We start from the raw sequence: 72,089 nt of genomic DNA, 5'->3' as shown, positions 1-72,089 counted from the left end.
CCAGTGGTTTCTAACAGGAGTGCTAAGAACTGACTCCTTTTTACCCTAAAGCAAAGGTGGAATTTGATTTGAGCTCCTCTACAGAAAAGGCGTGGTGAGGCATGCTAAAAAAAGACTTACTAGGAGTATGTCCTCTTCCTCTTCAAGGACTTGCTCTGAGGAGTGATTTAGGCTGCACAGATGCCTGGCATTGGCTTTGGCAAAATCCTCCATTTTTTTTTCAACTTCAGGACCATGTAATTTATAAATAAAATGTAAGATGTTTGAAGTGTACAAAGTGATGCTGTGATGTGCATATACATTGTGAAAGAATTCCCTCAATGTAAATCACACATCCATCACCTCATGTATTTACCACCTTTTATTTTACTTTCTTTTTGGTGAACACATTTAAGTTCATTATCTTGGAAAATTTTATTTATACAATACAGTGTCATCAGCTATAGTCACTATGTTATACCTTAGAGCCTTAGACCTTATTCATTTGATAATTGAAATCTTGGAAAGGCTCATTTCTTTAGAACTGGTAGCTGCCTTATGATCTGAAAGAATCACAGATTCTTTATAAGGGTTGTGCTAGCATGTCCTGCAGACTCTTTCTGGAGTCAGAACATGGTGAGTCCCTTTACCAGAGGGTTTCCTCAGTTATGTGAAATCTTAGTATCTTGCTAAGTATTTTAAATGTGGGATGCCTGTGGAAAAAAGTGAGGCCTTCTCCTTGATCCTTCTTTTCTTTATATATGTGGAGAACGCATTAGCGCACAGCTCCTCAGAGGTAGATACACACAGATGTGAGGAATTACTAAACAACCAGTCTCATTACTGTAGCATTCATAATACACACAACCTTCTTTCAACTCTGTGAAAGAGACAGGGCTGCAAATAATGACCCCCCTCCTCCTAAGGTGCGTCCTCTTTCATAAAGATGATATAAAAGTAATGGGGAATTAATTGAAACTACTATCAGCCAACGATCTCCCAGGATAGCAATGTTTATAACACACCTGAGGTTTTCTCTTCGCTTTCCCTCAAACACATTTCAGAGTCAGTATTCCTGGCAGAGTGAATTGTTCAAATGACTTTGATGGGAAAGGAATGGTCTCCCAAATCAGAGAATGTAAACTATTACACAACTGAAATGTTAGCTGCTCCTCCCAGAATAATAATCATGAGAAGGGGACAGAAAGACTTAAGGGGGGTCATCTGTGACATCTTCCATTTTAGAAAAGTTAGGTTGACAAAGTCATATTGGGAAGAACATTTATTTCGTTCACTAGAGAAATGAGGAGTGCTTTCTTATCTATGTTGTTCCTGTACATCCACAGAGAAGCTAGGTTCTCTAGGTAATAGCTGCAACAGCTAACATTTCTTGGGTACCCACCGTGCGCTTTCGTAGCACTCTCTGTGTATTTGTTCATTTAAATCCCAGTGGTACTGCTCTACAGACTTTTCAGATACGGGCCTTGGCTGATGTTAGAGGTAGAAAGCAGTTATATTAGACAGGATAGGCTAGGATAAGTTTCAGTAACAAGTAATCCCACTGTCTCGGTGGCTCGCAGAACAAAGATCTGCTGCTAACTGACATGTGAGTCCAGGGTGCACCAGGTGGTCTACATGGCAGCTCTCTTCCAGTGGTGACTCAGGGTTTCAGGCTATCAACCAACAGACACTTCACATGTTAGAGTTGCTTGCTTCTCGCCTAGAGGACTGGGGGCAGGGGGTATGGCCATCAAGTACAGATAAGTCTTATACACTCTCAACTGCACTGACCTGGAAGGAACCCATCACTTCCACTCAAGGTCCACGGGCAAGAATTCCTGTGATGACATCATTTAGATGCTTAGAGGCTCAGAAATATTGTAGAAAAGGCCACACAGATATACGAAGGGACTATTGTCTCTGCCACAATAATGGAATCCATAAAATTATGCAAATTATGGGAATGCCAGTGACCACTTTGGGGAGATGACTATCTGTAGGGACCTCCACCCCCTGCTTCTGTCATGGGGGCACTGGGATTTAGTATTCCTCAGCTGAAGAAAGAGCACATGACCCTGTGGGCCAGAGGACCGGCCCTAGGGTGTTGGCAAGGATGGGAACAGTGAGAAGGTGCTTTCCCTCAGCTCAGGGGCGAAAGGTTAGGGTTTACGGCCATAAAGAATATGACAGAAAGTCAATGGAGCCAGACTTACGGTCTGGGCACATTGGGAATAATGTGGAAATTTTCTGAGTGTGGGGCTCTGATTGGCAATTGCAATGTTTTTCCACACAAAAATGGGTGAAATCATTGAAGGGTTCCTAACAGGAAGCAAACTCCTGGGAAAGCTATTAGTAGTTTAACATTTGCAATTCATGTGACACTGTGCTGCCTTGAGGGATATCATAGACAGAGCCCTGTTTGGTTTAAAATGTAACTATCATAGCAGGGTAAGTTGAGCATTCAGATCTCAGCTGGGTTTCTCTTGAATTTATTAACTTACAAATGGAAACACACTTGGGATAGTTTACTATCTTTCAGTAACCACTTCCTCTGCTTTTCTAGCTCTCCGGGGCTCCGTAGTCTTGGAGTACCTCTGACCCCTTCCCTCTGACACTCCAGATATCATCTGTCTTCCGACGCCATAAATAGTTCTTTCCCAACAGTGCTCTGAATTCTTACTTTCTCCATATTTCCACATTTTCACTTTGGCTCCTAACCACTCTGTAACTCTGCCCTCCCCACTGCTGACTAGATATGATACAAGCAGCTCGATTGTTCTTATCGTTTTTCTTCTCGAAGTTTACAATGTTCTGGGTCAGCCAGCGGAAGACCTTGAAAAAAGTCACAGGACTGACCCTTCCAACATTACCCCATTTTTACAAGGCTGACAGAATTTCACGAGCAGTGCAACCAGCATAAATTAGAGTAGAAGATGCAGAAAAAGCTTCTAAATAATATGGGGGAAAGTGCGCTTCCCTGCTGAATTGCTAGTTTCTTTGGAGTGTCTCTATTTACCTGTGAGCGTTGACTCCCCTAAGTTACCTAGATCCGTTGTCTGGTCCTTATAATTAACTTCAACCCCTCACTAAACCTTGGAGGTTATTTGCCCCAGGATCCTGACTGTTTGGTTTTTATTAAACCTCTTCTCCATTTGTAAGGTTAAAGAAGAAGGCAATATCTAGTAAACAATGCATACTGCCTGTTAAACAGATTGGTTGCAATAAGTTTTCTCCAGTTCCATTATTGTTGGCTTATATTGCCTTTCATTTCAAATATAACATAGTCCAGTCTAGTAACTAAAAATGAAAGACAACTTGAAGGTATCTTTACAGATATAACCAACACACACCAGCTAATGAAAAGTCTCCCCCACGTAAAAAAGAAATATATATAAAATCTATATACATATATAACAAAGGATCTGAATCTTACTAAAAATGGCAACATTAACCCATGTACATCCCAAGATGAGAATCCATTCTCTGCAACAGACGCTGAGGAAGAAAATATTTTCATGGCCAGCGACTGGTCATAGGGCAGTTGAGTCTACAAGTTGTCAACATACTAACAAGAGCAGGGAAATGAAAATAAATTGATTGTTAAGCACACTGATAAGCCTCCCTAACACGCTCTCAAACCTCGCAAGCCCTCTGCCCGCAAACGCACGTTGAGAATGCTATGGTCCTGGCGTCCACCTGCAAACCACACTGTGCTGCTCGGGCTGTGTGTTTTACTGGAGGTCAAGGCCATTAATCACCAGGGGGCCTCGGGCAGCCCCATAGAGGCGTATTTATGGGCAAATCAAGAAACCAAAATGCTGAACCGTGCCTGATTAGCCTCACTAATATGCTACTTGTGGCTAATTTCCGAGCTGCTTAACCCACAGGTGTGTGCCCTCCCCCATAAATCACGGCATCCACCTCCTCTGCACTCTCGGCCCTGCCATGCATATAGATGGCCTGTTTAAATGACAGGCAGGAAGTAATCGATGGCGCACTAAATCATGTCAGTGTGCAGTCACCGGCCTCCCCTCCGAAACGGGTCCCAACACGTTCCCGGTTCCCAGCTCGTTTTAGATGTTATTGTAACCCAAGTCGGTGTGCCCCTGCATGAAACCTTTCAAAGGGACAAAGTGTACATTTCCCCATTTTTATTTGTTTTACTTGTACAGCGCACCCTTTGCATAAGACAGCACCATTAAAAATTCCACAACAGCCAGCCCTGCAACGAAGCAGAACAGAGTCCCAATGACTTAGGCGGTGAAGGGAAGCTCTCGCTGGGAACCGAGCAACTACGGTTTTCCACTTACCTTTAATTTATTATTATTTATGTTAAAGATGTTAATTCAATGGATCACACACCAACCGCCTAAACAGCAAATATCATGGGCAGGAAATGCTTGGTTTGCATATGGTTTGATTCTCTAGAGTAGTCCCTTGTTTTAAATCAACATATAGGTCAATATAAAAACCAGTAGCTATGAAAATACATACTTTACATATATTTACAATATGCATCTATATTTGAAACACAGGAAAATGTAAAACTTGGGTGATTTTTTTTTCAAGCTCTGGCTAAGAAAACTGTTAGGAGGAAATGTCAATCAATGGGTACCAAATGAAATCTTATAAATTAACAGGATAGATGACAAAATAGTAACAAAGAACAAGTGTGTGGCTTCGCTGTATTAGGGCAAGTACACTAATGAGTTTGATGGAACAGACAAACAAAACAAGAAATCCTTAACTCTTTGTCACTGAAGGAGGAAAATAGCTGTTTGACATTTTCAATTACTTTTAGGAATTATACATGTCCCCCCTCCCCCTAAATAGATAATATGATAGGAAAGACACTCATTTACCTTTTATTTATAGCACTTCCTAACTGAGCTCAAATAGTCAAATATAATTCCAGGATTCTGGTCGAAAAAGTATATCTGCTCCTGGGAATTCCACTTCAAATCAAGATGGAGAAACAGGAACCAGATTTACCCTCTGGTTGAAATAACAGAAAACAGACATATTGTATAATATAATGGTTTTCAAGACACGCACTTCAGACAAAGGTACCTAAGATGTGGAAACTACCCCTGCCAGCCCTGTGATGGTCCTGGCTCACTCCCTTGAGGGGCTGCCAGGCGCAAATGCAGAACGTGGGGAGGTGACTCTTGGTGGAGCCCAATGGGCTCCTCTCTCTAAAGAGACGCAACTGACCATCTGGGATGATGAAGGTGACGACAGTATGGCAAAGCAGGGCACCCAAGGGGAGAAACCTGCATAGAGACAGGCCTCTGAGGATCTCCAAAAGGTCCTCCACAGCAGTTAGCCACGTGCTGATCAGAACACACAAGTGAAGGAACTTCCAAAATTGGGAAAGAACCACCAGAAATAATGAGAGCAACAGTGCTGAATGCTTGCAGGTCCTGGAAGAATGCCTGTTTTAACCAAACACCAGAAAACCCATGATTTGTGAGCATTGAGTAGAGTCCTCAGGAAGGTGACACCTGAGCAGGGAGGACTAACTAGCCATAGACTGAACGCTGCTCCCACCCTACCCAACAAGCTTTAAATGCAGGACCTGAGAGGATCACATTGCTTCCAAGTAATATAGTAACTGTTGGGAAGGGGGAGGCTGATAAAAAGATCAAAAATATTTATAGGTATACAGAAATATACAACAACGAATAAGGCACAACTCACAAGGTCCATAATCCAATCAAACATTGCTCGGCACACAAAGAAGCAGAAAAACGTGACCCATGATGAAGAGAAAAGTCACCCCATCAAAAGCAATCAGAAATTACACAGAAGTCAAAATTGGCAGACCAAGACATTTAAAAAGTTCTTAAATTGTACTGTGTATGTTCAGAAAGTTAAATAGAGACATGGAAGTCATAAAGAAGATCAAAACTGAACTTTGGGGGTGAAAAATCTATGTATGGGATGAAAGTTTCAGTGGATGGGGTTAATTCCAGTTTAGACATTGAAGAAGAATGCATTTGTAAACTTGAAGATGTAGTGAAAGAAGCTATATAAAATGAAAGGCAGAGAGAATTTAAAAAAACTAAATAGTGTCAGTGGTAAGGGAGAGACTTGAAATGGATCAATATACATGTACTTAGACACTCTGGGGCGGGGAAAGAGGAAGAAAAAATGATTGAAGAAATAACAGATGAAATGTTTCAAATTTTATGAATATCATCAACGAACATATCCAAGAAACTCAACAAACTCCAAGCATAAGAAACTTGAGTCCCATCATACTCACATTACTCAAATAAGCTGATTACGAATATATATATATATATATATATATATATATATATATGCAAACAAATATATACACATTACATACAGAGGAACAAAAATAAGGATGATGGCAAAGTTCTTATTGAAAACAATTTAATATCTTTAAATTACTGAAAGAAAAAAAACTATCAATATCAAATGCCCAATAAAAACATATTTCAAAATCACAAGTGAAATTTTTAAAAAATGTTGACATATACAAAAGTTGAAATAATGACCTCAGATCTACACTAAAATCAATGTCAAAGGAAGTCCTTTAGAAGGAAGATGATACCAGAAAAAAATTTGATTATACACCATGGAATTAAATGCACTGGAAATAGAAACTACATGGGTAGTTTATTATTATTGTTGTTATTATTATTATTATTAAAATCTCTTTAAAAACCAATTGATAATTTATATAAAAACAATGACACTGTATCCCAGTGTTTATAAGTAAAACTCAAATGTTTGACAACAATAGCACAATGTTTGGGAGATGATGAGAAATGAAATTTTATGATTGTAAGATTCTTGTAACATTAATGAAGTGATATAACATCCCTTAAAGTGGAACTTTGATAAGTTAAAAATGTACATTATGAACCCTAACAAACCACTATATTAGCAAAACAAAGAATTATATCTAATAAGCCTAAAAGGAGATCAAATGGAATCATTAAAAAAAAGTAAGTTATTTCAAATGAAGTCAGAAAAAGTTGATAAAAGACAAAAAAACAGGAAGGACAATTAGAAAGCAATAGCAAGATGATATATTTAAGCCTAATGAAATCAAAGATTGCTTTAACTATAAATGATTCAAACACCCAAATTAAGAGGCAGAGATTATCAAATAAAAAAATGTAAAGAGAAATAAACTATACTCTGCCTACAATAAGCACATTTAAAAACACAAAGAGGTTAAAAATAAACTGACAGAAAAAGATATATCGTGCTAACACTAATGAAAAGCAATCGATGTGCACATCAGATAAAGTGTGAATCAGAGAAAATCATGTTACCATATATAAGGAAACGTATTCCATAATTACACATAATCTATTTATCTAGAGGACCTAACAATCTTTAAGTTTTACGAACCTAATAACAGCTTCAACATACATGAAGCAAAAAAATAATGCTACTATAAGGAGAAATAGGCAAATCAACAATTACATTTGAAGATTTTAATACCTATCTCTCAGTAACTGATAGAACAAGTAGAGAGAAAATCTTAAGAATACACAATGTTTAAACACAATCAATTAACTTTAACTGAGTGATATTTCTAGGACACCCTATCCAAAGATAAGGAAATATTTAGCAAAACAGCATACAGGAGTCATAAAACAGGTCTCAATAAATATAAAATAATTCAATCTATGCAAAGTATTTTCTCTTACCACAATTGATTCAGTCAGAAATCAATAATAGATTTCTAAAAAATCTCAAATATTTGGAAACAAATAACCCACTTCTGAAGGATTTTGTCAAAGAATAAATCACAAATTAAGATGTTAGAAAGAAGTTTGGCCTAAATAAAAAAATTCAAACAAAATATAATCCAATCTGTAGGAGGCAGCTAAAGTGACCCCCCATCAGGGGAGGGGTGGGAGTACAGCAATAAATGTCCACATTCAAAAAGAAAAAAACTCTCACATGAATCACTTCAGCTTTCCTGTTGAGAAACTAGGAAACGAAGAGCAAATGTAATCCTATTTATTATGCTAAAATCAAACAAACAAAAAAAATCTAGAGACCAGAGAAGAGGAAAATAAAATAAACACCAGAAGAATAATGGAAAAAAAATAACTGAAATCAAATGTTGGTCTTGAGAAGATCCATATACTTGATATAGACAAAACTTACCAATATTATGCATGAGAGAGGTGAAATTATTATGGATTCTAACTAGAATAATTGTCCTACTTCAAAAATTACCTCAAAATAGCTTTGAAAATTTTGAGATAGGAGGACAAACTCAAAAGACTAATAATACCTGTTGTCAATATTTATTATAAAGCTACAGCCATCGAGACAATGTGATATTGACATAAAAATAGGAAGATAGATTTATGGAACAGAATAGAGTCCAGAAATAGGTCCACACACACAAGGACAACTCAGTTTTGGAAAAGGTGCAAAGACAAAATCAATGAAGGAAGGATAAGTTTTTCAACAAATGGTGCTGGAACAATTGTGTAGCCATGAGCAGAAAACAAACAAACAAAAAACCCTAATAAAATCCTGCATCAATACTTTGCTCCATATTAAAAAAAATACAAAAACAAAAACAAATAAAAACTTTCTTAATGAGCCTTGATCTAAATGTTAGCTTAAATGTATAAAATTCTAAAATTATGTCTTCTTCAATTTCATAAATGTCATTTGTTGGAGGGTCTTCCACAGCTGTCTTTTCACCTATTTTGAGCATCATCACCCAGCTCCCTCTAGACACTCCATCTATCATCACATTTCATCTAATAGATTTCAAAGGAGAGCATACTTTCCCTGTGAAAACCTAAGATGTGCCTTAGGGTCCAACCTGGAAAGTGTAACACATGGAATCCCATCCCCATTGCCACTAAGTGTAATTACCTTCAACTATCTTAAACCCCAGAAGCCCTGACTTAGCTATAGCCTAAAACACTTGTAATGCTTAACCGTTGTCATGACACTAATTATATAGTCTACTTAAATCTACTTGCATAATGTAGTTTTAATGCCTCACATGCAATTCTGTAAATATGCTGAATTCTATAAATTTGCTATTTTATAAAGGAACTTTTCTTTATTTGTCCATCATTCTATATCTTTCAACAGCCCAACAATTTCCTGTATCTGTTACAGTTCAAGATTTTTAGTATAAATTTGTATTCACACTGTTCTTTTCATTCATGATTAAAAAAACTTTAAATGCATTTATTATCTTTCCATAGCGAAGGCTGCCTATCAATTATAATCTCTCCTCATTTCAAAGATACTTTAAATCATGAATGAGTTTCCGCTCATATAATAAATAGCATGTCACCTTCCTTAGAAGCAGAGGACGTGTTTTTGCTGTTAAATAATAACATACTAACATTGCCATACTCCATGCACCAGTGAAATAGAACAACCAGCAAGAAGCCAGCACAAGCTCAGGGACCATGCTAGGGTAAACATGACCATGTTAATAAAAAAATCATGAAAGTAGTATCAGGGAGATGATCACGTCCCCTCTGATGTGGGTGAGGCAGGGAGAAGAAATTCCATGTCCTTGAGATGCTATCTGCACAAAAAATTAAATCTAGACCTGTCTAGTCAACATGAAATCATTTCCTCATTTCATAATTTTGCCTTTGATGTAAATAATGTCTTTTGGTGAAATATCACAAAATCACATGCAAGTCTATATAACTCATTGCATAGCTTGCTTGCATTGTGATATGTAAAAATTGTACTTACTTGAATTTACTATATTTACTATATTATATAAAGACAACTAAAAATACTTGAAGCTTTAGGAAAAGATTCATTTTAATGAATGCACTACTAGTAATTTAATCAATGCATATAGAATATATAACTTAAGGTGAACAATTCAGTATATCACAGCGTATTGTACCAGGAGGAATGTCATTGGAAAGGTTCAGAGTGATGTTCCCTTCCCTCCTAGTGCAAGCACTCACTGAAGTTTACATGGTGGTGGTTTCATTTGCCTATGTAGAAGTCTTTTCTGTACCAGTCATCAACATTTGTTACATATGTGTTCACAAGAAAAAAATAATGACTTATTTAAGCAAAAGTAAAGAACGGCATGTCTAATTCAGAACATTGAAAACCATAGATTAGTGGAGGAGATCCAAGATGGTGGAGTGAGGACACACTGTACCTGCTTCCTTCTCTGACCACATGAAAATTAAAGCTAAATGACACAACAATCAACGTGGAGAACTGTAGGGGGCCGGAGGTCTGCAGTAAGGATTAAACCCCTACAGAGAACCACCTGAAGTCCAGCTGAGCAGAAGTTTTATAACTAATGATATAAAGAAGAAGCCACTGCGAAACTATTAGGAGGAATGGAGCTGCCAACGGGCCGGCCAAACCTCCCTGTGGTGGTTTCTCGGCTGTAGAGGTTCCCCTCACAGAAGCAAGGGACCCTAGCCCCACACCAGTCCCCAGCCCAGAGTGCTGGAGCTGGGAAGAGGAGCCCCCACAATATCTGGCTGTGAAAAACAGTGGGGGTTCTGCCCATTTGGGAGGGACAGACGGCAGCGGGAATCGCAGACGCCCTTTTAAACAGCCTGAGCACAGACTCACGCGCTTGCAGGCACTCACCTTGGGCTCCAGCGCAGGGACAGTGACTCAGGGGGCATTGGAGGACAGTCACCACTTTCCCTGTGTGGAATCCTCCTCCCATGCAGCCGGCAAATGGGCACCATCTGTCCTGTGCTGAGCCCACCCCTTCGGGCCAAACCTGAATCTGATTGGCCTGGTGAGCTCCACTGCTCCATCCTGCTGACTCACTGGGACCCCGCCCCACCCAACTCCCACAAGTGACTGTAGTATACCAGACAGAAAGACAGATACAATGTGGTTTTGCTTCTATGTGGAATTTAAAGAACAAATTAAACAAAACAGAAACAAAGTCATAGATACAGAAAACATTTTGATGGTTGCCAGATGGGTGGAGCATTGGGGGTGTGGTTGGAAAAAGAGAAGGGATTGAGAACTACAAATTGGTTATTAGAAAGTAGCTGTGGGGATGTAGGGTACAGCATAAGGAATATAGTCAATAATATTGTAATAACTTTGTATGGAGCCAGTTTGGAACAAGATTTGTTGGGATTATAGGTGGGAGGGGGTTGGGGGCAGGTGAAGGTAGTAAGAAGTACAAATTGGTAGTTACAAAATAGTTATAGGAATGTAAACTAAGCACAGGGAATATAGTCAATGATATGGTAATAAATATGTATAGTGCCAGGTGGGGACTATACTAGCCAGGGAGATCACGGCAATTATGTAAATATCTAACCACTTATAGGTTGAATGTCAATTCTAATTGAATAATTAAAAAGGGCGGGGGAAGGTGAAGAGGGCTAAGAAGATCCAAATTTCCAGGTACAAAACAAGTAAGTCATGGAGATATAACGTACAGCATGAGGACTACAGTCAATAATATTGTGATAGCATGGGACGGTGTCAGGTGGTTGCTGGACTTACCATGGTGATGACTTCTTTAGGTCTATAAATGTTTACTAACTATGGTGTACCCCTGAAACTAACTGTCCAGGATGGGGCAGGCAGCTCCACCCTTTATGCTGCCCCCATTCCTGCCACATGTCTGTTTTGGCATCAACAAAGCTGTCTACCACAGTAGGTGTAAATTGAGCTAAATTACAGATCTTATAAAAATAAGTTCAGGGGAATAAGAGGCATTCAGTATATATTTTGTGGACACATCACTCTCTCTTTCTGTGTGTGTGTGTGTGTGTGTGTGTGTGTGTGTGCGCATGATGCATGTTTTAGTTTGAAAACAACTTCACATTATATAGTTGGTATTATACATCCTATATCTAATCTTATAAACTTATATTTCAAGGGAGAATTAATTTTTGTGTGCTACCATCAGAGATCCTGGGAGTAGAATAGAGTAAAAGAAACCCTAGTTGTCTAGGAAATTTAAAATCATCTTTAAAAGACAATGAACTTCATTTTTTCTAATAAACCTCCATTCTTTAATTGACTAGTTAGCATAACTTCAGAGAGTCTCAGAGGTGTCGGTAATTATGTAGGGACTCCTGACGTGCTAATTACTGTGGTAGGGGCTGTTGAGAGTCCTTCTTTCACTGAATGTTTACCCAGGGCCTATTCTGCCAGGAGCCTTCATAGCTGCGGGGACTAAACTACAAGGGAAAACATGCATTCCTCTCCAGGAGCTTACACTCTACCAGAGGGGACTGCGGGCTAGCTAGTTAGTGCTGAAAGAAACATCAGGTACAAAGATCAGTAAAACATAACCCATTCACATAAGAAATGAAGTTCAAAAGAGGTGCACTGACAAATGAATGATACAATCCACAAAATGGTAGAATTGTGTTCAAGGTACAGAAAACTCAGTGATCTTCAATAAGAAGAACTAAGGAGACATTGCAACAAAAGATTTCAAGTTGAGGATTAAAGAACAAGTATAAAGTAATTATCGCCCATACCATACGATTCCATTCCCCTCCTTATAGCTTATGGTGATAGAATTGGATGCATGACCCAAGTGGGAACCATCAGATTCTTCCTCCTCAGAATTCGTACTGGGTTTGTACAGCATCCAGTCAGTTTGTGAACTTCACTGGCTGTGTATCCTGTAAGCTGACAGGATGTGGTGACCATATCCTGCCACTTACACAGAATCAGGGTGACAAGAACGGCACTGGCTTGCAAGGGAAGCAGGAAGGAGACAGAATGCGAGTGTTTGAGAGCCAGAGAGTTCCTAGCTGCAGTGCTAGCCTCTTTCACGAGACCCATCCTCTTCCTCTCCTGGCTGCCCTGCGCTAAAGTCTCCGTTTTTACCTTTTAGTTAAACATGGTTTCGGCAGCTTGAAGCTAGAGTCTAAATAAATGCATATGGCCCTAGCAGCTCTCCTCATACTTTCAGGTTGGTTTTCTCTCCTGAGATCCAGATCTATGACAGTCTGCCTCGGAGAATCCAACCAGCATAACGCAGACTTTTCTCAGCTATGTGGAAGGTCAAGCTCACCTTGACTGTCTATGCTTCGTCCTTGTTTCCTGTTTCTACCCATATGTTGAATCACCACATGGCTCAGCTGACCAAGCAGACAGACTTAGAGTTATCCTCAGCTCTCCCATGCCTGGCTCCCACATCCTGCTATGTCAACTCCCCACCCTTCGAGGATCCTCATGTGTGATGCTGCCGGGATATTCTCAGCAGCTTCTCCATCAGTCTGGACCATTTTCTTCTCTTTCCCCACTTCTGTCGTCACTCTTCACGTGGATGTTTCCTACGCATCTTTAATAATAAAGCTCAGGAATGCCCTCCCACTCAAACGCTCAATTTACATAAACTGAATATATGACTCTCTACTGCACCTAATTTCAAACGCTTGATTTCAGTGTCCACGGGTAGAGGTGTAGGAAGAAAGCAGGCTAGGGCACCGAGGATTGGAACAGCAACACACACGGAAGTGAGGCGATAACCCCAGGGCAGCCCAGGAGGCATTGGGATAAGGGCAGGATAAGGGCTTCAGGAAGGAGCGAAACGGTAAGCTCGCGGGTGTCTGAGCAGGTATCGGGAAAGGTGGAGGGACTAGGTAAAGAGGAGCACGAAAAGGAGGTGAAGAGAGAATGAAAGACATGTGACTGGGAGTAAGGACATAGGAGAGGCCGCAGGGGTGTGGTTGGGGTCAAAGTTTGAGCTTTTGGAAACTTTAAAGCAATTTCCAACCCTAGTAGCCGTAATGATGACAGTGTCAGGTGGAGCAGTGATGAAACCTCAATCAGTGGAAGGAGCTGAGTAATTCCGATGCTAGGACTCAAACCAGTCCACGTTTCAGGTGTGGCTGCGGTGGTGAAGGAATGGCCACAGATGTAGAGAAAGCTGAACAAGCCTGAATCTGGGTGCAGGAAAAGCTGCCTATATCTTTCCAGTATCATCACAGGATGGTTGCTTTCTTTATACCCATTTTGAGAGCTAGAAGAAGATTATTCACTTATTCAATTTTAATAATAAAAAATGAAGACCTCTTCATATTATCTCAGTGGAATGAACATAATCAAACGCCAAATTCCTTTACCCTCTGGGCAGCGTCCGGCTCCTTGCTGGGAGCTCTTGTTGGTTCTAGAGGAAGATCTTCACAAGCTCCACCAGGACCACCCCAGTACGCACCAGCCAGACGTTCTGGCCTCACCCCTTTTTATTACTTCTTCTCATTAAAAGCTGCCAATCACACGGGTATTATATAACCATTTATTTAAAAGGGAATCTGAGTTTCTTATAGAATGAAGTTCATAACAGAATTTGTTTTGGTTAAAACCAGGGAGCTCATTTGAAAATGACTTTCCTAAGAATAATACTAAGGGCTTTATAATCTCTTACTTATTAAGCAATTTATTCTAATTTATTGAAAAAGTGAACATCGTGGCCTAGACTAGAGCGTGAAACTATTAGAATGAGAGGATATTAGTTCCAGGCGGTGGGGGAGGCGGCTCTCGCTGGGCTTGTGCCATCTCTGGGATTTGGGTCATTTTGAGTCCGCTGACAGAGGATGAAGGAGGTCCCGTGCTATGTCAGGTCAGCGCCACAGGGCAGGGCTGGCATCACCATGAAAAATGGATCACAGGTCAAGACAGCCTTGGAAAAACGGCGGTATGGTACGTCAGGAGACCCTTCACTCTAGACAGTCACAAGGCAGGACTTCGTAAGGAGACAGAGGGACGAGATCCACACGGGGGAGAACTGACACTTCACACCCTGATGCCCGGTGTGCCCGGGAGACTGCAGGCTTAGGCAGTGACAGGCACAGTGGACACCAGTGTGCCCGCCTCGGGTGGGGGCTGTGTGAAGGCGTCTATATATTTCCATTTCACTGACTTCAGATTTCTTTAGGCAAATAACTATGAAAAGTCACCTGACAATCCCAAAAAGAAAAATGTGTTAGGTAACTCGGGAGTGGCAACTTCAAGAGTTATGATGGGGCTGTCTCCGATTTAGGAAGCGCAGACACATGGGGCTGGCAGAAAGTCTATTCTAGACAGGCGGCTGCTTCCACTATGGAAATTAAAAGGGCACCTGCTAAGTCTGTCAGAAGGCACTTCCAAGATGTAGCACCAAAGAATTATATCACAAAGGTCACTCCGAGAAATACGAGTGTCACAAAGTTAAGTACATCTCAGGAAGATCAGATAATAGGAAATATCTTTTCTCAAAGCTGAAATGATAGATTGCAAAAATGGTAAAGTAAAGCACACAGCAGATATAAAGGGAAATCAAGACGATGGGAAAAAAATAAAATAGGAGGGTAATACAATAGAAGTGAAGCTGTAGAAATCATAAAAGAAATGCTTGGAAACAACAGTGAAACTTATTGAATAAAGTCAAATTTATTCAGAACATTCAGATGGCAAGATTCAGAAAAATAACCCATGGAGTGGCATTCTGGCTGATTGCAAGCTGCTGTGAAGAATACATTTAAAAAAATTGTCATATGTCCTCCTAGGACACCACATGAATAATTTAACAGGGATGCCAAGATGTATGAAAAGAGTATTATCAGTGAAATGTTAATGTCAGCCCCAAGAATTTTCTTTTAGGTGATGGTTTGGCTCTAATCTGCATCGTCATTTCTATCTGGCACCCCCATGCCAAAAGTGGGACTGAAACCCTTAGAATGAGATGCAAGCTGAGATTTTTATCTCGGTTACTTAGAATCTGGATTACCTGCTAATTGAACTATTGAAACATGACCTGAGTGACCAGTCTTTGCTTTGCCGTCACACGTCTGCGTGGCCATCACAACAGGATTTCCGTGTGTTGCCCAAGGGTTTTGTTTTCTCTCACACATCATCTTAGTGGGAACTCCTTTGCCACTGGGCAAGGCATTACTGGGACCAGACTTTCTCGGAGGAGGAAAATGAGAACAATTCAGCATTCACTGTAAGAGCCAAGTGACATGCCCTTTTGTCACACAGAATAAGGGCAGTCCTGTGTTGGACCCTGGCTTCATGCAGTCCTGGGAACACTTACCAAGGCCACTGACCACTTGGTGAGGGAGCACACTGGGCTACGTCTAATTTTCTACATGAACAACACTTAACCTGTATGCCTTTATCACCTCTCCTGGAAAGCTGGCTCAAAATTACCAGCACAAAAATGTCAGCTCTTTATAGAACATCATGAAGAGAAGGTTGAAATTAGATGTTTGACTCCTGCATCAATGATACCATCTCTGAAACCCATTGACAATCAAGTTAGTATTTCACATTGTTACATAACACACACGTCCGTTCGGGAAGGACGTCAGCTCTGGGAGTTGGAGCACCTGGGTCAGGCACGGGGCCACTTGATTCATTCTTTTGTAACCTTTTGCCCCAAGCTAATCTGTTTTATCCACTGATGCCAAGATAATTCAATGTATGAACATTATGCAAGCACTCATCGAACTTCACGGGGCTCTTAAAAATCAGCCATTGTACGTACAAAGGAAACTGAAGCAATGGAGCAAATAGCTCATAATGTTGATATTGTCCTTCCAAAAGTTATATGTAGATAAGCTTTATATTTCTATCACCTTATACTGGTTGGACATGTTTCCTAAGATAAAATCAGTTCTTTCTGTCCCTTACCAAAAAAAAAAAAAAAAGAGAAAAAGAAAAAAAGGGTTGTTAAACAGACCATTCAAGTTCAACAAAGACACATGCTCTAAAATAAATGGATGGCACTGTCTTTTCTCCACACTACCTTCTACGGCGTTCTGAGGGGGGTTATTTGCAGATAGAACTCCTAGTGCTTTGGAAATAAATGTCTTGTAAATATCACTTAATTTAATTAACAATGCCTGAAGCATGTATTTCTTTATCTGCCATAAAACCAAAATGGACTAGGTAGAATTCAGTTGTAGATAGATGTACTAATGAACACATTAAATGGATAAGTTCTAATAAAATCCGTAATTTTTGTGGCTTAAAAATTGTGTGTTAAAAGTAAGTAAAGTGTCCATTTATGCTTATAGAATGTCCTTGGGAAGTGAGTTTATGGTGATTTTTCAGGTTACTACATGCTGTGCCATAGAAAAGCGTAGACTGCTTCCCCTTAGAGACAAAATACAGTATAGTATTTCAGCAAATAAAGAAACATTAAAAAACATTATGTACCTTTCAACGTCTGCAATAGCATAAAATGATTATACACAGATTTTTATCACAAATACAGCCTGCATTGAAAAAGGCAGCAGAAACCCTTTCCTAATCCATAAATCACTTATTTGTAAAGTTTGGGAGTGTAATCTTTTCTTCCTCATTGAAACAAGCCCAGATGGAAGACAGAAGGCTCCATCACTTATTCTGAGAAATGACTTGCTGTTTCGCTGAAAAGTTGGCATTTCCTAACCCCATGGAAGGAAACAAGACAGTGCAGAGCGAAGCGTATCACTTCTACAGGGACAAGAACATAAATCCCCTTTCATGGTGACGTTCGTTCCATAAAGTGTATGAGGTCACCCGTCTGTGAGCTCAGAGTTGGGTGCAAGATGCCTGCAGCTTACCAGGCCCAACCCACCACAGCCCGAAGCGATGCACCGCAGCCCCCTTTCCACCTGAGTCCTCTCAACAGGTGCTCCAAGCACCCAGCAACAGGGCAGACACATGGCAAGCGCCTTAATGATTGTTGTGATGGTATCATTCTTGCCAAACGACCTTCCAGATAAGCCCATCATGCCTGCCATCCCTATCGATTGCCATCTGACCCGTGGTCCAGACCCGCATCCATCGGGATCCTTATCTCCTACTGGTTCCACCAGCTACTCCCCCTCACACCTCTCAAAGCTTCCACTGAGCCAAGAATTCTTTATATGCCAAAGAACATAAATCTTCAGTGTCATGAAGATTTCCCCTATGTTTTCTTACAGCGGTTCTCAACCTTCCTAATGCCACAACCCTTTAATACAGTTCCTCATGTTGTGGTGACCCCAAACCATAAAATTATTTTCGTTGCTACTCTATAACTGTAATTTTGCTACTGTTATGAATCGTAATGTAAGTATCTTTTTGTTTTCCGATGGTCTTAGGCGACCCCTGTGAAAGGGTCATTCGACCCCCAAAGGGGTCGCGACCCACAGGTTGAGAACTGCTGTATAGTTTTAGTGCTTCTGTTTAAGTATTTAATCCATTTTGAGTTAATTTTTGTGTATAATGTAAGGTAAAGGCAACTTCATTCATTGCTTATGGATACCCAGTTTTCCCAGCACTATGTGTGAAGAAACAGTTCTTTCCCCACGGTATGACCTGACACCCTTCCTGAAGATCATTGAACTGTATACATGAGGGTTTATTTCTGGATTCCCTGTTCCATTCCATTGGTTTATATGTCTGTCTCTATTCCAGCCTCACACAGTTTGGATCACTGTAAGTGTGTTTTGAAATAAGGAAGTGTGAAGCCTCTTGCATTCCATCTTTATTTTGCTGTATAGTATTGTGCTATATATTTTTATTGATTTATTTAGTTGGTGATTTAATTAATCTGTAACTTATTAATATTTACATCGGTTCAATTTTTCTACTAGAAATACTGCTGTGGTAAGTAACCATACACATACATGATTTTTCTGTTATGCAGGGATAAATTCCCAGAAGTAGAATTCCTGGGTCAAAATATATAGGTGTTTGTAATTTTGAAAATAATGCCAAATTGCCCTCTACAGAGGCTGTACTAATTTACACTCCAGATAGCCATGAATCAGAACGCTCCCTTTCTCACTACATCAAAATAATATAGACACATAATCCAACTTTCAGATTTTTGCAACATGATAGAGTGTTGCCCCGCAGTGAAGTTTGAATGTGCAGTTCTCATAAGAGTGAGGTTGAGTATCTTCACTTATATTTGTATTTCCTCTGCTGTGAGATTTCTGTTCATATTTTTTGCCTATTTTTCTATTGGGTTGTTGGCCTTTTCTTATTAACTTGAGGAACCCTGTATATTAAGGAGAACAGTACTTGGTCTATGATGTGCATTGCAAAAAGTCTTTCTAGTTTGACGTTTATCTCAGATTTTATTATGTTTTTCATGTGTTTTATTATTTTTTTTTCATATCTGGTTCATATAGATTTTTTTTGCTTTTGCCATAAAATTTCACAATCTTTTCTTTTATGACTTCTCAATTTTAGTCAGGCCTTCCTTTCTCCAAGATTATTAAGAAATTTGTCTGTGTCTTCTGGTCCTTTTAAATATCTTATTAAATATATTATGAATTTGAACATTGCTTTTATTATTTTCATTAAAATTTATTGGGGTGACAATGATTAGTAAAATTAAATAGGTTTCAAGTATACAATTCTGTAATACATCATCTATATATCACATTATATGTTCGCTATAATTAATCTTTGAACCATTGGAAGTTATTCTGGGATGTGGTGTGAAAATGGGTATAATATTAATATTTTCATAAGTCACCACAGTTTTCCCAATTCCACTTATTGAAAAGGCTCTCTCTCGTATTTTAATTGCCACATTAATAATATTCCAAAGTTCCAATTCATTTCAGTGTATTTCCTTTGGTCTATCTCTTCATATGCCAGTACCACATTATTTATTATTTTAATCATGGAAATTTTATCATATGTCTTCAGATCTCGTAGCACTATTTACTTTCCATTACTTTTTTTTTTCATGTTATTTCTGAATCTTATCTTTCCATGCGAGCTTTAGGATCATCTAGTTCTATTACTCCCAACATATCTGTTGGCGTACTTTTATTGGCATTGAGTGAAACTTGTAAACTAAAGTATAAGCACTTGATATATCTTTAATTTTGAGTATTCCTGTTCAAGAAATTGGTATGTTTTTCTCATATGTTGGGTTCTTTTTTATGTTTTTCAATAGGGTACTTCAAAGTAGATGTTGTTTATTTTCTCCTATCTATTTTATATTTTGTATTTGCTATTTTAAATGGAGACTTTCTTTCATAGATGATATTATGCATACTAATTAATTTTCTACTTTGCACAATTTCTGAATTTTGGTATTGTTTCCAACAGTGTTTCAGCTGATTCCCTTAATTCTTTTCAGGTAACATATTATCACATAGTGAGAAGTCTATCTCATCTATTTCAATTTTCCCATCTCTATCTGTTTTTCTCTTATCTAATTGCATTGGCTAGTGCCTCCTACACAATATTAAATAGTATTGGTGATAGTGACCATAATGGTAGTCAAATGAATGATTTCACAAATACATGTATCAGCAATCTCACTTATAACTATTAGTGAAAAACAACAAATGAAAAAATGAACCGACATAATCAAAGAATGCTTTACAGACATAATTGTTTAATAATCAGGTGAAGCTAGTTCTGATGTAAGGATGGTTCAATAATAGGAAATTTATTGATCTAATCCATAATATGAGTATTAAAAGGATTAAGTGAAAACTGTGCTTATCTCCATCAATGCCAACAAGCATCTGGAAACATTCAACAACCATTCATGATTTAGGAAAAATTAATATATTAAGAACAAATGACCACTTGATGCTTGATAAAATTAATCTTTGCCCAAAAGCCAGAATTACACTCAATAGTAAAACACAAGAAGCATTGTAGGCTCTGATGTTTTATTTGTGCCATTGTATACCGGCCATTTTAATAAACATTCTACTATCACATGTAAAAAAAATACCATCTCTATTTTCAGGATATAGTGTGTGCTCTATGTAAGGCAGATTCCCTTTATTAAATATATTATTAGAACTTTTATATATTTATTCTTACTTGAAGTTTGGTCTGTCATGAACAAAGAGGAATGAACTGAAATGTCCATCACTTGTGTTTTTTCTATTTTTTCTGCAGGCCCTATAGCTTCTGCTTCATTAACATGGGTACTATGCTATTTCATGCATAGATGTTCATAATTGCTGCACCTTGCTTGTCAATAGTTCATTTTTATATTATAGTTTCTTTCATGTCTTATTTAATGATCTTACTTAAGCTTCTTGTTTTGTATGATATTAAAATGATGTCCTCTGCTCTTTTTTCCTTGCAAAGCTTTGCCTATCCTTTTGTTTCACTCTTTAAGAAATAAATTGTTTTAAGTGAAATAACATAAATTTGGGTTTCACTTTGTAATTTAACTGAATTTAATAATGTTTTTATTTACATTTATTGAAATAAGAAATGCATTTTGTCTTAGTTTTGTCATGTTATTTTGTGTATTTTCCAGCCAAAAAGTCTTTAATTTGTGTTCAGTTTTGTTTGTGCCTTTTTTGTGAGTAGATTTTCTGATATTTTGAAAGACTGGTATGTTTTGTTTCTTCATTTTAGTGGTTACCTTTACAATGGTAACTTGACATACCTTTTCTCCTTTAATTATACAGCAGTATCTATTAATTGTGTCCTATAAGCAATAATGAAGATAGTATCTTTTCATTGTCTTAGTTATTCCCTATTGGCATCTTAGTCAATGATGGATGTTACTTTTCTTAGCATTAACATTACTGTATTAACTAGCTTTATATTTTTTAACATTCCACATAAAAAGGGATCCTAGTCATAAAATTATTTTTTCTCTTCTGTGACATCTTTGCTAGTTGCCTCATTTCACATTTCATTGTGCTCAGTCACCCTAATGAGTCATTGAAGTCATAGTTCCACACATTCCGAGTTTACAGCTAATCTTTTGGGTTTAGTTTCCATAGTCACTGCTCAATTGGCTGAGGATCATCTGGTAGTTTCTTTATGTGGAGCATACAGAGAAAAACAAATCCCTTAGTGTTTATGTGCTAAGGACAATAATATTGACAGGATAGATCTTATTTCAAGGCCAGTGTTTCCTTGACCAAAAATGTGGCCTTTACAAACACATTCAAATTATCTTCATTTCAGAATAAAAAAATTAAAAGATTAAAACAGACCTATACACAGGAAGCTGTCTTTCTCTGTGGTAGAGGAGGAGAAAACATCTGGATTTTGTGACATCTGGAAAGTCTTTTTTTTGTTCCAAAGAAAATTTTCTTTTCTTTTCTTTTCTTTTCTTTTCTTTTCTTTTCTTTTCTTTTCTTTTCTTTCTTTCTTTCTTTCCAACACTTTTGGGGACTCCAATGATAGATATATCAGATTTCCATATAAGTTTTCAAACAAAATTTTGACTTCAACAAAAATACCTGCAGAGATGTTGGTTAGAATTGCTTTCAATCTATAAATCAATTAGGGGTATTAACACCTTAACAAAATTCAGACTTCAAATTCATGAACGCTATCTTTTTTTAAAAAATTTAGTTCTTCTTTGATTTGTCTCTTCAAAGCTTATGCTTTTTGTAACAAAAATATTAAAGCTTATGTGTTTTAGTGAACAAATTTAGAGCAATTTTCTTAGATCTACCCCCAGGTATTTCATGGTTTTCATCTTATTTCAAATTGTCTTTCCTTTAAAAATTTTAACATTTAATTGTTTACTGCTAGTATATAAAAATACAATTGATTTTTGTATATTGACTTTCTATACAGCAATATTGATGAATTCACATATTATGTCTAGCAGTGTTTTCATACGTACTTTGGGATTTGTAAGATAGATAATCATATAGTCTATGAACAGAGATAATTTTTGTTTTTTCTTTTAGTCTCCAGTAAGCGAGCTTCTTTCTTTTTCTTGTCATATTGTCCTGAATAGCTCTTGCAATGTGATATTGCCCTAGGCAGTATAATGCCCCCCACCAAGAAACAGATGTTCAGACCCTAACCCTCAGAAGTGTGACTATGCTGCCTTAAATAGGAAAAGGGACTTTGCATATCTGATAAAAATATGGACCTTGAAATAAAGAGATTATCCTGGATTGTCCAAATAGGTCTACTCTAAACACATCATTTTCTTCTTAGGTGACAGAGGTCCTTCTTGGCAGAATTACATGGATGAAAAGGAAGAAAAAAGAGAAGAAATCTGATGTATGAGAGGGACTCAGCCCACCACTGGTGACTTTGAACATGTGGAAAGGACAATATGTGCCAAGGAATGTGGCCAGACTCACAAGGCAAGTGGAAGCAGCCCTCAGTGAACAGCAAACAAGACAATGGGGACCACGTTCTGCAACTCCAAGGAACAGACAACAGGCGGAATAATCGGGAACTAGATTCCCCGTGATGGCTTCCAGGCCGGAACAAGGCCCTGCTGACCCCTTGGTTTTAGCTCTGAGGTTTGTGGCAGGCAGATGAATAACACAAAATGCAGGTTGTGCTAAACCACGCTATGTTTTTGCTAATTTGTTGCAACATCAGCAGAAAACTAATATAGATTTTGGAAATGAATGGTGATAGGGAACACCCTTGCTTTACCCTCTCAATCTTGGCAGAAAGCATTCAGCCTCCCACCATTAATTAAGCATGATTTTAGCTGTGGTTCTTCGTATGTGGCCCTTCTCAGGTTAAGGGAGTTTTCATCAGGAATGGGTTTTTCTTTTTTCTTTTTTTTTTTTTGGATCTATGGATATGATGACATGGGTTTGCACCTTAACATATTTATATAGTGAATTACATTGGTCATTTTACAAATGTACCAGCCTGTATCACTGGACTGAATGCCACTTGATCATGATTTACTGTATTTTTTATATATGTCTAGATTTGCTTTACTTATATTTTGTGAAATATTTGTGTGACTTCATTCAATTTGTTAATCTATATATTTTTTTGGAGTATTTTTGTCTAGTTTTGATATTAAGTGAAGAAGTTTTCTCCATCTTGTTATTTTCTGAAAGATGTTGTATGAAATTGGTATTATTTCTTCCTGAAGTGTTTGGTGGAATTTGCCAGAAAGACACCTGATTCCAGTGAGAATGTTTAAACTAAATATTTAATTTATTTAATGGCTATTATACTACTTAATGGATTAAATTTCTTTAACATATTATACATTCATTGTGGATATATTTATACATTCTTGAAGAAGGTTTGATATTTTGTATTGTTTAAAACATCTACCTGTTTAATCTCTGACATTGTATGGTTTTTGCATATCTTTTGTAATATCACCTTATTTATTATCCTTTTAATATCTGTAGACTCTACTGATGTTACTTGTTTAATTTCTGATAATAGTAGTTTTTATCTGCTCTTTTTTATCCTGATCAGCCTGGCTGAAAGGCTTATCAATTTCATTGATCTTTTTAAAATAAACTGCTTTGATTTCAGTGATTTTTCTGTTTTTTTTCTATTTTAATTCCATTGATTTCTGCTGTTATATTTATTATTTCCTTCTTTATGATTAAGTTAGGTTTCATTGTCTCTTCTCTAATTTCTTTATGTGGAAGTTCTAGCAATTGATTTGGAACAGTTCTTGTTTTTAATTTAAGCATTGAATGCTATAAATTTCCCTCAAAGAGCTTCTTTATCTACATCTCATGAATTTTTATACAATGTACTTTAATTGCAATTCACTTAAAATATATTCTAATTCTCCATGGGATTGCCTCTTTGATTCATAGGTTATTTAGAGTGTGCTGTTTGTTTTCCAAAATTTGAGAAGACTGTCTAGATACCTGATACTGACTTCTAGTTTAACTCATTATAGTCAAAGAATACACTTTCACAATTTCAACCATTTAATTGTTTTGAAGCTATATTAATTTTATTTTTAGATAGCAATTCAAGTTTTCTCAATGCTATCTGGTGAAAAAAAGTCTAATTTTTCCATTAATTTAAAATGTCAGTTTTATCATACACATTAATCTAATACATTTTCAACCACATAAAAAATTTGTCATATTTAATGCAGCTCTGTGGAAAATATATTTAATTTGTTTCATAGCTTTTACATGTGACCTATATTCCAAAGAAAATCCATTATAAGCACAAAACCATGAGAAATTCTGTGGACACATTTATTTTCAATATCCTTTTGACTTTTAACCAGCAGAATTTTTCAGGCACATAGTCACATCCTTCTAAAAAAAAAAATATATATATATATATATATATATATATACACATTTTTGGGAGGGTAAGTTTGCTTTTCTAACACACCTTTAGAAATATTCTGGGCTCTTTTATGCAATTATGAATTCAAAACCTTTTATATCATTAAAGGAGGGTATTGTTTCAGTCTTGGCTTGACTTGTAGAATTATGAATGCCAAGATGATAAAGATAATGTTGATTTAGGATTGCACATGTTACTACGGTTCGTGCTATACTCACAAAGAATGCTCAAGTAATACTTTAAGATCCAAGGACAAAGGCGAAATTTCTTTCAAAAATTTCTAATCATTTATTTTTTAAAGCACTTGACAAGGGTAGTCAGTGAGTCACAAAGAGTGGGAGAACACTTCTGCCTGCCCTAGGGGAACAGCAAGACTAAGAGGCATGTATGCAAATCAGAGAGAAGGTGACACCGAGAGAATATAAGCAACTGCATATCTGTATCTGCACCTACACCCACTCCACCTATATCTATATCCATAGCTGTCTATATTTATACACAACAACTACAAAGCCACCTTCTGAAATAAATTCTTGCTGTGAACAACTGAGAAAAAAAGAATGAGAAAAAGCTTCCCGGAGAAAGGGCTTTCAAATCCGTAGTAGCTCGGGGGCCTCGGAGAATCCGCCTTGAGAGAGAAATCCGAGCTCCTGACAGAATGAAGAAAAGAGACTGTGAGCTAAAAATCAGTTTATTGTAAATTGAAATATTCCTTCTAGAACGTAGGTGTATAAATGGAAGAAAGCTTTGCACAGGCAGGAGTGTCCCCGCTGCAACTTTTTTTTAAATGGAGGACACATTTAAGGAAGTGAACAGAAACAGCGTAGATTCCTGGAAACCGAAGACCTCAGAGTAATGAGTAGATCCTTCAGGTTGTTCTCTGGAAAATTGCATTTATTTTCTTGAAGAGTATTTCCTACAGCTTTTTCCATCATTCACATACATTGTTGAATATGTAAGAACATGTACACAGATGCAGATACATGATTCTTTTTTTTTTAAATCAGGAAAGCATCGGTGCCACTATGTGACAGTTCATATTGACAGTCACTTTCAGAATACCTGCCCATTGACGATCCGGATCCTATGTTTATGGGAGAAATATTTTCTTCACGTCCCTCAAGGCATGGCTACCCAGCATCTTTGTTAGCTGCCCAAGGCAGAGGCCCCTGGCATATCTGTTAATACCATAAGGCTCTGCATTACATATTTCATGTGAAGATGCAAAACAGTGTCACCTAGGGGCCTCAGATCTTTGAGGAAAACTGATATTTTCGTGATGAGTGTGTGCCTCGCCTTCATCAAGTCACTTTCCCAAGCATGGTGAGATGTGAGTTTTTTTACTCTTCCTTCATAGTTATATTACAAGGAATTTTCCATAAAGGATTTAGTGGATGTAGTTAAAGCAAAATACATGCATGGATTAAATGGTAAGAAAACGGAAAGCCAGAGCTGTGAGCTTCTTGAGTTATGATTATTATTATTTAAATATATTCCAGGTAGCATGGGTCCATTTTATCTATTATTTTGTCTTCAACTAGAAATGTTGGTAACTAGCTTCCTGATTGGGTTTAATGATCCTTCTGGTCCCCCTGCTTTTAGACAGGTAACAAAGGAGGAAAAACACTGCTGGTTTTACACAAAGCAGGCACCTCCCAAGCACCGAATAGTCACACCTTCACCATTTCATTCTAAATATAATATCGCCTGTGCAAAAATATATATATATGTGTGTGTGTATATTATTGGGTCGGGGAACTCTAAGGAGCCACAAATGACAGTTAGTTCCGACTGTCAATCTGCACGTTTAATGAGAAAGTCTGCCTGATTTAATGATTCCTGGTGCCTGACTCCGGCATCATTTTAAACACAACTCGCATCTACAACTTGGTGGTGTCAGTTTTCAGCCTCCATCATGGCAGCTCGATGCACCTCTAATGGAAGGAGCTTTCCGTGTGAACTATTAGGCATATATAAGCAATCACTACTAATTTACTCAGATGGAGAGGACAAGGAGATGCATGCACGTGTGTGTGTGTGTGTGTGTGTGTGTGTGTGTGTATGTGTGCGTGTGTGCGCGCGCACGCATGCGCATGCATGCCAAAGGAGGGGGTCGGGAGCAAATGTGGGCCTGACTGTGTTATCCACAGAGTAAAATGTTTACGCAGGACTGCATACGTCCAGTGTGAGCCTAAGCGCAGGTCCCAGAAACAATGAGAGAAAACAATAGCATGTGTATTGCAAGTTCAGTGATACCTCAAAGCCTAATTGGGTCCCAGTTGAGGTGAAGGCAGGTGCCCCTGCGGGGTCAGTGGCCCACATTGTCATTCCCTGGGGGTGACTGCGAATGTGGCCTGCGCACATGCCCTCCCTGTTAGGAGCCTTTCTCCTTCGCTCTCACGCTCCTGGTTGGCGTGGTGACCGCAAGGGGACGATGGCCCTGTTTTCTGTCAGTTCACGCCCTGGGATCAGTGGGGCTGTGTTGGCTTCCACCCACTGGGTCACGCTGGGCTTCCCCTCAATGCTGTGGAGGGAAACTCAGTGGCCGTTCGCACTGTGGCTTCTACGGTTTGAACATTACCCAGAGTCTGATGAGCAATAATAGGGGCCGCGTGTCTTGCATCTCCATTGCTTCTTTAAAAAAAAATTAAGAAGAGAAAAAACAATTCCCAACATATAGCAACATACAGGGGTTATGGCATTCCAACATTAAGGGGACAAAAAAGAGGCTATTACATTTGATTACCTGCCGTCTGTTCCTCCCTCCATGCCACATTTGTCTGGGTTGTGGTTTGTTTGTTTGTCTTTACGATGAGAGAGGTTGGTGTTCTCTGTGTCTGGTAAACGCGAGGTGAAAGAACTCAGGTTGAGCCATGCACTCAGAACAGTGTGTGTAACAAATAATTCAGATAAGCCACCTCCAAGTGCTGGGTGACTCTAATTACCAGACACAGTCACAGACGAACAATGGAGCGCCCAAGGAGATGGCAGTGAATTTATGAAAGGTCAAAGTCCCCTCCACACGCCAAACTTCCTGAGGGGACGCATGTGTCCCTGCTCACCCAGCCGGCTGCCAGGGCTTTGACAATGCTGCCACCTGCTGCTGCCGGGCTCCGAGGGACACAGCTCCCTTCACGTCCTCCGGGAGCTGGTGCGGGAAGAGGGCCCTTTGTTAGGGCTGCTGGAGCCTCTCCCTTGCCAGGTCCCTTCTCCAGGCCTGAGTCCCAGCTGCAGGGGTGCTGGTGCGGCTCAGTTTTAACTGGGCCCTCCTTCATGCAGGTGTGTCCGTTCCGGGGACACCAGAGACACGTTAGTCATCAGGCTCCTCACGTCGTTTCCATAGGTATCTGAATGTCAGTTCCTTTGGTGGAACAGGCACGTGGCGACTGACTTCGCTCCTGGACAGTAATAGTTACAGTCTCTGCCCTGTCCCCGGACAATTAAAGAAAGCGATGGAAATGAATCGCCAAGGTGGCTGCATTTTCCTTCTCGGTGAGAGGGAAGACAAGCGTAGGGGAGTCTCTCTTCAGCCATGTTGTGATGAGGAAATGGGGTCGTAAATAATGAGACATCTGGAATTGTCTGTCTGTCAGATTGTGTCCGGTAGATGAATGCAGAACGTGATGGAATTGACGACAGCCCCTGCACGCCCTGCCCGTCACATGCCCTTTCCTCAGCATCTGCGGAGGAACAAGCACCCCTTCTCTACAGATCCACCAGGGCACTCACACAGCAACCCCCTGGCTGTCTTTCGTGGCTTGCTTTAAAATGTTGAGGTTTGCTCTCGACAAAGTCAGGTCTTCCTGATAAATGATGGTCTTGAGTTATTTTGTGATTTAAAAAAAAAAATTTCTTTCAGAATCCTAAAAAAATTTTGGGAGAGTGATTCTTAACTATTTTCTTTTTACTGTTCTTAGGTTTGGTAAAGAAAAAATAATAATAGTAAAATTGATCTTCCTTGGACATTGTGAATGGACGAACATTTGAATAATCTTCCAAATCCGCGATTTCAGAAATGGTCTTGGGCTCTCACTGAAGGGTGACTTAACCATCTCACATCAGGTTTACAGACCAGTGAGGAAAACGTGCCCGGTGGGAGAGTGGGTGATGAGGGGTGGACAGGAGTGAAGCAGGACCCAGTGGTCGGCAAGGGGGGAATGTTCTGAAGACATTAGCATGGAGGGGCGCCCCTAGTTCCTCAGAATAGGGTGGGAGTCACAGAAGAGCACATGCAACAGCAGAGCAGGTGTTTGTAATCACTTTTCTAAATCTAAGTAGGAAAAGTGAAACAGAAAAACACCATTTCCCAAGTAAAACAATAATCCACCCTGGACACAAGTGGGAGTGCCCCCAGCCCCCTCCCACACGCGTCCAGGGCAGAAGAAAACTCCATGAAACTGCCTTCTGGACGTCATTTCAAAGTTTGAAATTATATTTTTGCTCCTCATAACAATGATTGAGTACTCTTCAACGAGTTGTTGGAAGAAATGTGTATTTATAGTATAACGAGGATATTTGATATAAATTGAGGGTCTCTCCATTTCATTATATTTCTCCCAAATCAGAAGTTTAATTATTGCCTGAAAACCTGACAGAAGTTCAGTGATAGTTTTTATGTTACCAGGAGAAGAATATATACTCTCTTTGTCTTTATTACACTCTGATAGTTTGCACTAGGAGGTATGTCTTGATTCTAAGAATCCCTGAAAATGATACCTAACGTTCTTCAGTCTCTGAATTATAACTTCAGTCTCTGAGTTATAACATGGCCTCTTTAATCCTCTGCCTGTAATCATCTGCCTTTAAAATAAAATGTAATGACCTCCTCAGACACACACACACACACACGTTTGTACACTGCTAATCAAATATTTTAACTATAAAACACACAAAATCTAATGTAATTATGAACACGTTCAAGGCATTTGGTTGCAGATGGGTTCCTCTGTCATGCTGCAATCACCATGCACAAAACTTTCCATTGTTGTTGGGAAATTGGTCACTGGCCATGTCATCATTGGAGGCAGTGGGTAGTTGGCTGGCAAAAACAAATTTGCAGCTTATCAGAAAACTTAACTTATCAGAAGGGGTGTGAAAAGATGGCAGAGGCAAAGCTGTTTGTAGGAAAATTATGACAAATTATTGCAAAGCATAGAAAACTCACTGCTTAATGCAAACACGTCAGTCCCATGGCGGGCGTTGCACAGCTACCGGTCAGCTGGGATTTTCTTTGTTCCCTGACTTCTGCAGATAGCAGCCCTGATCAATATGTACTTTATTCCCAGAGCCAGACTGTCAAACAGTTACCCTCTGCACTGAAGTATGGAGCCCAGGTATGGACAGAAGACGTGATTCTAATTGTCTCTTCCTTCCTACCATTGCCACCCCCTCTCGTCCTTGTCCTGTCTGCTGAGAGGTCCCTGCCAGATTTCATGCGTGAAGGTTCTAACTCCTCATATAATTCATGTCCCAGCCTGTACTAGGGCTTACTGAAATCATTTCTTTATTTTTGAATTGACTTTTTGCAAAGTAAACATACAGTATTCACTTATTTTAACTTAAAATATATTTTCTGTAGGAGTGCTTCACCTCTTCTTTCAACAGTTCACTGCTTTATGAATCATGGTACTCGACGAAGTGTTTCCCTATTTTATGGAACCAAAGGATGTTCTTTCTTTTTTATGTATTTCTTTTCAGCTTCTCCTCAGTTTTCACACTGACTTCTATTGTTTTATAGATAATTTTCCTCTGAGTTCTTCTGCCAACACTCGTGCTTAGAATTCCCCAAAAGCGCTCCATAAGAAAGACGCATTGCGATCCACTATTATCTGTGGTTCTTTTTATTCCTTCTCATAAATCAATCCTTTCAGCTGCTTTATCCTTTTTGCTTCTCTTTGTATTTTTTTAGTTTTTCAACATTATTTTGATAATAGGGTGCATAGACTCAGTGTGGGTCTACAAGGGGATGGGTGCTGGGGTCTCACGGCCTTACAAGAGAGGACCTCCAGATAGGGAGCTTCATGGCTTTACACACTCACACACACACACACACACATGCACAGACTCACACACACAAAGACACACACACGCAGACTCACACACACACTCACACAAACAGACACACGCACTAACACACACTCACACACAACACACACACACGCAGACTCACACATTCACATACACACTCACACACACAGACACACATGCTCACACACAACAGACACACATGCACAGAGTCACACACACACAGACATACACACACTAACACACACACTCACACACATACAGACACACATGCACAGACACACCCACACAGACTCACACATTCACACACACACACACTAACACACACAACACAGACACAGACACACACATACTCACACACACACGCACAGACTCACACATTCACACACACAGACACACACGCACTAACACACACACTCACACACACAGACACACATGTTCACACACAACAGACACACATGCAGAGTCACACACACAGACACACACGCACTAACACACACACTCACACACACACAGACACACACTCCCTCTCTCCCACCCATTCCAGCAGTCCGATCAATTTGGAGACCTGTCTTGTTTTAACTCTCAGTAAAGACTGAGGCCTCAGGGCTGCAGCCTGATGCCAGAGGGCTCACGCGTAAACCCTGCTTGACTTGGAAATCAGAGAGGTCAGAGGAGTTCTGGTTTTCTCATGCTGAGGGCTGGGGCTGGCAGAGAGACAAGGCTGGACTAATAAGGTCTGGAACCGGCTTTACCTGGTTCATAGCAGCCTTTGGCATCATAGGACGAGACGCTGTGTCCTTGTGTCTTTAAGAAGTGCCATTGTGAAAGCGAACATTAGCACTTTTAATCTGGGCGCTAATGGGTCGAATAAATACGCAGGGTGAAAGTGAGACATTTGACACCTGTTCTATGCACTCCAACGGCAGGGGGTTAACGGATGATATTGAAACTGTCAATGGATGATTTCCCAAGTTTTGCCATCTGCCTTTGTTTCTGATTTCTCATCTGTCACTGAAGTCATTAATTGTCTGACAAAGTTTGTCCCTCTTCCTAAAAGGGGGTCCACCCCCCATGGCCTGGGCCTTTCTCTCTGGCACCTCTGGCCAGGTGAGGCTTCGGAGAGCTGCAGAAGGGAAGCCTGGATCCCACCGAAACCCACGGCCCAGCATGTGCATTCCTGAGCCATCGAGCAAACCTAACATCCCCTTTGACGGGATGTGACGTACCTTTGAAAGATGTTAGTTTTAATTAAATTGAAATGTTTTCAATTTCAAGCGTCATAATAGTCATTCTTAAATTGGAATCCAATAAGGCAGTAGAGATCTTCAAGTGGCAGCCGATCTGGAGCTTAACATCAGTTAAAAAGTGATGAATTTCTGATACTCATGTTACTTTAAAAATGGCTAAACTGCCTCTAAAATAGTTTTTTGCCGCCAGAGCGCCTCTGTGCTTGGGGTGCTCTGGCAAGGCTGGGCCTATCTAGGAACCAGCACTGAGGTAGGGTCACTTGTGTCTTCAATGAACCTCAGTTCCTCAAGGCACTCCTGGCAGCACACACAGACGTTTCCAAGTGATCCCCAAGAGATCTTACACTTACAGTGAGAAAACAGTGACCGTTTTCTAGTTTTCATAAATTATATGCACTTGAATGTGATTTTGTGAGGCAGACAAACGTTCAAACTCACACCATCAAAAGCATTTCATTCTGAATCCATTTACCAAAGGACACTTGTAGGTGAATTATTTTATGTAAAACATGTAATGTTATCAATCAACTATAACAAGAAAAAGGTGATTTAATCCTATCAGTGAGAAACACAACTCTAATAGTTATTTAAGGAATCAGGGATCAAATTTTCCCTCTGTGCATTTTACTTATAACATATGCGGTCACCTCAGTATCGCACATCATCCAAGCTGACACATTTATTAGGAAAGTTCTAGCAGCAGATAAAGTTGTCCATTAATGAAAATGCTTAATTTCCATAATGGTCATTTATTTAATGGCATATGGGAATTATCTACAGTAATGATATAAAGATTACTTGATTTTATCATTTAAGAACATTTCATAGGCATGATTCCCAATGAAAAGCAATAAGTTAATTGTGAAAACATAAATGAAGAAAGTAAAGTCTCCGAAGTCAAGAGCAACCAAACTAACGTCAGGGTTTCCAGTGTGATGTGTCATTAAGGGAAGTGCGTGCACTGAAATCAAACATATCATACACATGGCGGCATAATTTGATAATTGCACAATTTATGGCACAATATTATTTACTCAGAAGCTGTATTGATGGTCTCTATGTATATTTAAATTATATGTAGGTACCTGATTTCCATAAATAGTTTAAATATTGCTTATGAAATATGTAGTAAATGATCTGTTATCTAAATAGATGCTGAAAATAGAAAACTTTTTTCTGTATCAGCAAACACCAAATTATAACATAGTAAATAATATATATTAATTTTACATAATTTGAATATTTTACCTCTATAAATCAGTCATTAGTTCCTTCTGAATGTTTCATTTACCAGAGATTTTATTGCATAAAATTAAAAAAAAAATTAAATTTATGTCAATTCTCATATGTGTTAAAATTTGAAACTGTATAAGGAAGTAGGAAAAACCCTAAAGAATTCTTATTCATCATCCTCCATCAGAAATTGAATAATTTGATTTTCAAAGTAAGAAGAACAGTCCTTTGGAATAACATCACTGCCGAAACTAACGGCAGAAACAATGAAATTGAGAAAACTTGTAAAGATCATTATATTACAGCAAAATATTATAGAGCTCCTTCTAATATTTTCGTCTGATTCACCCCACAATTGGGGTCACACTAAGACCTAGTCTGCTTATTGCATAACTTCACATTTAAAGTTGAATGACCTCCTAATTAAAAAGCCCAAGTGATAATCCTATAAAAACGGCAGATGGAGCAGGGCCCAGCGCTTGTGAGCCTCTTTTAGGTGCGTTTTGGAGTCCGGGAGGGTAGAGATTGCAGTTGACACGGTGTCATTACACTGGCCCAAGGTGGTGACGCGTTCATACCTGAGTGGCATTCCCAGACACATTCCCAGGACCTGTGCTTGCAAAGGCAGTGGGTGCGAGGGGTCCCATGCAGACTGGGCTATTTGATGTCACTGTTGCTGTTTGCTAAATTTAAATAGTAGCATGTATGGCAAACAGTCAAAAATAGCGTTTTTCTCAGCCTTTTAAACAGGAGTGAGATTTGGAGCAAAACTGGTCAGAATAAGAGGTGGAGATAAGAAAATGTGTTTTTACTCAAAAGAAAGCCCTTCCCTCCCTTTCTGAAAGTGATGCGCCTGGAAAGAGACAGGTCGTAATGAGGAAAGAAAAGGCACCTGGCATTTGCATCGCTCCCTCCGACATGGAGCCCTGACTCAGAGCCGATGTAATTAGAGCTCTGTGTGCCGGCAACAAAGGCCTGTCACGGGGAAAAAGGAGCCCAAGCTAAGCGAAACCCGGCCAGAGACATTGTTCACCGCCCTCCCCCACACGGAAAAGAGGAAATATCGGAAAACAAGTATGGGGTGGATTTTCCCAGCATTAGGACAGAAGGATCCATTGCTGTTCATGTTGCTACAGAGGATAATTATACCATTCGGGGGCCAGAGGACAACTCAACACTCGTTGGGCCAAACGACTGCAGGAGAAGAAGAGAAGAAAACACGTGGCAGCAGACTCCGTGTCCCTTAGTTTGCTAATTTCTCCAAGATACCAAGGGTTGGGTTGGTGAATTTGTCCCGAGGAGTGGCACCAGGTTCCTGCTTTTCCTTGACCCAGCAGTGAGATGGCTCACCAGTGACAGATGGCCTCACAAGCCACTCTACAGGTCCTCTCCTTCAGTTCCTCGGAATCCAGGACAACGAGACGCTGTCCTGAGAAAGTACGCATTTGTAGCACAAGTGTGCTTTCTTGCTCCATTCATTTTAAAGAATGGCAAAGTGTGCTTCAAGAATCCTGAATCTGTCCTATCTGTGTGTTCACCATCTCCCAAATGCCTCCTGACTCTTAGCTCCCTTGGGGCAAAAGTCTCATATCCACAGAGGATGTAGGTATCTCTATTAGGGTTGAATATTTAGACTTCTCATTTAGTCAATGTCATCAGGAAAAGCTTATTTTGGGGAATTAAGAAAAAGTTGTTAAGTATCATCTAAAGACAGCCGTGAGAGGCCAACAATTTGGATGGTGGGTTTTCATCACTTTCAATGGCATGAATACCTTGGTCAGTCAGACTACACATTTGTTCAATGGTCTAGATTCCCTGCCCCCCGACAAAGCAGTAGACAAAGGACCACGTCCTAAATAGAGATTTGTTCCCCAAGCGCTTACACGGTCATAAATGAGAGAGAATACACAAAAGGGCTTTGCGGGCTCGGGAAACATGCATGCTGCTTACGGGCCCATCGCATATTAATGTTCAGTCCTTATTCATTTAACTTTTCAATTTCCATGATATTGAAAGGGAAAATTTTTACTAATTTCCATCCCACCAGTCTCATATGGCTTTTAAAACATAGATTATTTTAGAAGAGATAAATTATAAAATCATAATAGTGGACATTGTTTATGTTAGTGACAAAACTTCATCACTAAATTATTTAGAATAGTGATGTATTTTTTTTATATTTTGGTCACCATACTGTACCTCTCTTTACTAAGCATGAATAAATTTCTTTGGCAATACCCCTAGGTGGCAGGGTAATATTATGATACTTTAGTTCGATATTCTAACCTTAAAAAAAGAGAGAGAGAGAAAAAGAAAAAAAGTCAGAAACAAATTTCTTGAATCCTCAGTCTTGAATTTGGGCATCTTCAGAAATAGAAAGACAACATAAGGAATTGGTTGGCAACTGGTCTCAACCAGTTTCATCACCAATACAGAACCATGTAATATATTTGAGTGTCTTAAAAACTGTATTAATAATGCTATTTTTTTCTTTTACATTGAGCAAGAGGAGAGGCCTCAGAACCTGCCCCCCCATCCCTCCTCCAGGGAGTCAACAGTTCATTTACTAGGTGAAAACTTCTTTCCAGATATTGCATGTCATTTAGTAAAACTGATTTAAAACAAAAAACTCCAAACAACAAAAACAAAGCAATAACCAGGGTGTTGGGTATGGGCCATGGTTAAACTGGTTTTAATTTTGTCCAAATAAAATTTTAGAATGTGTGTGCTGATTTTTTAAACCTAAATAGAATGATAGTCAGCCAAGATAATCATTAATATTTTTAAACTATGAAAGTTAGATATTAGCAATGTAGAGTAATATAAATCTATAATGGAAGTGCCAACCCATAAAGCTTGAATTCCTGTCCATGGCAATTAAAACTTCCCAAATGAGGTGTTATATATGTGCACACTTTATTCAGTTTGATAGTCTGTGGAGCTAAGTATTTCTGTTTAAATATATCATACGCATCTTTGTGACTGTCAATGAATAAAATGTGCACTTAAATGTGCATACGTTTGCAAGATGTCACAACACGTATTTCCTCCGCAGTGATGGGGACTCCTGTTTTTACACGGTCATGTATATTCATCTTTTAAGGAAATGTCTAAGCACCGCCTACTGTTTGCCAATATCATGTGAAGTGGGGACGGCCAGATGTGGGCCTGTCCTCAGCTCCTTCCGTCCAGACACACGGGCGCGTTGGAGGTTGTTGCTCTTGAGGGCCTTGGAAACGCGTAGGGGCAGGCTGGGGAGAGGCGTGCCCACGTGGGGAGTCAGGAGGCCTCTTAGAGCAGGTGGCATCGATGCTTAGCTATGAAAGGTGAGTCAGAATTCGCTCTGTGGAGTGGGAGGAGGTGATCGGGCAGGCAGGGAAGCTATGAAGGTGACAGGGTTCGGTGCTAAGCACCTGGTTCCCTCACTGTCAGAGGAGGACGACAATGCTGCCAAACGCATAGGCTTAGGATGAGGATAAAATGGGTAATGACAGGGAGGCACTTTGAAGAGTGCCTGGCACATAGGGATAGGCGAGAGATGTGAGCTAAGACAGCAAAGAAGGAAGAGGCAGGAGAGGCGGGCGCATAGGAGGGCAGGAAAGCTAAGGGGCGTGATTTACTGCAGGAGGTCAAGAGTCATGGAAGTACAAGCAGACGGAGCGGTTGGATGGGGGCTCCCGCTATGACCTGGGCGAGGCGATGGGGCCAGTACCACGGGAGTGGCTGCAGGCTCCCGATGCAGACAGGAAAGTGTAAGGAACGTGCAAAGGGGACATCGGCAGAGGTGCTGGGTGATGGAATGAGAGAGGTGAGAGAGCATGGAGGGAAGTAGAGGTCCGAAGTCTCCGGCTGGGGCAGCTGCCTGCTACCAGCCCCTTAAGTAAGGGCCATGCAGGGAGGCCCAGGTGCTGGAATTAGGAGAAGGGGATGACTTGCTTCTGGACATGACCTGTGCTAGATTGGCAGGTCAGGCATCGGGTGGGGGGACAGTCAGAACAGTGCTGGCTGTGTGGGGAGGGGCATGCAAATGGGGGGTCGTGACACATCATGGAAGAAAGGGAGTGAAGCCACGGAGGCGGGCAAGGCCACTCCGAAGCAGTGAGTGCACAGAAAGCAGAAGTGACCCAGGGCAGGGCTGGAGGGACAAGGACATCCACGGAACAGTAGGAATCAGCTGCAGGCGCCTGGGGAGTGGCCAGAAGTATTGAACTAAGCCGGAGCACGTGCAGTCACAGAGGGAAGGGAAGAAGGTGTCTGAAGAGGAAAGAAGTGAGAAGTCATCAGTGGATCGTTACTCAGAAGGGGTCACTGAGAGAATAATTCCAGAAGCTGGGGGAGGTATGTGGAATGACATGACAGAGACATTTATAATCTCTAAGTCTATGTCTATATCTATAGTTACACCTATGTCTGTCTATGTCTGATCTATACCGATATCATAGGTGTCTGTCTATATCCCTGTCTACAGCGACCCTCATATCCATATCTGTATACGGATCAAGAGCTGCACATAGAATCCTAATTGGTCCCTCAGATAAATGCAGTGGATAGACGCTTCAGTGTGCGCGGAGAGAACACCACCATTGATACTACTAACTTTTACACGTTACATGCTTCCTCCATCTTTTATTCCGTTTCTTTTCCTTTTTCCGTGATTTTAGCTTAGAGTCAAACTTGTCCTTTGAGCCAGAGGAAAGGGCTTCAAATTCCACCCAATGCAAATCAGCCTCATTCCTGGCCCCCTCCTCCTTTCCTAACTTTATTCTCATTCTACCTACAATTTTGCAATATTTTGAAATTCATTTTAATACATGAGTATTATTAAACCACACACTTAATACAGTTTGTGAAATGAATGGCTAGGGCTAGCTGATGTAATAAATCCTAAATGTATGAAGGGCTCAAACACGAGAAAAGCAGTTCATTTCTCTCTCAAATAAAGTCTAAAGCAGGGGATCCTAACTGGCAGCGGACTGTGCTGCACGCAGTGGTCCAGGGACTTCCCCCAGTCCCTTCACCACGAGTGTCCACGATTGTCGGGCTGTCCTGCCAGTGGGCAGCAAGGGAGTGTGTGGAGGGTCCCCCGTGGGAGGTGCTATGGGCAGCAGCACATTTCATTGGCTGGAACGCAGTTCAGTGGCCACAGCGATGGCTGGGCTGACAGCCATGGACCCAGGGCGGTGGGGACAGGAGCTTGGTGCCATCTGAGCCCTACCCCAAGGACTCTGCACGCAGCTCTGTCAGCAGCAGTGGCAGGTAATGTCTCTGCACCACGGCGGCGGTCACCTTGGAGGTGTGAAGGGGGAAGGGTGATGGAGACATTGCTTTTCCACCAAAGAACTTCATCAAAACTCCCCCATCTTTCTTCCCTCTTAACCGTAGCATTTTTCCCTTTAGTTACTGCCCATTATGCTGCCTGTAGACGCTGGTGTAGTCATTTTTCCAGCTTCACCAATGCAGGAAATACTACAAACTGCCTGGTGAGGTCTTGGATGCGGGGCTCCTGGGTCCTGCTGCCTGGGTTTGCTGCCAGGCTCCGTCCCGTGTAACTGCCTCCATCTCCATTTGCAAATGGTGGGCAAAGGCAGGTCCTCATCTATAAAGCAGAATCAAAGCGGTAAGGTTGTACGCAGTCCAAGCTAACTATATCAGGGATCTTTCATCTTAAATTAAAGACTGAGCAATGATATAATCAAAGCTACACAATGATGAAGCCAAGAGACAAAAGAATAAAGGAATATCAGAGGGCAAGGGCCGCCCTTGAAGGAAGAAAGACTTATTTTCAGCCAAATGAAAAGAAATATCACTGTGACCAGCAGGCAATGGGTAGATTAAACTACATTTTCCCAAGAGGTTTTCAGGGTTTCAAACCTTCAAGATCAGAAAATGTGGCAATTAATGGAGTTCATTCCACTAATTCATAAATGATGGATGGAACTGGAATATTTTTAGCAGAAAGGAAGGGAGTCTCTGAGCCCTCTACTCAATTTTGGGACAATATTCTGGGAGGTACATAAAAGCTCTTGTCTGGGCAGAATGCCTGAACCTGGATGACCTAAGTTTTCCATCAGTTGAAAATACAACATTTATATATCATATTTATTGTGCTACATTTTGCAAAATTAGAAGTTAAAAATTATGCTATGTATACCAACAGATGATGTATATATTGAAAAACATACCTGCTTCTTTGATGGGAAGGCTACATTTCATTAAGATGGCAAATTTTCCCAACCTAATTAATATATTTAATGACGTCCTAATAGAATTCCACTAGCATACCAAAACCACAACAACAATCATTCTAAAACATATCCAGGAAAGAAATATACAAAGATAGGGATGAGAATTATGAGAGGAAGTGTAAAGCGGGTCACATGAACTATCAAGTAAAAAAATGCATTTTAAAGCTAAGTAATGAAAATGTAATGGTGTGGTCTGGGCACAGCAACTGATGGGGGAGATTAGAGGAATAGAATTGAGAATCTAAAAACAGATCCACTTTCATATGCAAATCTAATATTTGACAGAGATGGCCTTTCAACACTGGGGAAGATTTGAACTTTCAATAAATGATGTTCATTCAACTGATAAGTACTTAAAAAGAAAGAAAATAATTTAGAAACCTTCCCATTCCTTATGTGGAAATAAGTTCCAAATATAAACACAAATTTTGTATTTTGTATTCTAAAATTTTATGTTCTATGTTCTAAAAATGCAAAGGCAAAAGTTGTGTGTCAGGCACATATTATATAGCTCAATCAATATTTGTTAAAATAACTTAAAAATATCCTCATAAAGTAGGAATATGTTATCTAGTAAAGACACAGAGTTACCCCATCTTCCAAAAAAATATGGGGAAAGACATAATAGCTATGTATGGTAAAAACAACTAAACCAAAGTGAAGCGACAAGCAGGTAACTGAAAAGGAAAAATTGAAACACAAATGACAAAGATTTACTGACTAGTTTCTAAATTATTTTTTTATTTCAATAAAAAGAAATATACATGTGAATAAAATCAATAGGAATTGAGAAAAGAACACCGGAAAGTAATTCACAAGAGAAAAAATAAACATGCAAATGTACAAGACGTTTGGGAAAGACATTCAGCCTTAGAGGTAACCAAAGAAAAGCAAATTATAATCAACAGATGGTTTTTGTTTCTCATGTTTGCAAAAGTAAAAAATGAAGAAAAAACAAAATAGTTAATGTTAGGAAAAAATTGTTTCATTCAACAGTATTTATCGAATGCCAGTAGGCACTGGGCACTGCCATTACAGAACAGAATTCATCTACCTGGGGCTCGCAGAGCCAAACACTAAATACAGAATTGCAGTATTTTACTATGAATGGCGCCACCCAGGAGGACGGGAAGCTCATGCTCAAAGGCCCAGCTCCCTGATCCAAGGTTGTGTGTGTGTGTGGGGGTGGGGCAGTGGGGGGTTGGGGAGATGTTAAGAGTATAGGGGAACAGGTTTGTGGAAGTGCTCGCAGGGCAAGTTTTAGTGGGAGGACCTTGGGGCCCGGCCACTTATGGTGAGAGGCATCAACACCAGAGCTTCCTGGACAATGGACCTTCTGTTTCTGGAAGGGTTCTAGCGTTTAAGTTCCAGTTATGTCCTGGTCCTTTGGTTCTGTGGTGGGGATGGAGGGTGAGACTTTGGTTCTGGGTGTAACTGAAGGTCAAAGTTCTCTCCTCTGAGGATGCTTCATTTGCATGACTTGTGGTGTTGGTCTTGTCTCTGAAAAACAACTCAGTATCTCATTAAACAGGGTGGGATCAAGGTGAGCTAGTCCTGTGGTTGTTCTATTCCCCACCCCCAATGTGTCATCTATTGGAAACGAGCACGTGTTCTGTCCTCACGGGGGCACAAATGTGGTTGCTTTCCAGGACTTAGTTATAGAGAAGCACATGAGGAAAACCTAGGGATGAGGAATTCACCTTTGGGGAATGCATTCTAACAAAATATACTCAAAAAATGTGATCACAATGTTGGTTAAAATATGAAAAAAGAAGAAGAAGAAGGAGAAGGAGAGGAAAGTAAAAAAATATAAATATGAAGAATTGTAACCATAATAAATATCCATGAATAAATGTTTTGCTAACTACATTAAATTGTGCAACATCCTTAAAATGCAGTTTATGTAGCCATTAAAACAAAGTTGTTGTTTTTTACCACTGAAAGATATGCATGCTACATTTTTTAATGAATTAATATACAATATGTTAGAAAGGGACACAGACGACAGGACCTGGGTGCAGGTGTGGAGAAGCCATCAATTCTGACAGCCACCAAACATTAAGAGCAGACACTGCTGAACTGTACTGTATCGTGAGCAGTAAAAAGGTATTTCATAAATAGGAAAAACATGCTTTCATTTAGAAGACAAAAATAAGAATTTAATTAGAAATAAGTTAAAATGAAAATGAAAATAGTTCTTTCAGTAGCGTAGTTTTGTCACTGTGAGCCTGTCACCATCAGAAGACTGTGTGACACGCACATCTGCTGTGTGGCAGAGGGTGCCTGTGGGCCTGCAGTGGAACCCAGGCCACCTCGGTGGGCCGTGGGACTCCAGCCTTTATGAGGGGAGTGAAACTCCCTTCTGGTTAAAATTCCTTTCTTTTAATATTTTTGAATGTAAGATTTCAAATCGGGGAGGAAAAAAACTCACGGGCTCTCGAAAGCAGAGCACAGCCACATTACAGTCCTTGGCAGGAGCTTTGAGGTAAAAGGGCATATGTGTGTCCATCGGGAAGGAATCTTCAGTCCTCCATGCCTGACTATGGGACATGCCATGAGGACTGAGGTGGAGGGAGGAAGTCTAACAGAACTGCACCCTGGGAGCTGAGGTAGGCGTGAGGAAATGGCTCTGAAGAAAGGTTTCTCACAGGGGCTTCTTCATGGATTCTAGGCTCAGCCACAGGAGGCTCGAGCACTCACCATTTTACAATTGACAATCATTTTAGTGAAAACGTAAGAAACCGCCCTGTATGTCGCTGATGAGCATCAAAAGGGAAAGTAGTTTAGATCACTTGTAAACTTGAAATGTGAGTTTGAGTATGTATTATAGAATCAAAAGTAAAAATAGTCTAGAAAACAGATTGTGGCCCTTACAAGCAGTAGCATGACCGAGGAAAGTCACGGCACCTTACCTGCTTTGTGCATTACCTTCAGACTAGATTCCCGCTATAAATTTGTCTTCGTTTTGCTGTAACATTTCCATAGGTTATAAATGGTGTTCACAATTACACCCAGGTTCGTTTACATAACATACGTCTTTAGAAAATAAAAAAATTGGCCATGTGAGGTAGACGCCTCCAGGACCAGAACTTCAGTGCTGGAATATTTTGAAAATTAGCAGAAAGCATTGCTTAAAGGAAAGGCTACTTCCAGAGCTCTAGGCCCAGACCAGACACCCGTGTGGCCTTTGAAGGGACTCTGGGTTCTGAGTACAGAATAATGACCCAGGGATGCAGTGCACATGCCCTGCCTTCACACGGCTTGGAGCACATGGCACACGTGTGTTTGGAAGCAAGTCACTTAGCCTTCCCTGCAAATCACTTACCCTCTCCATCCTTCAGTTTTTTTGTCAATAAAATAATAGTAATCATAGTCATAATAACAGTTTTTATTATTGTTTTTATTACTGTGATAACCATAATACTATTTATCTTATGGAACTGTGCTGAAGGCTAGAGGAGAGAGTAAATCTGATAAACTCACATCAACGGTAACATTGTAGGTGAAAGCACAGTTTTATTTAAAGTGTTATTAAATTTACTAAAAAGATAATTAAAAAAAAAAGAGGTCTTGTTTCTTTGACTACCTCTCTCAAAGAAACCTAACTACGGGCGAGATTCTGGTCAAATCATGACTTCCTGGGGAGCAGTTTACTAGCCTCCTAAGCATAAGGCCTACTAAAAAAGCGCTGTGAGCACATTGCCGATTATAGGGGCAAATTGATAGCAAGTCACAGGTTTGCTATATGTTATGTCTTGTTTCAATATTCTTCTCCCCCTTGAGTTTCACGGTGAAATTATACCCCCTCATGATGTCCCAAAACTTATTGAAGGCTTGGGGGTGGGGACAGAAATCAAAGAATCAAACCAGTTGAGCCCGTGAAAAAATGTGTGCAAAACAGGGCCCAGGCAGGCAGGGGACTGTGAGTGAGGGGTTTTCATTGGTCTTTAAAATGCTTGTTCTATGGGTGGTTCTCCCAGGTGCTTTGATCATAATATTTGAATGTTACTAATCAAGTACATACCTTTGACATTATTTATTTCATTTTCACTTTTCACAAAACTGTGAGATTGAGATTAAAATCTCCAGAAATCACAGGGGACCCCGCATTAGAGTTCCCTGGGCACCCCAGACCATCACAGAGTTGCAGCCTGGTTCAAAGCAGTCATTTGTAATAAGATCCCACTGCCATCAAGTTGCTGAAGCGCTCTTTCGTGTTATGACTCCAAATCAATATTCTCAGTCATCCAGTTCTAACTCAGTCATTGTTGATGATTTTCCTTTAAATTTTCGCAAGTTTAGTTACCATGTTTTAGGAACGTGAATTTTGTACAAGAAAAATCATTGTCGCTATGATCCATGATTCTTCTGATTATTCAACAGATAACACATTTTTAAATATTTCTAACCAGATTTAAAAGTTTATAAAGCCAGGCTATCTATGAGAATGTGGTAGTCATTTTAATCTAAGAAAAACCATGCATTGAGCTGCCAATTTCCCCAATGTAAGACATATATTTTCTATAAAGGGACAAATGTCAGGATGTCCTAGTGATACTGAGCTCTGTTAACCATCTTGGATGCTCGAGACTATCTGGGCCTTGGTGGATTGTCAGATATAAGCCCTCAGACTGAAGCTTTAAGTGGTGGCGTGCTTCAGGTGATTCGACACAAGAAAGGAGGACATGTTGTTTTACTATTTTGGTAAACGTTAAATCAGACTGCACAGTTTGGGGGTGATTTTGTGCTCATGTAGCCTCTCTCATCTTCCTTCCAGGGGTCTTGTCACTGGGATGCTTTCACAGCTTCCCTTCCAACATTTTGGAGAATGGACCATTAGTAATAACTCAGGAAGTCCAGGAGCTGGGCCATGAAAACAGTGTTGGGGATATTGGGGAAGGGACGTAATTTACTGTTCTCAACACTTCAGTTTACCCAACAACGTGTGAATGAGTAGAAATTTCACACTCTCTTTTGAGAGAAAAAATCAAACAGAGCACTTCCAAAGGCTCACTTCTTGGCTGGGAGGGTAATGTGCCCTGACAGACCCAGGAGAAGGCCTGGGCTGTGGGCTGGCTTCTTTTTTACGGTGACCTTGAAACGCTGAGGGAAAGCTGGAGAGAAAAGCAATTTCATCTTTGAAATTACACACCACTGTTCTCATTCATCTTGATAAGCACTTTTAAGGAATCAAAAAAAAAAAGAGGTGAGAATATTGCTTCTGTAAGGGTTGTGGAGACTGTCCTTCTGCAGAGTCAGTTTAAAGTAAATTTAGATGTTCAAAGACGCATTTGATTTCTATTGCGAGGTTAAATTGGCCACTTTTAGAAGGTTGGAAAAAAAGAAGAAAAAGACACAAAAGAAAAATATGGAGAAAATGTTATAAAATAAAATTATTTTGTATTCTGTTTTTAAAATCAATTTGAAATGAAAAGATCCAGAAAGAGCTACACTCTGGAATGTGTTTTAAATCATTAATGTTTATTGATTCAACAGACATCTTGATTACTCTTTTGTAATTGTTTAAACGATCCTCTAGAAATGCTACAGCAATTATCAAAATGTGACCAAAGTCTAGAAATAATAGGTTAAATAAAGGCATTTTATAATAATGTGATAATAACATTAAAACATTAAACAATTTTCTCATCAAAAAGAAATAAAATAAAAAATATTTTAAATGGATTTGATGATGTTTACTTAAACATAAAGCTAGCTAGCTATTTTATTCTTATATTTCCAATTATGTGAATTTAGTTTGTGTGTGTGTGTGTGTGTGTGCCTGTGCATACACACGCGCACACATGCGTGACCTCTGCCTTGAGGATAACCCCTATCAGTTCACCAGTGTAGTTTTCAAGTCTTTGAACCCACATAGCTTGGGTCGCTCTCAAACACGCACAACATAATACAATGCCTTACACAAAATCTGACCTCCTCTCCTAGTCTGGAATGTTCCCATTGTGACAGGACTGGGGCGTCCCTCTTTGGTATCCCACACTTGACAATATACCCCCGCTGTTACCATGAGAGCTTACTGAGAAAAAAGGTAGACCAGTGGTTTTAAACCCAAGAGGAAGCCGTGCCAGGCAGAAATTCAGAGCAAAGAAAACAAGGTTCCGCTGGGAAAGGGGGGGCCCTCCTGCAGCTGGTGCAGGGCAATTCCGCTGTTGTTAGAAGGAACTGGAGCAGCCCCCCACTTACACTGAACCCAGAGAAAATGCCACGGCCCAGCCTCCACTCCCTCTAATAAGAAAGACAACGGGGGCTGTATGTGGAAGTTCCTGGCAGTTAGCAGGTGGAAAAAGAAAGCAACTACAAAACTAGCCCTTTCCTTGAGGAAACACTCCCTCAGCAGGACAGTCGAGGGACCTGTGTGGACCTGCCAGGTTAAGTCACTCAGCATTCAGGGTACTGCTGCCCGGAGTACCCTGCTGGCCTCTGCCCCACCTCCTGCAGATTCTGCCTGGGTGCTGGAAGGGGTTGGGAGCACGCTAGTGACGGCTGCTTGTGAGCATTGGTGAGAGACAACGAAACACCTAAGGGGGTGCTGGAATCTTCCTCCTCGGGTATGAAAGCTGGGAAGGGAGTGGGCCTTCTAGCCAGCCTGTGCTTGTCTTCTGGTGCCTCCTGCCTCCAGCCTGGCACGTCCTGGGCTCAGTGACAGTCCTTCACCGCCATGCCCTTGTCAGGCGTGTTTGCACACATCAGCTTGCCATCATGACTCAGAAAGTTTCTCATCCCCTGGCAGGGAGAGAGGGAGGCAGTCATGTCACCACCAGGCTGGCCAAGGGCATCTCAGAGAACTCAGTAGGAACACATCCACCCTGACCACTCAGAGCTTCCCCCAGTCCCCACAGAGCATCCTCAGAGCACGGAAAGCATGAGATGATGTCTTTCCTGGCTCCCATGGAAAATATCCTTCCTCCACCAGACGTACGCTTTTGGGATTTGGGGCAAAACCTTCCTTCTGTATAATGGAAATGAACATAACACATACCACACAGGGGTGTGAAATTCTTGGGACCACTTGTGATGCAGGTTCCTACTAAGAACATCACTGTGTGTTTCACACCCCTGTGTGGTATGTGTTATGTTCATTTCCATTATACAGAAGGAAGGTTTTGCCCCAAATCCCAAAGCTTATGTCTGATGGAGGAAGGATACCCATGGGAACCAGGAAAGACATCATCTCATGCTTTCCAAGACCCCAGAGAAATTCTGTGACAAGAGAAAACTCCCCCTGCTTTCCTCATCTTATCATACTCAGCACTTTTAGTGAAATGCTGGTGCAGCCAAGAGCACTAATGAGGAAAGATGGTATCCAAAGAATAAGCACCACTGTAGTGTGGTGTGGGGAATGCAGTCATGTGGGGGATTTTCTCCTGACTCTGAAGCAGTTTATAAGCCCACCATTCTCAGGCATCCCATTCTAAATGTCCTCGTCCATCTGCTAACATTTATTATATGGTAGTGTGTGTGTGTGTGTGTGTGTGTGTGTGTGTACACACTTATACACACACTCAATCTAGAGGTTATGGACTCATTGCTCAACAATATTTAGATATACTTAATTAGCTACTTTATTCAGCCCTTTCTTTTCTGCTTGAGGAACTTCAGATCTGAGTTGAGAAGGAGCTCATTTGCTGGAACTCATCTAAGAGGAACTGTTATCCTTCAGAGCACGAGGGGGTGGAATTAAGTGCCAGCTTGCAAGAGGATGCAGTTGATGAAATAAGTGCTCACACAACCTTTATCCACTTCCCAGCTCACTCTGGGAATTCCCAGCTGCTTTGTCTGGGATTACTTTTGGCACCTCCAAGTTTACAAGCAAATCTCCCCTGCAGGAGAAAAGTATGAATGCTATTTATTGTTGGGGGAGAATTTATTTCCTCTTTGAAGGTAATTATCCTTTTCAAAGGGAAGGAGCCACCCTCTCCTTAAAATCACTGACAACCCTCTCCAAGATCTGCAGATTTGCATGGTTTACTAGATGGCAGACAACCACTGATGATTAATTCGTTTCTCAATTAAGAGTCCCAAACACGAAGTGCACATTCTTTCACTCTCAGAATCCCAACCCAGGTGAGACAAGCTCTGCGCTCGCTGAATGAAGGGATCATCTATGGATTGCATCTAAGAGATTTGGAAAAAAAGCTGACTTCTTGGGTACTGGGTATTAATGTAATGTTATTAGAGCATACCCAAAGAGATAGCTTCAGTAATACCTAAAAACTAAGGTCTCCATTTAAATTACTCAGGCAATTATTCTCAATGAATAATTAGGGTGTTGGCTACTTGAGTTCATATAAAACCGAGTGAGTGTGCAAAATGCGTAAGACGGGGTTGATTAGTAAAATTTTATCTGGAGTGCTGTGACCCCTGCACCAGTCATTTAGACCCTGACTCGAAGTGGAGTTTGTTACAACAGCACAGAAGTGACATGGGGGGGGGGGGGCCCGTTGGAGGGGAGGAACCTTCCCCCGGAGAAGGGCATTGGGCGATTTGTGGAACCGGAGGGCTGGGCATTGGGGATGGGAAACCTGGGCCTAAGGCCCATTGGTGTTCTCCTGGGCATCAGGGGGCGCTGGAGGACCGTAGGCTGTTTGAAGGTAAGACAACCCCTCAGTTTACTAAAAAAAAGCCTTTATCCTATTGAGGGGGAGGGAAAAAAATTCCTAAAGTAAAAAAAAAAGACCTAATAGTTTGGCTGAATTCAAAAAACTTTAAACATCCAACCACAGTTTTTCTGCTGTGCCAAGCTTCCGGTTCTGGCTGGAGAACTCTGAGCCCTGACTGCCTTAGTCAGCTTAGGCCGCTGTAACAAAATCCCATAGACTGGGGGGCTGGAACAAACACAGTTGCTTCTCTCAGTTCTGGAGGCTGGAATGTCCAGATCAAGGTGCTGGTTGGTTTCACTCCACTGGGAACTCTCGTCCTGGTTTGCACTCAGCTACCGTACTGTGGCCTTTACTTGGTGTGCACATGGAAAGAGAGAGTGAGGGTTAGCTCTGGTCTCTTCTAAGAACCCTAATGCCATCATGGAGACCCCAACCTCATGACCTACCTAAACCTAATCACCTCCCTAAGGCCCCCATCACACTGGAGATGAAGCCTTCAATATGTGAATTTGGGAGGCACATGGATATTCAGTCCATATCCCTGGTCCACATAGGGATGCCTCTTGGAAGATGCTCCCAAACATGACTCTGCAGATGCCTCTGAACCCTCAGAATTGTCCCGTGTTTCCCGAGTCTGAGATGCATGCCTCCGTGTGCTGGACGATTGATGCAGAAACCTCTCCCCTTCAAGGCAATCGCTGCTCCCTGAGGATCTGCTGCCACTGTCCACCCTGTCCACTCGACCTCCAGGGTCAATTTCACACAGCTCACATGGGGACGTCTTGAGGTGTTATGGGTTGAATTTTGTCTGGCAAAAGGATATGTTGAAGTCAAGCTCCTGGGACCTGTCAACTTGACCTTATTTAGAAACAGGCTCTTTGTAGTTGTAAGATGTTAAGAAGAAGGATGGGCCCTAACTCAATAGGACTGGTGTCCTTATAAGAGGAGGAAAACACCATGTGAGATAAGCACCCACAGGGAGAAAGCCAGATGGCAACAGAAGCGAGTGGAGTGATGCAGCCACAAAGCAAGAGACAATGAGGATGGATGGTCACCACCTTGCTATTTACTCAGAGGCAGGAGGGAGCTACGAAGAGTCTCCCAGGGAGAACGGCCTTGCTGATACCTTAATTTCAAACTTCTGTTCACCAGAACTGTGAGAGAATAACCTCTATTGTTTTAAGCTACCCACTTTGTGGACATTTATAACATAAAGAAATTATATCCCAAGGATCTGGTCAGCTTATACCAGCAGAAACTAGAGGGTACACACAGAATTGGAGTTGGAGGGTGTTTGATCAGGAGGCCAGAATATAAAATCGACAGGGAAGCGTATATCGGCCTGGGGGTCCTTGTCTTGCACACATAACTCACCACCTTTGCAAGAACCCGACCAAATGATGCGTATTCACCACTAGAACACAATATATCACAGAAGCCTGGGAGAAGAAATGCTCCCATCTGTAAGCAGCTGAGATGCCAGAATTGGTGCGACACAGCATGCAGGGAGCAATTGAAAAGCTTAGAAAGCGGACATGCTAGAATGGATACACCAGGTACAGGCAGCTGACTCACCACGTTTTCCAAAAAGACCCAGAGGACCCACCTCTCCTGAAGCTCTAAGGCATGTGCTGTGAGAAGGAAAGGTGTGTCCAGTGATGCCTCTCATCTGCACACCTGGGCTGATGACAGGAGAGGATGATTCAGGGCTTCTCTCGCTGGTAGGGATAAAGATGACAGGACGCTGAAACAGTAGAGGCCAGACTTGGTGCCAAGGGCTGACACTTTCCTTAGGCTGGCAGATGACGTGGCATCCTAGAGGGACCGACCCACAGAACATTATTGAAATGGTTCATAGAACACAGCAGCCCCATGGGCTGGCAAAGACACTAATCAGGTTCCAAAGCAGAGCTTGTCAAGGGAAGATGGCTGGGAAACTGAGGAAGCTCATCTCTAAAGAAATAAATGCATATGTATCCTGATCTATTGCCCGATTTTCAGATGTAAGCCAGTTTCAGAGCCAGAACCCAAGAACTGAAGAGATGGTCAGGTTTCAGGGGTGAAGACCCTCCAACAACATGACAATTATACATGATAATTCTTCCTGTCCTTCCTCAAGGGTCCTATGGCCATTTTTCCTGGGGAACTGTACCTTGGGGAAAGGGAAATACCTAGCTATTTTGACAATGGTTGGAGACAGTGTCAGAAATAAGACTGATGTGCAGACCCAGGTGTCATTGTGCTTTCCTTACGTCAGAGCAGGTACGTAGCCTGTTAGCTAATCAATAGAGCCATGTCCAATGTCCAAATGACAGTGACTTTTGTGGTAGTGGACCCACTGGGTGCTCATTTCCGTAGTGACCAAATATATGGTCCGATTACCAAGCTGGCTGTTGTTGTAATCCTAGACGGGCCCTTAATTTGTGGAGTAAAAACCATCAGAGTGAAAGCTACCCCTCATCATCCCTAATCGAGAGGGGAAACCACAAACACAGCGTTCCAGGAGGCGTGCTGGAGATCAGCGCCCGTGTTCAGGACCAAGAAGGTACAGGGGTGGTAGTTCCCTCAGGTGTCCACTTACCTGATCAGCCTGGTCTCTGTAGAAAATGGATGGATCTGGAGAATGACAGAGAGCAGCACACGCTCCACCAGGCAGTCAACCCAATTTCACTCTTCTAGATAGAGCATGTTTGCCAGAGCAGGTACCTATGGCCTCTGCTACATTGTATGCGGTCATTGATGTCGCTACCATGTTATTTGTTTTTCTATCTCATTCAGGGACTAGGATGAGAAGCAGCTTGTTTGCACAGGCAGTGGACCAGCCACTCACTTACATTTTTGCCTCAGCGCTGTATTAACTCTGCCATCCTCATAGTACTAAAGTCCAAAGAATCTGAATTGCCTTGACATTGATCTATGGACTGACCGCCTTATGTGAAACAGACCAGGTGAGCAAGAGCTGGCAAGCACACCTAAAACTTTGGGAAAGACATGCACTTTTAAGGTTGGTGGGTAAAACATCCAAAGGTTCAGAGACCCGTTCCATCCACAGACGTTTTAGGAGGCTGAAGGTCAGGAGCATGCTCACACACACTAATGCACCTTGCACTGCCTTCCATGAAGAGAGAAGCATGATGCCTGGGAGACCTGTTCAGCAGCACATTCCACTCCTCAGAAAGCTCCTTCATCTTAAACTGAGTGACTCAGAAGGCCACTGGCAGTGAGTGGGACCCAAGGCAAACAGGCCTGCAGCAGATCTAGATCGTGTTGCAAAAAGCCTTCCCACGGCGGTCCCATGATCTGTGAGCCTCTGTGCTGCCGGAGATGTCGGAGATGGGAGAAAATGCTTTGTGAGAATTCAGCATGCCTGACTCTAAACATCACAATGCCAGAGGACCCTGTGGTCTGAAGCCAGGCACGGCATTTGCGACAAAAAATTACACGCCTTTTCCAAAAAAAATGGTGTTCTGGACCCTGGCAGAGAGGGAATGCCTGGGTTGGAGACGTTGCGTGACCATGCCTTTGCAACTGTCCAGCTTGAGCTGACTCCAGTCAGATCCGTTGAGGGGCCCCATCAGGCAGTCCTGGTAAACTCTGTCCAGTGATGGAGGCGGCACTTCTGTGGTTGAACTTGCTCAGGACTTAAGGTCATGGTGTCGCTCAACGCTATTGTACCAGTGCCCCTACCTGAGCGCGTGTCCAGGGCTCTATGGAAGATCCTGTGACCAGCTGAAGAAGGAGAGAAAAACCTGATCTTAACTTATGGATGTGTTTATGAGTCCAGACCAAAAGCCAACAACTGGTGCACTCCATGTGCATTCAGGAGTAGTGAGGAAACTTATCTCAACAGGAGGAGCTTTAGCGGTAACCTTGGCTGTCTTCTGGTGGAAAGACAAGTGATCCAAAGCAATGCATATGGAGTCACAGGTATGGCCAATGGACCAGCCAGCTGGTCATCACTTGGAAAGAAAAAGGCTGGAAGAGCAGGACAGAAGTTCTGTGGCAGAAGCATGGGGATGGATACATGAGAGGACATACACCATGTGAAGATCTGTGTGTTACATATTAGTTTCCATCAGGAATAGTTCCCCATGGGAGAGATGCTTAGAAAACAAATGGTAGAGACAATGACCTGGTCAGCTGGCACTGGTACCTTTCTGTCATCACATCCCCAAGGCTGACACAAAGGACACATGAACAGTGTCTTTTGTGTGCATTGTGTTATACATGGAGCTTGGGCATGTGCCACCAGCATGGACTGCACTTACCACGGCTGGCCTGGCCACCACTGCTCTGGTGTCACCCTTCAAACCTCAGAGACCACCACTGAGTGAGTCCCTGACAATGCAACAGTCCAGACACCAAATGGCTACAAGTTGTCTAAATCAGGTCCCATCGAGGCTGGTGGGCCCACGGGAGCAGATGATACTCTTGAGGTGAGTTTCCCTCTAGTGCTGCAAACCCTTGGCCAGCACCGTAATCCTGGTCTCCCAGAGGATTTGACCCACTGGCCCAGGCTGAACGAGACCAGCTCTCTCAACTGAATGCCCCTGGCTCGTCAGCCAGGAGCTCACCAAACGGGTCCCTGAGAGGATTGGGTGGGAGACGAGAAATAAAGAGAAGAGAGACAAAGTGAGGGGAAAGGAGGGACTCAGTCTGCTGGTGGCAAACTGAGGCCTCGTTTATTGGGCATACAAGATTCTTAAGGGGAAGCGATTTCCTCATTTTTGGGAGCGATTTCCAAAAGCTAAAACTCATGGGCTGAGGAGAAACCATTTCTCCTCAGCGACAAGCTATGTTACACACAATATAAACCAATGATATAACTAGGCAAGGTGAAACTGAGGCAAATCGAAACTGTCTACAAGTCCACAGTAGAAAGCCCCAAGCATGTGAAGCAGGTCCATGGTGGGAAGTCCCAGGGTGGTGATGTATGTTGAAACTGCAAGTCCATAGTCCATGAGCAACTGAGTCCCTTAGTCCATAAGCTTTTCCTATCAGCAAGCTGGGGTCTTTACTCTTTGTACTTGCGTTGTCAGGAAGCAGTTTAAGGCAGAAGCACTGTCCCACAGGTCCCCACCAAGGGGACTCCAAGGCTGCTCACCTCAGGCCCGTATCTACCTGGAGACCCAAGCTCGCCAACCTCAAGCCTCAGTGTCCCCGGCTGATCCCAGCCGGCTCCCAACACCAGACCCCACATGCTATCCTCCTAAATCATTACGGGAGATGCAGGAGTGGGCCCAACACTAAAGAGTCCATGATCAGGCCATGTATCACACCATCCAGAGAACACTGTAATCCAAAGAGCACTGGAATGGCCACGTGTCACTTGGTAGGGACAACCTGTGAGGATGGAGTGCCACCCTCCAGAGCACAGTGTGTGTTTTGAACCAAAGATCTTCACCCGATGTCATCACAAATATGGGTCTGGCCATTGAGGAGTGTAAACCCTCTCACCATCATTCACAACGACCAAGCCCCACGGCTCTGGGCTCTGCAATGTTAGAGGGCCTTGTTCCCAAGAGGGCACACTTTTGCCAAGGGACAAGGCAAGAGTTCCAAACGATTATAGGTGTCCTGGGCACTTCAGACTTCTTGTGTTCAGGGAGCAGCAGACGAGAAGAGGTGTCATCATGTTCAGGGTTAGTTGGCTCTGATGAGCAGGGGAAGAAGGCTACTGTGTACAATGTGGAAAGAGGGGGGTGAGGACGGAGCTCAGGTTACCATTTCAGTGTCACTGGGCACCAGCTTGCCCGCTTTTGACTCTAAATGGAGAGCTGTAGCAGCACTTAACTAAGAACGGCACGGTGACCAGGTGTCATGTCTTTGAGGATGAGGATCTGCTTCCTGCCACCAGCTAAACCACCCAGGCTGGCAGGTGTTGTTGCCAGTGAGTGGGCAGGTGGTGGAGGAGGGAGTGGGTGACGAGCAGTCTCAGCCCGAAGGACAGCACTGGGGCCTCTGGTTTATTAACTTTCCTTTCTTCAGTGTTCCCTCAATGATAGGGAGACCCGTGAGAGCACCAGTCTTTCCAAATATATCTAGAGAACTAGATCTGGGAGGCGCTGGTGGGCTGTGAGTGCCCTGGGGAGCACTGGGTCCCGGGTACCCGTGTGGGACGTCATGTTCATCCTGGCCCGGATGTCAGCTCCCAAGAGCGCCTCGGCGGAGAGGCCTGTGCCCACAGGATGCAGAGTTCAGTCCCCGGGCCCGAGTCTCTGAGGAGAACCACATTTCCAGGGCTCCATCTGTTTTGGCTGCAATCTTTGGGGTCTGTCTCACAGGTCTTACAGAGACTGTGAGCAAATGATTCACATTTCAGTTTCAAGGGGAAAGTGCTCATAATGATACGAACCTCACAAGGGTTTTGTGAGGTGAAAAGACAATTCGTTGTGTATATTAAACTTAGGCATAACCTATGGTACACGTCCAACGATCATAATTGTAAAATATTACAGTACATGGTCTATATTACAATAAATTCTAGGTGGGCAACACTATATCAGGGCATTTTCAGCCCCTCTTCACAAAACAGCACAACGGCTGGGGGAGTGAAGGCTCCATTGAGCTCATGGTCTACCCTCCGGTGTCCTTCCATTAGAAAGCTGCATTTAATGACAGGCTGTTTTCATTTCACTCCATTCTGTCATGGGGTTTTTATGTGGAAGCTCCCTGTTAGCCTGTCCCCATGACACAGGGCTCAAGCCCACCTCCCCGCGTGACTCAAGGGTGAGGGAATTCCAAGGCCAGGCGACTCCATTCCCCGGGCAGGACCTCGTCCCCAGCAGTGGGCCAGCCCGACACACTGGCTGAATCCTGCCCCAGCTGAACCCTCATCGCAAGACACCACTGCTTTTAGTGAGGAGACTCGAGAGGACAGGTGAGGAGGGAAGGCCCAGGTGGCCGAGTGCACAGTCCTTGAGGCTAAAAGAACAAGGTGGGGGATGGGGACACGGGCCAGAGATAAATCCACAGCAAACACATAATGAGCATGTGACACCAGCTTTGGAGCCTTTTTCCTAAGACGCTGAATTCCGTCTAAAATAATGTCATTGCAACACGTCAAATGAGAGAGGCCACCTGGCTGTAGGATCCCTTTGTCACTATTTTCTAAACATGCGTTCCCAGCACAGCTCTGCTTGGTGACACTGTGTTCAGGGTGTCTGTGAAACGCCACCAGGAAGTTCCCTAGTTTGGGTGCCCTCTGATGAAAATGTTAGCTCAGATGGTCAAGGGATCCAATGAAAAGGCTGCGGCTGCTTTGATGGAAAACTGTTGCCATAAATATGATTTATGACGGAGAGAAACAAGCTATCCTCTGTACCCCAGAGCAGGTGTCTGTGTCACCTCCTGACAAAGGGACACAGTTTCGCCTTAACAGATGGGAGACCCTTCTGAGTCTACCCAGTGCCTGTGACGGGAAGGGGCCCTTGACCATCCCTGACTAGAATTTAATAAGAACAAACAGATCTTCAAGTGTATCTGTTTATCGTCCCCATGCTCAGACGAGTTAATCTCAGATTTAAAGTTTAGACAGCACATTTCCACAGGAACTCAATCCCTCGGACTTTATTACAAACCCAGGAGCTGTGGCTACAAAAGGCTTCTTTCACAGACAGGAAGAGTTTTCACCTGGAAAAATAAACTGACAAAGACAACATTTACATATTGCTGATGATATAGTGCCCTTGGAGGAAACCTGACTCGGCCTTTTAGTTAATGGTGCATTTTAAAAGATGGAAAGGCTGGATGTATGGTAATACACGGTGTGTCTGTTTCCTGCCCCAGGCTCTGCGAGCTTCCCACACTGTGGTGTCCTGGGGACCACCTCGCTGCCTCCACTGCCCTGAACCAACATCCACTGTAGAAATGGGCCCTCGCTCAGGCGGCCAGTCTTCAAACACTCCGCCTCGTTCTCTGCTTCCTTCTTCCCCAAAATTCTCTGCAATGATTTGTGTCACCCGATAAAACTCTGCAAATCTGGTAACGTTCCTTGCCTAACTTGTGGGAAGATAAGATGGAGGGGAAACAAACACAGCACATGCTTTCTCCTTACAGGCAGATCCTCCTGAGTTGACGTTAAGAAACCGAAGTCTACACTTGCTTATTCGAGAAAGGATTGAATCTTTGATGACAACTCTTGTCTTATGATTTTTGCAAATGCAGCTTCATATGAAATTAATGGTTCTGACCCTCTGGAATAGGGTCTGGTTTGGCTGGAGTTGGGGGGACTGCAAATGGAACCAGGGAGTGGTAGGTATGAAGAGAGGAGCTCCCCTTGAATACCCAGAGAAATGGGGGAGGGGAGCATCTGTCTTCCAACTTCCCTGCCCTTCCTGTAGATTCCCACCTCTATGGTGACCCGGATATAAAAAGGCTGCAGTGCTGTCGTGATAGCATGACCTCTCTTGAGTCAACCTGATCTTTCTAAGAAGGCTCTGCAAGGTTTCATAGTCCTCCTAGAGGATGGGGTGCATTGAGCTGACCCAAAGACTGAGACCAATTCCTGGGTCCCTGCTGAGCTCTCCTCAGCCAGTACCCATGCAGGATGTAGAGTAGGCCTTTTAGTGGTCAAGCCACTAAGATTATCATTCAATTGTTACTTTAATCGTAGTCATTGCCAGGCCCCATTAACTCTAAATATCATGGGCCTTTTCAAAAAGTGCTAGATGCAGTGCACTTCTGTCGTAAAACGCTTCGATTTAGAGGGAAAGGTGGGCAACTGCTCTAGAGCTTCACTGGCCTGATGCTGACCCACGAAGCCCCATGCTATTCTCCTCTCTGGACTTTTCCGTCACCTTGTTGTGTCACTTTGCAGCACTCTGTCACTTCCTCAGGAAAGACTTGCCCAGCCTCCCACAACACACACCCTATAAGAAGCCTCTGGAAGCTTTCAAAGCTTACATCAAAGCACAGGTTAAATCTGCGATGCATCTTCCCAAAGTGGCAACAAAAGTTCTTTTTATCCCTTGATCAGTGGAGCTCACCTGTAGGAAATGTTACACCTCTTTATTAACTGATGAATTGTCTTTTCTGTATAAACTAGACACATTCTTGACAGGCTTACCTTCGTTAACACCTCCCAGGAATGACGGGGTGTGCCCTGAGCTCGCCTGTGCCTCTGCATGTCGGGAGCCCGCTGCTCCCCAAACCCTCCGGCAGAGTTCCCCCTTGGTACTCACATCTCTGATTTATTGAAACGAGCAAAGCTTGTATGTTGGCAGGGCAGTCCCTGACACAGATGTGTACAATAAAACACATTTGATGTTTTCAAATAAAGACCTTCCCTTAAATTAGCAAGCTGTGGATTACTCTGACAGGTTGGCAAAACAAATCATCCGTCAGCAGTTGTCACGGCCTCTCTGGAAACATCTTCCTGGGGTCAGGCCAAGACACTCACCCGCAAGCGCGGGGGAGGGTGCGGGTGACTGGGCGCTGCGAAGAGTCGCTGTGCTTTTGGTGCTTCCTTTGAAAGTTCCTGTTGACACTAGGACTCCTCTTCTTTTAAAGAACCTGTTGACAGCAGACATTTTCCGTTTAATCTGCTGTCAGCCAATAAAGAGTCTCTGGGCCTCTTCTCCTCCTTCCTCTCTTCTCCCTAAAAAAACTAAGCCTCTGATACTTTCCAGCGAACCATGATCTATCATTACGGGACATAATCACCTCCCTTCCTTGTTTTAAAAAAAATGAAAAACACCTCTTTTATTAACAAATACAGTTGTGAATTTTGCTGTCATGTATTCAGTTCAGCAGGCAGCTCTTACAAGTCCTCACACATTGAAATTGATTAGGATTCTTCTTTTCAAGAGGAAAGCCACTGGCGCAGTAGCTAACGTACTTGGAGGAATTAAACATTTATGAATAGCATGAGGCTGTGTTTGGCTGCACAAGGAAGAGTCCCCTGTGTTTCCAGGGACAAAGGCATTCCCCAAGGTTCTGAATGGCCTGTGGGGAGCAGGGTGTCACTTTGAAGGAAACAGCACAGTTCCAGTGACATCCCCATGCAGGCGCTGCCCACAGAAATCGGAAAGGTGGGAAAGGCTCCTGTACACATTTCGTGTGTGAACTGTTTTTAATATGGTGAAATAAGTAACTTTTGGTAGTTATTGAATGCAGGCATTTTCGTTTCTGCAACGAATCCACTTGATGATCAAATCTGGTCTCTTTTCTGCAAAAATTGATTATTTCAGGACGTTGCCATCATGCAGAAGTTCTTTAAATACTTCAAATGTTATTCAGTCACCCTCTCAACAAATCACAAAATAGGTGAGTAAGTTATAATCACAACTAAAAACATTTTAGCAATTCAAGAGCTCTGACATCACCCACAGCCGCTGTGTCACCCAGTCCCCACCAAGCAAGCATGGACCTCTGTGTTCTGTGCCAACCCAGCTCAAGAGCACCTCATGGCGCCCCAACCAGGGTGGCCCTCTGGTGCCATTTTCAGGGAAATTCCTAAGGAGTTGGTAATGCAAGTTACCCTTCACCCTGCGGTTTGCAGCAGTCCTTCCTCAGGGGAGTCTTTCTGCCCTCAGTTAAGCCATGCATTGTCAATAATTGCCATACAGTGTTATAGTGCCCTGCACGCTTTCCACCCAGAATGGGCCTCGTCAAGAGAGTAGGGATTTGGTTCTTAAGAGCAATGGGAAACCACTGAAGATGGTTCTTGGTGAGTCCCATGGCCCATTTACTGAATGTAACACACCTGCAGCTGTGATGAAGCGAACAAGCAAGCAGGAGCCTGTGGGAGCACGCACTCGATCCAAGTGCTTTCGCCTGTCAGGGTCTCAGGCCACTTTGCTCCCATCTCATCAGCCAAAGCAAGTCAGGAGGCCAGCCCGAGTTCAGTGGCAGGGACTGCACTCTCCCTCAGGGGGCGAATCACAAACCAGTGGACTGAGGCATCCTGCTGTAGGGAGGGAAGGACCTGGGGCGCCCAGTCGCAGTAGCTGAGAAATGGACACTCATTCTGTGAGCACTTTGTACAAATTATACGAGGAACATTTCAATCATCCCTGGCTGTGATAATTTGTTTCTCAAATTCAACTCTTACCCTCCCTGGGTCACAAGCTGCAAAGGGTGTTCTTTCTGTCAAGCAATTGATCCTGAAATGCACACCCCTCACTCATCCTCAATTTCTCACAACTAATACTAGAGTCAATCATTTGGCTTTAATTCATTTTAATTAATTAAAATTAATCATTATTTAACTGTAACATATTGATGCGTAACTTAAAACACCAAAAAAAACAACAACACATGAATTACTAGCAGCTAAGAATAACATTTAACCTCAATTATGAACTTTCAAAATGCAGAGACTATTTTCTTGCCACATACCTATATCTTCTCAGAAATGTTCGTTCTTATCTTTCTGGGTTTTCTCCTTGAAGTTCCTATTGACAAGGAAGAATCATCCTTGGAGTACTGGAATAATTTTTTGGGACGGGAGGAAAGCATTAGGGGGTTTACTCACACCCTGAAATCCATGTGGACAGGCTCTGAGTTCTCTCATCACACCCTTGACCTGGGACTTTCCCAGAAACCCCAGCAACAGCCCAGAAGCCAGCAGGGGTGACCCGCCCTGAGTTGTGGCAAGCCCCTTCCTCTTCCTCTCAATAATGTCGAGTGGTTCTGACTCTAGAAATAGTTAAGGAGAATTAGGTGGAGTTGTGCACTGACTTAAGAAAGTGCCTGAGGAAAACCCAATGTGTTTTCGTTATTAAAAACAATAAGAAAATGATCACATATCACTGTGTGGCTTGAACCATAAATATTCCATCAGCAGCCCGGTGGGATGGTTAGGAGCTTGGACTTGGGGACCACCCTGCCCAATTTCACATTCAAGTGCTACTCTTAATAGGAATAGGAACTTGGGCTGATTAATTCAATGATCTGTGCCTCAGTTTCCCCATACGTAAACTGGGCATAACATAGGATCCACCTCATTGGCTACAGTGGTGATTTGATTAAATGAGTTGGAACATATGCAGTGATGAGATGGGAGCCTGGCTTGTCACAAGTACTCAACAATGCCGTCACCCAGACACAGCGGGCCACACTACTGGAGGCAGAGTGCGGAGCTCAGGCCAATCCCTTCTCTCTGCTCAGCAGCAGGCGCCCTATCTGCAAAAGGAAGCCATGTGGGAGACATCGCAGGCTGCTGGGACCTGTAGGCACCGAGCCATCAGCAGAGGACCCCCAATGGGAGCAAAGAACCACCTCTCATCACCCCTGAAACTGAACAGGCCTGACCCACGCTAGGGCCACAGAGCTGTATCCACCACGCTGCATGGAGGATGGGAGGCCATCTGCCAGCTTGCTCATCCAAGAGGCACCTCCAAACAGAAGGTCAGCTGTTTCTAAAAATAAGGGGGGGAAACTGATTATCGACATAAGAAACATCCAAACTTGTAGAGAATTTTTATGAGTTTATTTGAGCCAAACTGATGACATATGCCAGGGAGCAAGATCTCAGATTCTCCAGAAATGACAATTTTGCAGTTTCTCTTTTGCATTTGGACTTGAGGAGGGGACGTGAGGAAGATGACATGGAGGTGGGGAACAAGGCGGGGTGGGTTACAGGAGAGTTAAGGAGAGTCTGTGCTCTCTTGAGGGTGGGCACACTTATTTCAAAGGTGTGGTCACCTGGATGCACAGAAACCTGGGCAGGGCTGCCTGCGGCCAAGATGAGCCTTTTAGTGACGAAGTTCCAGGCCTGGGCGTGACCACCCATCCACCTGCCCAGGTAGTGGTTTATGACCTGATCACCTGTGAGGTTACTGTCCATAGAACCCTTTCTTCATCCACATGATGTGGAAAGCAGGAGAGAAAGAAGGCAAAGTGGAGTGTTCACCCCACTCAGCAGTAAGGCTCCAGCCTGTCCCTTTAGGACAACAAACCAGCAGGTCTTGCTTTGCTCCATGGTCTGCTTTCTAACCTCTTAGTGAGATGGGTCCACGCATAGAGGACCAGCCTGGCCCTTCAGCTGCAGGCGATGTTGGTGGGGTCATATTTAGCCCCTTGAGGCCACCAAGCATCGATTTCCTGGCCTGTTGCTTGTGGAGAGACCTAGGGATGCTGAGGACGGGCCTCTCACCTGCGATCACAGGACTTCCGTCTTCTCCAGTGCCTGGCAGAACCACGGCAGACGCCATAGCTCCGTGGATTTGCAGCCGGTGAGAACTCGCCTTCTAGCGGGAGCTGCGGGTCCCACTTCCCCTCTCTGACCTCCGACTATGTGCTCCTTGATCTTTGGCTTCTCAGCCCCCAGGAGAGTGGGAAATGAATATCTGTTGTTTAGGCCATCTAGTCTGTGGTATTCTGTTACGGTAGCTTGAGTAAAAGAGTTTTACCAATTTCTGGTGGTTTATCATTCTAGTATAGCATTAAAAGCAAATGTATAGAGCTTTGAAACTGGAAGACGACCCCCCCCCCGAGGACAGGGTTTGGGGGTCTGTGAAGAGCAGCATTCAGACCTGACATCTTCCTTAGGCAACGTCTCCTTCCCCAGGCTTGGGAGTTCCTGCAGATCCGGAATTGTGCTGACAAAGCCTCCAGTGTTTCACTTCATCTATAGACTCTGACAGAAGTAATTTGTTTCATTTTGGTTTGGGGATAAAAATAGTGTAAAAACTCATTGTAATCTGGAAACTTACCTGGGGTAAGAATGGCTGTGCAAACACACAGAGCAATTGTCACTTCTGATAATCCCCCTTAGCTGGGTGACGCTCTCACCAGCTCCTGTATGGCTGTGGTGGGTGAGTGAGGACAGCTTTACACTTCAGAGTGCCCTTCTCTGACATCGTCACCGAGGAGATGTCCCATCTTGACCGCATCCACAGGCCTGGAGGCCAGGCGGAGATGATATGCAGGCTGAATCTTCTGGAAGACCTGCTCCTGCAACACTCATGGGACGTCCCCACACCAGGTTCTCAGGACAGCTGGCCAGCTCTATACCAGGAGGCTCCATGAATTGAGGGGCTAAAAATAGGACTGGAGGTTGTTTTGCCTGCGCTCCAGGGGATGGTGAGCTTGCTCAGAGCACTGCTCCCCTCCTAGCTGGAGCCCAGGGCTCAGGTACCCAAATTCTGAAGCCCTGTGTGCAATGCAAGGAAACACACAGTAAAGCAAAGCACATATTGTATGTTCTCATTCTGAAACTGTCCATTGTTTAAAAATCTTTGTTTCATGCCTAAGTTGTCTGTCTCAGAATTAAATGCATGTTCATATCAAATTCAGCACAGAATTATAGGCCTAATTATTTTAAGTTTAGAATAGAGATTATGTAGAATTTTGTAACCAAAGAGTTAGAAAACCACTTGAAAGGGTGCAGTGACAACAGGCCAATTAAACAGGAAATTCCTGTAGCCTTCAAAGAAGATGAGAGCAGAGAGTGAGAGGGACTGAGAATGTAAGTGCAGGAAATACTGCCCAGGAGAGCGGGTGGGTTTATCCACCCAAAGGATGTGGAAGACAAAGGACTGTTGGGGGGCCGGAAGTTGCTGAAAAGTGGGATGCTGATTCCATGGGAATAAGTCATCTTAAAAATGAAAAAAGCTGCCTGTGATTTTTAGCTGGCAATGCACTTCACAATATGTTAAGCATGTATTTGAATGCCTTCTACTGGACAGATGCTAGCCTATGCTTTAATTCCATTATCTCCCTGAAGCAAGACAATAAGGAGAATTACAGCAGCGTTTACGTAACAACATTCTGCACTTTCAACATTGAAGACATTATCTTTTTTGATCCTTCAAATAACGCCTTATGTAGATGTGGATATTATTCTATTTTCATGCATGAGGAAGATGAGGAATAAATAAAAATATATACATATATACCCTTGCTCATGCAGGTAAATATGTATTAAATTGGACTTGGAACCAAAGTTCCCAGCTGCCAACCAAATAAATGCACCTTCACAGCAAATGCATAATTATGGGTAAGTGGGCTCAACTCACCATGGCGTAGCCAGAAAAGTCTATCTTTAGCTTGGATGTCTAATGAAATTCATGAAGCTCTTCTAAAGAAATCTCAACAAATTTTCTCTCGCTTTTTTTTTTATTCACTTTTCCTTTTTTTTTTTTCACTTGACCCACTTCTATCCTAACACATTTTTTTAAAATTACAGATATGCATTTAAGTGGTCCCATAGATGACATTTGGGGGGAAATCTTAAGGGAGTGTTTTAATTCCTAAAAAGAGCCATGCAAGACACTCTCCCAGCCCTAAGTATTCTGGTTCCAACCAAATTATTTCTTGGACACCAATATACCCATTAGCAGTTCACTAAATGAAGTGTACTATTGAAAATTATAAAACGCACCTGTGACTCTTAAAAAGCTTACTAAACACCTCCCCTCTCACAATTCAAATATTACTCAAACCAGTGATTAAAGCTAAGAACTGTTTCCAGTAAACAACTCACATCACAAGCTGCCTTTCAACCCACAAATGGCCCACGCTATGAACCCTTATCAGACCATGCAAGGAACTGGACAAGGGAGGAGGAATTTAGATTCCACAGCGGAGACCCCTCCTCCTCCCCGTTAACACCCATGCCTGGCTGGCCACAGGCATTTCTGAGTGCTTTGGCTGACTTAACTTAGCTTTTAGCACTCAGTGCCAGGAATACCTAGAAAATTATCTGCTAATTATCCGGCATTATCTATGTCGTGTCTGAAGAGCAGCTCATCTAATTACAAGCCCCTTTGCTATTTCCCTCTAAGAGTGGTTTAACTGAGAATTTCTCCAAAAGGGTCTGCACTTAAAGGATGGTAATTATGTTCTTGCGCTCTCTGCAGGGTGCTCTCTCAGGCATCCACGCCAGAGGTACCTGGCGGTGCTTTCTCAGTAGGTGAGCCGTAAGCAGCCATTCCATCTTGGCTTTGGCAGTGTTTTCTACTGGACAATCGGTGAGCAGTGAGCTAACCTAGCCCTGACATTCTCCAGAGAACTGTAAACTCTCTCGCCCCTCCTGAAAAACTCACGGAATCCCCTATCATGCTGCCAGAGTAAAAGCTAGCCTCTCTCAACAGGTGTTTCTTGAACATATTAAGAGTCAAAGACATAAAACCTGGTTTTGCAGTAGGCATCTAATCCTAGCCAGTGTTTACTGAGAATACGGAGAATTGGAAAATGTCAGTGACGCGGAGGTTATACCGAGGACTGAATGGGCCACTTTATCCATTTAATATGAGTACATCCAGTGGTACCTCATCACCCCTGACAGGCTAGAAAATTATGACAGGGCAGCTAATATAAGAAAGCATTTTAAATTTCTTGGAGAAAGATGCTATAATTATTTTTTAATATTAAAAAAATATATAAACGTAGAGAAAAGTTACAAGTATGGTTCAAATAACTTTTCCTTGAAACATTTGAGAGGAACTAACTGACCCCACACTCCAACACACTTGGGTCCTTTATTGTGCATTTTCTACCAAAAAAAGGATACTCCCCTACACAATGGAAATGCAACCATCGAAGCCGGGAAGCCAGCCCTGGCACACTACTACCTCTGACTCCCAATCTACTTAATTTTTACTGATTGTCCCAATGTCTTTGTGAACAAAAGGATGGGTCCGTTTCAGGCTGCGGTGCTGTGTTTACCGGCCATATGTCAATCTTTCCATGATCTTAATGAACTTGACACCTGTTAGGATTTCAGGCCATTTGTTTTGCAGAATGTCTCCCAGTTTGAGTTTATCCATTTTAATTTGAAACCATATAAATATCCACTTCTTCACCTGAATTTCCATGTATTTAAATATTTATTTACATCTCTATGTACTCACGGTCTGTTATTCACACAGTGTCTTGTTATTATGAGTACTGTTGTCATAATTATTTTGGTACTAAAATTCGGCACTTGGTCCTGTGGCCTTTTGCTCAAGTGTTTCTGTTTCTTTGTACACTCCCCTGCTTTCTGCTACATGATGCTCTAGGCCAGCGGTTCTCAACCTTCCTAATGCCACGACACCTTAATACAGTTCCTCATGTTGTGGTGACCCCCAACCATAAAATTATTTTCGTTGCTACTCTATAACTGTCATTTTGCTACTGTTATGAATCGTCATGTAAATATCTTTTTGTTTTCCGATGGTCTTAGACAACCCCTGTGAAAGGGTCGTTCGACCCCCAAAGGGGTCGCACCCCACAGGTTGAGAACCACTGCTCTAGGCTCATCTTGTATGTCCTCTGCTCCAACCCCAGAGGTGGCCATTTCCCAAGGCTCCTCTTAGAGGAAAATGGTATTTAGAAGTTGACACTGGGACTTTAGGTCTGCCCCACTGCTTTTAGGAATCATTATTCCCAGGTCTTGTCTGTGGGCAGAGCTGGGGGTTATATGTATGGACACACACACACACATGCAATTGCATTTACACCTATATATACTTCTATATTCATCTATATTTTTTTGAAAATGCATGATATCACAAATTCCAATTGAGTGGCACAGGGGTCATGCCAGTTTTCTTCCTGTCCCCATTGCAACTTCCTTATTGCCATTAGCCTTAGTGCAATTATTTATCTGATCTATCTCCCTGTGTGAAATTAGTCCACAGCTCCGCCACCCGCTCTCCCTGCCCTTCTTTCTACTTCTGTCCATCTCCGTTAGTGTCACGATGTATCAGGCCATCGTTTTCTCACCTGAATGTCTGCACAACTCTCCCCGGTGTGCCAGCTCCCACCGCGGCTGCCTACTACCCATTCTAAATGCAGCAAGCAAGCGCCCCGCGAACAGTGTAAATCCAGTCATGTTGCTCAGTGCCTGAAATCATCTTTGGGCTCCTCAATACGTATGATGAAATAAAAACTTCTGACCTTGGCATGGCAGCCTCAAAGTGTTGACTATCCAGAATCCATTATCCATTATCAGAACACCTTTTTGGTGGAAATCAGGACTATGTACAGCTTGGTAAAAAGGGCAAATCAATTAAATAAGCAAGCAAAAACCTTGATTCCCAACCTCTCTTGCAATTACGCAGCCTTGTGAAAGAGTTCTAACAAAATGAAGCTCTGCGAGAGTTAGGGCAGCATTCTTCCTTTCCTGACACATGTTTCACCCCATCCTGGTTGCCCTCTCTAATTTTTTTTTTTTGTCTAGAATACAACTGTGATGGTTGCAGCTACAGCAGCCATGTTGGAACCATGAAGTAAAGGCTAAGAGAGTCCTAGAGGCCACACCCAGAAGCTTTTGACTCATTAAAATAAAAGCAACAACTCTGTACCTCCACCGTCAGGCTCCCTACTACCTGAAAAAACCAACCCCTATCTACAGAAGTCACTGTAGTCAGGCCTCTACCACTCAAAGGCAAGTGCAAGCAGTCCGCCGGCCCCAGGAGGACCTGCATCTCCCGGTCCCCACCAAGCTTTCCAACCTCCTTTCTTCCCACATCCGAGTAGCTCACTTCATTCTTTCTCATTTGTGTGTCAGGACCTCCCCTAAGTTAGCACCTGCATCCGCGCGCACACGCCTCTTCTCTTCTCTCCACAACACTACTTACTCAGATTCCTCGCGTGTATCTTCCTATTAAGTGACATCCGGTGCTGCAATGCAACCTTTCTGGGAATAGGAAACTTGTATGAGCTGTGTTCACTGAACGCCTGGTTCCTACAACAGCATTGCTAGGTGGGAAGGACTGATGAACTAGACGAACTGGATGAATGGAAACAACTCTCTCCAGCGTGTTTAATATTCAAGTTTCTGACCGTGTTATACAATTATAATAAAATGTTCTTTTGGAATTTTACGATGACAATATAATGATCGCTTGGAAATTGAGCATTTGGGTTGCCATAGCTGGTGGGTCCTCTCCCTGAAGTCTCATCTACAGGGGAAGAAAAACCATAAAAAGAGGCTGCTTGCAGAGGATAAAATGAACAGGCCTAGTTTGTTTTGCTTTGCTTCTTACTCTCGTTAACTTTTTGTTTTTATGTTTATCTTTGATCTTTTTGGAGATTTCTGAAAGCAGAAGGAGTAAGCCACCAGTTTTCTGCTATTTTAAGAGAAAACTGTCTTATCTATATTACATCCCTAGTCACACATCTTTAAAATTAAATATTTAGTTTACATTATTTTCTTAATTAGTATTAATATATTAAAATGAAAAATAATTGTTTTTAATTTAGTCATTTATAGTCTATTCTTACAAAGTTTTTTATGGTCCTTAAATTTATTCTTTTTTTGTTTACTTTTTGTTTTTTTCTCCATGTTTTCAAGCAGATGCTTAATTCTTTGATTATCTTTCCAGGTTTTCCCAACAAATGAATTTAAAGTTCAAAATGCTTCTCCAACTTTTGTTTTAAATGTATCCTAAAAAACTTACATGTTCAAAATTATTTGTCATTTTACTACAATGTTTTAAATTACAATTTATCTATTATTTTCTCTTAATCTCCAGAGTTATTTAACGATCAGTTTAGCAATAACCAAATACATAAAAACTTTCTTTTCTGGCGAGGTGAGGGAACAAGTAAAATGTTGATCATTTACAAAGCATTGATTCCTCTTTTGTTATCTAAACAATGATCTAATTAAAAGTATACCAACATATGCATACTTTATTTACTGAATATACATTTCTAATATGCATAATTTATTTACTGAATATAAATTTCTAATATGCATACTTTATTTACTGAATATAAATTTCTATATATTTATAGAAGGAGCTTATTGACTCTTTTTTTTTTTTAGCTGCACCATCCTGCCACTTGTTGGCAGCTCAGCGGCAGCTCAGCTCAGGCCGGGACTCGAACCGCTGTTGCTCAGAGCTTGCACTCTTGAGTGAGCTCTTAACCAACTGAGCCACTCGGCCAGCCCTTTGACTCTTTTATTTGTATCTTTTATATGTTTCTTACTTCTCCTCCAATACTAATATTATTTTTTAAGCATTAGTTAAGATTTATTTTTCACTAATCTCTGCCTGTTTGATTTGCTTGTTTAATTTAAAATTTAAAGTTATACTTTTAATTATATCTACGTTGAAGATTTTTATATCTTCCAATCAATTTTTCTTTACCAGTATACAAATTCATTTTTGACACTGTGATTTTTTTTTTCTTTAAGCAAGGTGATAAAGAAAAGTAATAAAGCTGCTAAAGCAAGATAATAAGAAAGAATCTGAAGAAGAGTCAAATCATTGACCCCATCTATTTTAAAATAGCCCTATATTACAGCAAGAGAAGAGAATACTCTAGAAGTTAAAAAAAATAGTAATAAATAAAACAAAAAACTGGAAGTGAGACTCAACACTTTCAGAATGTGAGATTTTACACACACTCACACACACACACACACACACACAATGAAAACAGTCATGGAGCAGAAAAAAGGTAACAACAAACTATCTAAAATTTAAATACAGACACTATTCATACAAAGGCAGATATAAGATATCATGAAGCAGAAATTGAAAATCTGATAGTACTGGACAAGAGAAAGGGGAAATGCAAAGTGGAAGCTCACTTGTCACAGAAGGAAGTTGGAGAAAAAGAAATGTGTATCAGAAATTATGACTAAATTACAATGCTCCAGAGATAGAAAATGCATAAATGGAAATGCAATATTAGAAAGAGATAATATAAATAAAAGAGCTAGGAACATTAAACAGAATTAACAATGTTATCAAAAGAATCAAAAATATCTATGGAAGATATACAAAGAGGAACCAACAGAAGTATAATTGGAATAATTGACCCTTTCCCCTCAGGAAAAACAAAACAATGGAACAGAATTAATATTTAAAACAGTGAAACACACACATGCACACACACACATTACTTTTTTGGAATCAAATGAAACTTAAATCTACATATTAAGGCCCCTGTAATAGACCTGGAAAACTTGACCCAGAAAGATTAATTCTAAAACATACTTTAATAAAATGGTTAATTTAAAAATTATGCAGAAGCATACTCATTATGTGAACCTCCAAAAACAAAGTCCAAGTCACTTACAAGACCGTATATCAAGCTACTCTCAAATTTTTAATAGCAAATATAAAAACAAGAGAAGAATAGAGCATGGATAAAGACCATTTGTCAAGAAAAGAAAATGCCTCCAGCCAATGGAATACTATGCTGGTGTAAAAAACAATAAGAAAGGTATTACTGAGTGATGATCAGAATATATTTTATGTTTAAAACAATTACAGAATGACCTATTTATCATGCAACATTTTGTGTAAAAAAGGTAAAAAAAATGCACAGACACACTCATCTGCTATTCTTGCAGAAAGAAACATTGGAAAGACAAACCTAAATCAAATAAAAATAATATAGCTGAGTAGGGTAAGTATGAAACCACTGTAAGTAAAACTTAATCTAGATTTGACATGTGAATCATATCAATGTTTCACATATTAACAAGATAAAGGTAAGTAAAAAATAAACTTTTATCATTAAATTTAACAAAAATAAATGAACCTAATAATATAGTAGATGGGTAACATAACCTTGCAGATCAGAAATAATTCAAGTTATTTTTAACATATAATTCTAATAGTACATCATGAAAGGAATATATTTTAAGGAACAAAGAGATTAAAACTAAATTCTAAATTTCACTCAGTAGTTCTCTTAATAGTTTAATGATGATAATGGTATTGTGATTTTGACACTATTTTCTTCAGATTGTAAGAGATACAAATCAGTAAATAGGTAAATGATATTACTAACCAAGACTTTCAAAGTAAGAGAAAATAGAGAAAATTGGAAGATCCGAAAAGTTTTAAAATGCCCTCTAGTGTTAATTTTTTTAAATATAATTTACAATATAGTTTAAAGATCTGTATTTTGCTGAACTCTTTCCACTGAAGCAGCCTGAAAGCAATGATACCTGAAGCATTAGGTTCTAGTGCCCAGAGCCTGCCTTGCAATACCATTCACCACTAGCAACAACCAGTGTTTCTTAGACAAAGATCATTTCAAATGAGACAAACAAGGCCACGTCAAAAGGACACAAGAACTCGATTGATGGGCTCACAGGGGCTAAACGAAGGAAACTTTGGGCGTTAACAAAAATGATAAATGTAATTGAGTATAACATGTTGAACAATTAAGAATCTTAAATCTATCTCTCTCTCTCTCTCAAAAACAAAAACAAATAAAGAGAGAGCAAAAAAACCCAAAACCTCATTGTAGGTGACTATGAAATTAACTCCATACTCTGAATTATAGAAACTAATGGAAGGGGTTAATTCCTTCCTCAGAAGTTTTGGGTGCAAGTGTAGATAACCCCAGTTGATGAGGTAAAACTGTTCTCTACCTAATAATGTCAATTAATAAATATAGAAGCAATAATAGCATTAAAAATAATTTGCAAATCACTCCCCCAAAATTGTTGTTTCAGGCAAGCATCACCAATGGGGGCTAAATTGCAAATCTGAACTGTTGTCACCCCGTTAGCCAAGCGATTAAATTTAGCATCACTAATAACATAGCAACCTGACATGAGGCATCTCCTAACATGCTGAAATGTCAAGTGAGCCACGTGGCACATGGGCTGTCCTGGCTAAAAATAATGGTTGCGAACGTAGATCTAGCCCTGAGCTTACAAGGACTGGAAGAGCAAGAGAAGGTGTGAGATGATACCGTGAGAAAACAGTCGGACAAACCCAGAATGTGGGGCATGAAAGCATCACTGTCTTGTTCTCTCCCAAAAGTCAATATCACGGAAAACATGTTAAAAAGGCTTTGAGGAAGAAGGGACTATTCTGTGTTCAAAATGACAGGAGAAGCACAACGGTGTCATTAATACAGAGGCTTTGAATTCATGTTTAATAAAACTAGTTCTAAAGTATTTTGATAAAAATAGAGAAAACATGCACATGGTTTGGGACAGGCTGATATTAGGGAATCATTGTTAATTTTGTCCGAGATAATAGTGGTATTTTTGGTATGTACATGAGTCTGGGTGGTTTAACAAAACATTATCTATGGATGGATCTATGTCCCTATCGATAAAGACCTAGACTACGAGAGATACAGAGATAGAAAAATAAAACAGCAAAATGTAGCAAAATTTTATTGTCGAGTCGAGGTGATTATTGCTAATCTCCTGCTTTTTCTGTAGTTTTGAAAAACTTTATACTAAAGAGAAAAAATTACACAAAGACTATTTTCAGCTTAGAATGGAATTTCAGATCTAAATATATACAGTTTTAAAACTTTCAGTCTTGCCTGAATTGTCTTTTCGGACTTGTCTAAACATTAAGATTATTCAGAAATAAAATATTATATTAAAACTTACTGCATCTATTTCCCAAATTAAAATGTAAAAACGTTATTTTAAAATACTTGCTTATATAAAAAATGTTTTCATGTCAATGAATACATTTCTGTGAATAAGTCATATAGGTGTCATTGCAGGATTCAATAATTCAATAATTCTGGGTGCCTTGAAGTAGGAAATGATAAGTCCAGCTGCCCTTTTGATTGTCAGGCACCTGATTCTATGTGGTCCAGCTGTTTATTTATCCGAGCACTTTCTACCTTTTCTACCGCCTGTTATAACACAATTCCTTCTGAAAGAGCTGGCTCCCAGTGGCTGTTGAATTGCACTGGATTTCTAGAATAAAAACAGTGCTGTGCATGTGTTCATGTGCAGGCAGGGATGTGAGTGCGTGTTTCTGACACCGAGTGAATATATTCCAAAATTTGTGGCAGTGACTGACACGGGAGCTAACACGTGGCGTACACACAGAACCGAGACCTGTGTTTCTTTTTTCCCTTTCCTTGGGGTCTCTAGTTATGGTCAT

The sequence above is a fragment of the Hipposideros armiger genome, unplaced genomic scaffold, assembly GCF_001890085.2.
Source record: "Hipposideros armiger isolate ML-2016 unplaced genomic scaffold, ASM189008v1 scaffold_193, whole genome shotgun sequence".
NCBI lineage: Eukaryota > Metazoa > Chordata > Mammalia > Chiroptera > Hipposideridae > Hipposideros > Hipposideros armiger.
The sequence above is the reverse complement of the archived record's forward strand: the minus strand, read 5'-3'. Positions refer to the sequence as shown.